This window comes from Lissotriton vulgaris, chromosome 2_1 (assembly GCF_964263255.1).
Source record: "Lissotriton vulgaris chromosome 2_1, aLisVul1.2, whole genome shotgun sequence".
Lineage (NCBI taxonomy): Eukaryota > Metazoa > Chordata > Amphibia > Caudata > Salamandridae > Lissotriton > Lissotriton vulgaris.
In genome coordinates this window covers 1,343,991,404-1,344,063,492 of record NC_141687.1, presented here as the reverse complement: position 1 = coordinate 1,344,063,492, position 72,089 = coordinate 1,343,991,404, and the positions used below count along the sequence as shown (strand labels likewise).

The 72,089-nt window shown below is 45.2% G+C and overlaps 1 pseudogene; it reads left to right on the top strand.

Annotated features, from left to right (window-relative positions):
* Positions 1-19,296: 19,296 nt before the first annotated feature.
* Positions 19,297-61,183, top strand: LOC147732586 (uncharacterized; annotated as a pseudogene).
* The last annotated feature ends 10,906 nt before the right edge of the window (positions 61,184-72,089 follow it).

Below are 72,089 nucleotides of genomic sequence, written 5' to 3'. Positions count from 1 at the left end.
TTAGGTGTTTTGATTATTGGTTAGCAATTTATCCTGTCCACATGTAGGGACCAATGTTTTGTATAATATGATACTGCCCAAGGTCCCTGCGACATACCTTTAGGGTTCCCTTGTTTTTTGTAAAACGTAATTAGCACAACCTCTAGGTTGCAAGGGATTCAGGTAATCCTAGCCCCTTGTCCACAAGTGGGTACACCCTGTCCACCTTTGTAAAAATCTCACCCACTCTTTTCCCTTATTGACACCCCCCTCCAGGCATGTCTGATCCTCATCCTCCATTATATAACTTAGAATATATTAATAAAATCCTAGGAGGTCCTTCACTTCTATCCGACTCAACAGAGACACCATCTGGGTCTAGCACATCACTTACTGATGATCTAGAGAAATTGAAGAAAAAGGAGGTACGACTACTTTTAATGATAAGATTACTGACAGACTATTTAAAATCAAACATAATCCCTTTAGGGTTACAAGTGCGGAATGTACCAGGAGTTTTTACTAGCAACCCAAAATATCTGAATGGTTTCAGTTACATCAGCACCACATGCTCTAGGCACTGGATGGTGCTTGGAATAGATATCGCCACAGAAGAGCTTCAGAAACTAAATACAGAAATAACAGATCTAGAGAAACAGATTAAAGACAGTAACACCAGCTCAGAATCGAGTAAACTGTTAGACCAAATCAGTAAAACTATTGAAGAGTTTCATAAATTTGAGCTAAATAAGAAAACTAATAAAGTACGAAAAGACATAAAGAATTTCAGCCAAGAAAGAACGTATCCTTATCTGGCCAAAGACTATTATACAAACCGGCCCTATAACGGCCCTCAAAACCAAAGACAGTGGGGAAGGTTTAACAGACGACAACAGTTTGTTGGTTTCACAGATAGCTCTGCTGAATCCTCCGGGCAGTCAAACCAAAGTGACAGTCCTGGCCGTTCTAATCATAATTTTTTAGAAGGAGGCCGGGGTCAACCAAGAGGCAGGGGGAAGCAGCCCCAGATATGGAAAAAACCACAGAACCCCCCAGGCGAACGGTTTACCCGTTGCCAGCACTACCGTTGGTAGTAACATCTAGAGATAATGCAACTGATATCACCACTGCACCAGAAAGTGGCCTGCTCCCTCTCTTTAATCTCACCAACCACACTCTGGCCAGCAATGAAGTCTCACTCCTGAGCAGAGGACTTTTTTTTGTCCCCACCGTAAGGCCGAATTTCCAAGATGTGCAGATAGAACTCCTCAGATTTTTTAGGAAGATTCCCCTACACAGTTTTTTCAGCCTCAACCCCTCCACCACTGCACATAGTAACACTCCTTTCAAACCCCCATCAAAATTCTCTCCGACTATTAGCATGATTCCACCTGAGATACCCACTTTTGAGAAATTGGTCCTTAAAGATCTAAGTGACCTCGAGAGTAAACGGTCTTTCATACCCTACAACATTTCCCTTGATGAGAAGCAAGCCATCTCCTCCCTCAAAAACAACCAGTCTCTTATAATTAAACCTGCCGACAAGGGAGGGGGCACAGTGATTCAAGATATTGACCTATATAAAAAAGAAATACTACGCCAACTTAGCAACACCGAGCATTATTGCAAACTCCCCCGCAATCCCACGACAGAGATTCAGGAACTGATCACAAAAGTCACCACTGAAGGACTTGACTTAGGTTTCCTGTCCAAAAAAGAATTTGACTTTCTCAATACCAAATGTCCTCGCATTCCAGTTATTTACTGTTTACCAAAAAATCCATAAAAACCCACAATTCCCCCCTGGTCGGCCAATAGTCTCTGGCTGTGGTTCTGTGTTAGAACCACTAGGCCATTACATAGATTTTTTTATCAAACCCTTTGTACCCGAGACTATATGTTACATCAAGGACAGTATGTCCATGATTAACATGATTGAAGAACACCCATTTGATCCCACATCCAGCACCATGTGCATGCTGGATGTGGAATCACTGTATACCAACATTCCACAATAAGAATCCCTCTGTGTCATTGAAAAGGTTCTAGAGACAAGAATACGCCTACACAATGTCCCATCTATTTTTATCCTCCAGCTACTAGAAATTTGCCTGACAAAAAACTTCTTTCAATTTGAGGGACAGTTCTATGGTCAAGTAAGGGGTACTTCAATGGGCGCAATTTTTGCCCCTAACCTGGCTATCCTGTACATGGACCATCTAGAAACCAACACCATTCTAGATGCATCTAATCCTTTCCACAATGGCATTGCCTTGTGGAAAAGATATATAGATGACATCTTTTAGCTATGGACTGAGACCTCCGAAAATCTCCATTTGTTCCATCATTGGCTGAATAACAACAGTGGGGGTCTCAAATACACCTTGTCCAGTAGCAATGAATCGATACCATTTCTTGACTTAGAAATAAACCACTCTTATGGACGCCTTACTACCTCCTAGCACCAGAAACCCACAGAGCGCAATACCTTATTGGCATACAGTAGCCACCACCCCAGGGCTCTGCGGGACTCTCTCCCTTTCTCTCAGTATTTGCGTATCAGACGCATCTGCTACTTCCGAGAGGATTATTTCACAGAAGCCAAAACCCTCAGCAAAAAACTTAGAAATAGAGGCTATCCACGTAAACTGGTGCGCTGCTCCCTTAAAAGGGCTTGGTATTGCCCAAGGGAGGCCCTACTGGAACCTAAACAGAAAAAAGAACAAGACAGACTTATCTGCGTGACCACATTTTCCCCTGCTTCGAATGCGGTTAAAAAAAGTGTACTTAAACATTGGCCAGTTCTCTACGCAGGTCAACTCACACTAGACCGCCCAATGTTTGCATTCAAAAGGGCCAAGAACATTAAAGACCATCTAGTAAGAGCATCTCTGCCACAGCCACTTCTCAAAACGACACTTAATGATGCATGGGGCCTCCCTCCCCTTTTGGGCTATACAAAATGCAGAAACTGTATATGCTGCGACTCAACAATTGAAGGCAAAACTTTTGAATATGACAATATTAAATTTGAGCGTAAATATTTTTCTAACTGTAACTGTTAATTTAGTATATGCCATTATATGCCCCTGTATGCTTATCTATATAGGCCAGACCAGTCAAAAAGTAAAACTACGCATCGGCCAACATCGAAGCAGGATCCAGTGTAAAACGGCTAATGCACCACTTGTGGAACATTTTTCTGAAAAAGGCCACAGTGAAAAGGACCTACTCTGGACAGTTGTGACCACCATCAAAGCCCCTCCTAGGGGAGCAGACATTTCGCAATTGCTCAATAAAGAAGAACTCCATTGGATTGTAAAAACTAACAGCATCAGAAATGGCCTAAATCGCCTTGAAGACTGGACCTCCTTACTGTGATTTTTGTACATATGCCAATATTTATATGCAACTTTCTGAATTTCCTTGCGCCGTTATTTTAATCACTGCACCCAAACCACTTTTTAAATAAAACCACTTCACTAAATCACCACCTTAAGATGGCCGCCCCAGTTGTGCAGGTGCATCACATGACATGCATGAGCACAGTCCTTTGTCGCTGTTTGCAGCCCGCATGGGTTAGAAGTAATGGTTCCCGGCACACCGCAAGCAACCACCAGACTGCTGTACCCGCCATAGAGTCTCCAGCCTCACAAGTAAGCCATTCGCCGATCCGGGTAATAATCAATTCTGGAGACCTACTCTCAGTGTCTCCAACCCGTTAAATACCACTAATTCCCTTCCCTACAGATCGAGCTATCACGCTCATCCCAGCCCTCGGATCCAGACGAGCTATACTCGGGACAAGGCTGTTTTGGGTAAATATAACTTTCGCGATTAATGCGCACTCTCGTTCTCGGGCACTTCGGACTCTTTGTAATTATTTCTGATTGTTTTTTGCAGATATTACCACGAGTGGATATCACTCCCTCAGTAGACCTTGGGACCTGGTTCCGCTATGCACGCAGGTATTACTGGTCACATTACGTATCGCGCCGACTGTTCGTGCATGTTCTGACCTAGAATAGGTCTGCGCCGTTTACAACACCCCAAACACAGCCTCACTGCCTTTTCGTAATCACCGGTACTGCGCTCACTTGTCTCTCCGGCCAGTTCACAATCCAATCCAGTCGACATGCCCTAGCATACTATTGCCATATTATCGTGGTTAACTGACGCTTAGTGGATCTATCGGTTCCGCTTCACTTTGACTAGTTCACAAATTGGACTCTAATACGCTCTATGGCTCTAGCTCACAAGCCATTTATCCACCTTAGGTCGCCTTGACCTAATAGGCACTGCGCTGCGCTCTCCAAGGACATACGGCACTCACAAGATCACCAACTAACGCGTTTTTTTAATCCTTTTAATCCTTTTTGCCCTCACTCGCACCTTCACGGAAATACCACTGTCTTATAAAAACTTGTGATGATGATATTTCTTGAATCAACATGCCTAACTTCTTGTTTCATTTGTTCTTCTTCCCTCTTTTTATTTTTCCTTGTAATTCTTACTTGTTAAGTAATGCGGAAAGGCATAGTGAAAATAATGTTTGAAATAAGACAACAATGATTATTTCTTTGTCCTGATGATGATGCCCACAATTAAATAAGGCATCAAAACGTTGTCGACCTTTAAAAAAACCCTTATGCAATATGATATTAAAATATTGTAAAAATGCAATGTTGTGGTTATGAAAATTCGCGTCTGTAACACTGAATACAAGTACACAGACTTATTGTAGCTTTGCCCTATTGGCCATTCCTTTCGTTGTTTTGTCTTGTATGTTGTGGGTCACGGCTGTGCCCACTTGTTATTTTAGTGTCTTTGCATTTTTGTTTTACTGACTAGAACGCTAAAATAAAATTTCTTGTCCGGCTGGACAAAAGACATTACACTTATTAGGTGTTTTGATGATTGGTTTGCAATTTATCCTGTCCACATGTAGGGACCAAGGTCCCTGCGACATACCTTTAGGGTTCCCTTCCCCGAAATAATTTCTGCAGAGCTTCAAGCCTAATCTATTGTGCCTTATATGGGTGTTCCTGTTGGCTTCTTCTGATTTGGTACTTTTCCATGTATGGGGTTTCTAATGTTATGTTGAAAGAATATTTGCACTGTTTTGAACATGATCCAGCAGTCGCCTCTGCGCACCTTTGCGAGCTGTGACCAGAGGGAGGCTCCCCTGTACAGGGCGCTTTGCGAAATAAACGATTGAACCTTTTCCACTGCTGACTGATTTATGTATGGTAAATGAGATATATGGGCTATTGCTAAGTATAGCTCTATGGTATATTTTTCTAGTACTTCGGATTCTCCAAATCTAGTCCACATACTTGCAGCGATTGTCCCTGTGCTTTGTTGATGGTCATTGCAAAAGCGAGTCGCACCGTAAACTGTAAACGTTGCGTACACGAATAAATAAGAAGGTTTTCCGACGCTTGAGGTGGCCACATACAGTTGTCCATGTGAGAAGCACAGATTCTCCAAATCTAGTCCACACACTTGCAGCGATTGTCCTTGTGCTTTGTTGATGGTCATTGCAAAAGCGAATCGCACTGGAAACTGCCGGGGTTCAGGAAGGCCGATATTTAACATTTTTTTTTTTTTACAGAAACCTTCGCGGGAGTGTACTCAACAACTTTTAACACATTTTTTATATATATATATATATTTTTATTTATTTATTTTTCTTTTGCTAGAAACCCTCGCGGGAGTGTACTCAACAACTTCCCACAGTTTCATGCCGATCGGATGAATGGTGTAGTAATGTATAAAGGACAAACAGACAGACATACATTCGTTTTTATATATAGATAGATTAATTCATCAAACCCTTGAATCGTTTTTGATCTGCAAGTGTTGTTGGTCTTCACTAATGCCAATTCCATAGTTTTGCCCATGCTTAGCTGACATAATATTCTCAAAACATCTTTATTTAGGAATTCTGCGTTTCCCTAACTTAAGATCGGGAATAATTGGATTTTAAGTGAATGCACAGATTCATATTATAAGTATCATAATATAACGTTCATGCTTTATTTGACATAAGGAAAGTTGTCTGCACCATTATGATACATTGCCACTTAGTGTAATTACTCCCTTGTGCTAGATTCAATGAGTTGGTCTCATAATACTTTTTATGTCAGTTACCACTTGTCATTTCAGATATTATCAGGGAAACCACTGATGATGGAATTTGAGATGTCTACATATGCAAGGTCCGTAAGACCATGGCAGTGCATGGAATTATAGTTTGCACAGTATGCATTAACTGGGAAATGTAATTTATTTTTAGGTTTTTCAAAGCAAAAATAACATCACCATTTCTATACTTTTTTTATTATGTGGAACGGGAAATAAAGCTAACGTCAAACACATTAACAGTAGATTGTTATCAGAATGTATTAACTAGGTGTAGACCGGTATTTCTTTGACATGACATCTCACAGATGGCTGTACTTGCCGATGGGTTTGGTGTGTGGTCCTGCTGGAGTCTCATTCAAATGTGTGATGCTGCAATTTGTATTTTAGAACTTGTGGAGTGGCCCAGGGGGTTCGGCGCATTTTATTATTTTACAAATAAAGGGGAGGGGGCACGCCCTAAGCCTAATTTCGGCCTCAGGAATCCAATCACTTGAGCCCTAATGCATTGGTGACCTGGGGACCCCATCCTCTGGGACAGAGACAGTGCTTAGCTCCCTGCCCACAGGGCGGGCAGAGAAACATTGTTTTGTTCTCGCTGGAAGGAATCAAAGAAAAAGGCAGGTTCCGTCCAGAGGGAGAACTGAGTGATTGGTGCTAGCCTCCGCACAGCTTCACAACACAGGGGCTGCATGCAGGGAGCTGGTAGGGGCCTTGCAGCACTTAATTTTGAAATATTAAGTGCAGGTGCTCAAATATTTTAGGAAGCAACACCCACTTCCCCTGTCTCCACCCACATCCTCTACAAGCTCCATTCACTCTATTGGCTCCATCCATATACTCAACTGCACTGTTGAAATCTAGATGTAATGACAGTGCATGTAAAACTGTTAGTGCCACAAAACACATGCAACAACCATGGCACGTCTCAGGCCTCACTGCCATGGAGATTCTACAAGATGTTAAAATTCAGTATTGGTCGTAAGGTAAAGCTTGCATTCGGGGAAATGTACAAGCATGGCAGGAAGATGGTTCTAATTATATGTTAGCTGAAGGTTGGAAAATATTTTTTCATAGAAGTAAATGATAACAAGCATTTACAATGCAATGGTCTTGGCATTGTTAAAGTTAGAGCTATCGGCATTGCTCATGAAATTATTTTTGTTTTTAAATCATATAAATAAATGGCATTGTCATTTACAATGCCAATAGCTTAATCTCTCGATCCACACACAGAGACATCCACACAAAGCCACCCACACACACATACAGAGCCACCCACACAGAGCCACCCACACAGAGTCATTCACATAGAGCCACCCACACACACAGACTCACCTACACACACACACAGAGCCACCCTCACACAGACCCACCTACTAAAAAGCGACCCAAACAGAGCCACACACACAGCCCAACACACACACACAGAGCCACATACACACACAGAGCCACACACACACACAGAGCCACACACAGACAGAGCCACACACACACAGAGAGCCACACACAAATACACAGGCAGAGCCCCCCCCCCCACACACAGAGATAGCCACACACAGTCAGAGCCACACACACACAGAAAGAGCCACACACACACAGACAGAGCCACACACACACAGACAGAGCCACACACACACAGACAAAGCCACACACACACACAGAGAGATCCACACACACAGACAGAGACACACACTTAGACAGAGTCACACACACACACATAGAGAGAGCCACACACACACACACATAGACAGAGCCACACACACACACACATAGACAGAGCCACACACACACATAGACAGAGTCACGCACACACACACACAGAGACAGAGCCACATACACACAGACAGAGCCACACACACACACACAGACAGAGCCCAACACACACAGACAGAGCCCAACACACACAGACAGAGCCCACCACACACAGACAGAGCCCAACACACACAGACAGAGCCCAACACACACAGACAGAGCCCAACACACACCCACAGAGCCCAACACACACACACACATACACCCACACACAGCCACACACACACACAGCCACACACACATACAGCCACACACACAGAGAGACACACACACACAGCCACACACACACACTTAGACAGAGCCATACACACACACACAGAGCCACACACACACACACACAGACATCCCTCAGTCAAAATCATTTGTAATGGAAAGAAACACAAAACGCCCATAGTTTGCATAAAGTAAACACTTCCGCTTCCTCCAATTTGAGGCCACCTCGCTCGGCTTTTACTTCCCTGCCCCCACGTGTAAAATTGAACATACCATAACCTTACCTGCCTTCTACCCCACTTCTCAATTGGTTGCTCGACATGAACATAAAAGAGGGCATTGGTTGGTTTCACGCACCAATCAAGACTAAGAACGACTTCCTGTGAAAATGGAAAACGGACGACTACACGAGAGTCTATTCGGTAACGCGCGCAAACAAACTGGCCAACCTGGTTGGACTCGGGGCACTCACCAATATAATCACACGTATTATGATTTCCTCCATTCTACCGAACTGCTTCGGGAAATACACCTGGCTTGTTTTAATCAATACCAAAAAGTTTAAAACGGATTCCTAATTACCTCTGTAGAATGACCTTAGTTACAAACACGAAAGCGCCCCGTGCTAAAATCGCCACCATTCATCCGTGCACCAGCTTTCATCATGCTGAACCAAGCGAAACCCCCCATCCCAACATGGCGCAGGGTTTACAGGATAGGCGCATCAAATAGAAACGGTCAAACATAGATCGAGTGTGGGAAACATGCGATAAAACGACTACGCTCGAGCACGGTGAGCTCTTCAGGTAGTTGGAAGATTAGGACCTTTAAAGCAGGTCATAGACCACCAAGCTTGCATCGAACTTGACCCGAAGGTATCGGACCGCTTTACAAGAGCACCATAACATTATACAATAATAAGTACACAATCACTCAGTTCTTCACTACCAGTCGTTTTTTCAATCTGGTAATGTACAGAGTAACAAACCGTCAGGAGGGCAGTCCAACACCACCACGTTTCTCTGAGGCGAAGCAGAAATGCCTCGGAGAAACGACCCGTGATTTTCGGATTCGGGCGTGGTTCATGTTCTCTCCTCTTCCCATTAGCTGGAATGTAAAATTCAAGCCAATGGGAAGAGGAGAGAAAGAAAACAAGACAGAAGCGAAAAAAGACGCCCCCGAATCTGAAAAAGACGGGGCTTGAACGGAGTGATGCCCCTCTCCTCCAATGGCTGGCCTCCGTTTAGGAAGCCAGCCAATGGAGAAGAGAGGCGTGTTCAAGCCCCACTCTAGGAGACATTAAATCTCGGAGCGAGACTGCGCAAGCGCAGCCTACAGTCCAAGACCTAAAAACAACTTTTTCTTAAGAAATGAGATTGGGAGACTTCCATTGAGAGCCTGTGCATGAGTGTAGGTGTAGTTTAAAGGTTTAAATATCCAAAAGTGTTATTGGGACTGACAAGTGCCTGAAGTGCAAGCAAAGCAGAAGGGCCTGAAATGTGAATGAAACATCTGCCTCGTGCCAACCAATCACTCCATTGATAAAAACAACTTTTTCTTAAGAAATGAGATTGGTAGACTTCCATTGAGAACATGAGAGTAGGTGTATTAAAGGTTTAAATATCCAAAGGTGTTATTGGGGCTTACAAGTGTCTGAAGTGCAAGCGAGGCAAACCGGCCTGACATGTGAATGAAACATCTGCCTCGTGCCAACCAATCACTCCAATATTTTATTTCATAGACTTAGATTAAAAACCTCTTCAAGTCTATTCTGTCTTTGGGACGCTTCTGTCTATAAAAAGATACCAGCGTACATGTTGACATAAGCATGAGATGTGACGAAAAGGCTCATATTACCTTCACTCCCTGGAATAAACAACCACTGGCACGACCATCAGAGCAATGATGCCAATGTTATAATGCATGCTTCCATCTGAGTAATGATGCTATGCTGACCCCAGCGTGGTGAATTATACACATGGGGGTGTCACCAAACATGTACATGCATACATCAAGGCACAGTGGCAACCATTTGTTTCCAAAATGACAGATGCTGGTCACGGAGGAGTAAATAAAAATAAACATACAGTGTGTGTGCAGGTGCCGTTTTTTTAAATGGGGAGCGCGGCAGCAAAGTGCAGCTGCTGATCCCTCCAGGTGAAAATAAAACATAAAATATGCTTCACTGGACGGGCTGCCATAGTGGAGCGGGCTTGGAGCCAGTAAATGCAACCTATTATGAGGCGCAATAAGGTCAAGAAGGGGCTAGGGAGTAGTGGAAGAGCATGTGGGAGGGATTTAATAAATCAGCAAAAATATTACTAAGGAAGGAAGGGGTGCATTACAGAATGGATGAGCTTTGAGTGGGAGCAACATAGCGAGCACAGATGGGTGGTCGAAGAAGAAAGGTTCAATTTGCTCTTTTATACACACTTTACACTTAGTGTAAGGATCCAACTAGGATTAGGCCTGGACACCTACTGTGGGTGGAGAGCCGTTAGAAGGTCAGTGATCCTGTCTGGATTTGAGTGCTGGCAGCGAGCGGAACCAAGTAAACTTTGAAATTAAAGTCCTGCACTGCTGTTCCTTTCTGATACTTCTTCTGGGATGCCACTTAGCTGGATTCAGTTCCGTGCATGTCTTGAGTGCAAGCTGTTAAATGTTAAAACCGTAGGCAGCTACTTACGTTTATATTTAATTACTCCGACGACGCATTACGTTTTTTATCTAGCTGGGGCCTTAACTTTCCAGGACCCAGCCTGCCTCAGTGCCTCGCCCAGCTCACCCATCAGCCCACCCTCAAACGTACCAATTAACAAATGATAATGACATGCCCCTTACGTGATGCAGTCATTATGCCTGGAGCTGGGTGGGCGATCCTCGGAAGACATACCAAGCAAACATGCATCCAAACCGGAGGACAGACAGGATAAAACTTTATAAATAAATAAATAGGTACATTTATCTGTAATAATTACTGAGCCTAGTCATCTGACAGGAGAGAAAAAATAAATAGCCCAGCTCCTGGTAAATAAGTGCTGGTGCTAAGCACCGGCACAAATTAAGTACTGGCTTGGGGCAAAACGTTCAGTAAGAAGTGGGTGCCCCAGGTGGGTACAGATACTCAAAAACTTACGGAGCTGAATTCAAAGAGAATAATAAATGAATGGCCAGTGCTGCATTCTTATTACTCATTATTGTGGCGTAATGTTCTTCATGTGCAATTTGCATATTTTGTGTTCTTTTTGGTGCCCCAGTCTCACCAGGGACACCACTAACATGTAGCAAAAGTGTAGTTGGAAAGCTGCAGGCAGTCCAGCAGCTCCCCAGAGAACATTTTTAAAAGCAACTCTATGTTTCTTGGGGTCTACAGAATTTGACTCCAGGAAAACCTAATGTTTTTAAGCTTTCCTCAATGTGAAGCTTTTCCTCTTCACCTGATTTCAGGGACCTCTTGTGGTGGTGTCCATGGATGCATTATGTGGCCTGAACAGTGCAAAAGAAAACCTTTGACAGTGTTTATTGTTGTTGACAAGGACAATCAGTTTATCTTCACATATTGATGGGGTGAATCCTTCATAAAGCCATTAGGATTGCTTTATATTTTATGTTGCTCTCTTTCAACACAACCAATAGGCTTGTTTTGTATAATGATGTGATGATTTCTTGACAAAGCCAATTGGCTTGTCTAAATATAATAAAGTGTTGCTTTCTTGACAAAGCCAATAAGCTTCTTTTTATATAATTATGTGTTTCTCCCTTTACAAAGTGAATAGGCGTGTCTTGTATATTAATAGAGTGACCTTTTGACAAAGCGAATATGCTTGTAATTCATATATTGATGTGGTGACCCCTTGAGAAAGTCAGTAGACTTGCATTATTTAAAAGGACACCCCTTTATATTGTGATGATCACTTTCATGCAGGGTGTGGGGGGGGATTAGGTTCCTGCAGGGGGCTGTGTGTGGCAGGGGATTAGCATACTTTGGTTTGGTAATAAAATCTCACTTTACGTACCCATGAATTCACTTAAAAAAAAAAAACGGTTAAAGTGATGTAGTTAGGTGAAAATGTCAGTTGAAACATAACATTTTAAACTAAAAAAATCAACATTGAAACTCACAAGTTAGTTACCTAAAGTAACTATAACTGACACCCTTTCCATGCACTACTCATGACCTCACATATTACATCATTCATAAAATGTTCTGTGACATCACTGATGACATCTGAAATTGCATAATTGATGACATTACTATGGATGGCAGGGGAACGAGTTATGGTTCCTTCAGATAACTATTACTAGTGAATGCCAGTGTTTTTTGTTGAAAATATTATATATGTATATATATATTCTGCTCCAAAAAATTGTCCACCTGGTGAGTAGCACTCGATCAGCAGCTTTGTTTATGATAGGCAGGGAAAAGGATCCGCTTGTAGGAGCTGCTCCGTAATGGAATTGCCTGACGCGTTTCAAAGCTCCATATGCTTCTCTTCCGAGGCTTGAACGGAGACAGTGTGTGCAAACGCTGGACCCGCTTTGCCATTTCCATATTGCACACCTGCCAATGGGAAGCTCGAATGAGACTGTACATTGTGGGAAATGTGGTCCGGATAGCACACAAATCATGTCCTGTATGGACCCTGCAATTGTGCTTGTCCTCAATCCTGTTTGCAGCAGTTTTGGCTGCTCCCTGCATGTGGGAGCAATGCCAGTTCCTGCAGGCCCCAACAGTGCACTCTGGGTGCCCTGGGTGGGCTCCTGGGCCCCCAGCATCAAGTGGCCATGCCCGAGGGGATGGGTTCAAAATCGACCCTGATGTATTAAAGCTCAATCTGTAGTGAGTGTGACAAGTGTTTTTTTTCTTGTCCTTTCTAGTTGAGAGCAGAGTCCATGGATGAACGAATTAATGAATACGCACTTGTATAGCGCATGGCTACCCGGGGGCATCCCAGTGCTTAATATGGCCACTCTCTCAGCAAGCACAACTCAGGCAAAAGGAAGGTTTTCAATTGTTTCCTGAAGCTAAGGTGATTGGATTCTAGGGGAATATGTTCAGGAATTCGGTTCCATAGCTTGGCTGCACTACATGAAAACTGTCAGCCTCCTGCTCAAACTCGCTTAATCCAAGGCACTATGAGTAAGCGTTTATGGTTGGATCTCAACAACCTGATAGGCTGATAGAGTTGAACCATTGACTGGATTAGAGGGGAGCCTTTTCCAGAAATGGCCTTGTGGCAATGCACACGGCCTTGAAACTAATTCTTGGCTGAATGGGAAGCCAATGCAAACCAATAAGGGCTGGTTTGGCCGATCTCCATTTTGGGATGTTCATTAATAGGCGAGCAGCACAGTTCTGAACAATTTGTAACCTTTTGGTAGTTCCCTGGGGTGCACCAGGGTACACAGCGTTAGCATAGTCCAGTCGCAAAAGTATCAGCGCCTGGACTAACACCCGTCTGGCATCCAGAGGAAGGAGAGGGAGGATCTTCCTAATCATCCTGATCAGTCCATAACAACTAGCTGCAACTTTGCAAGCCTGTACTTTCAAGTCAGGCTTACAGTTGAGCCATACACCTAGGCTCTTAATCTTCTCACTTGGTACAGGTGGAGGACCCAGACAACTGGGCCATGAAGCATCAATACTAGCAGGGATTGTTTGCCCAAGAAGCATGAGTTCTGTTTTAGTTCCATTTAGCTTCAAGAACGACTTATCCATCCATTCAGCGATCTTTCCCTGGCATGATGTGAGACCAGGCTCTGATTTGTCCTTCTGACTAATGGAGACCACTAATTGCGTATCGTCAGCATACGTGACAATTTGGATCCCCCACAGATATACCAATTCAGTTAGAGAAATCATGCAAATATTAAACATGGTGGGACTTAGTGATGATCCTTGGGGGACTCCACACTGCAGATGTATATACTCTGATGCAGTTTCACCCTCATAGATGCAGAAGCAGCGATTGTCCAAGAAGGACTGAAACCAGGCCAAAGTAGTTCCTGCCACACAGACCTCCTTAAGTTTCTGGATCATGAGTTGATGGTTGACAGTGTCGAAGGCTGCGCTAAGATCTAACAATATTAAAAAGCAGCGCAGCCTCCGTCATCCATGATCTTACTGGTCTCTTCTATCACCACAATGAGGGTCGTCTCAGTACCCTGTTGCCATCTAAAGCCTGTCTGAGAGGCATGCAGACACTTATTGTCTTCCAGAAATGATGACAGAACAAGTTGACATGTTTTTCAGCTAACTTGCTGATACCAGGCAACAAAGAGATGGGCTGATAGTTCGCCCAGTCCTCCGGGTCAAGATTCACCTTTTTTAAGATAGCCTTGATCCTAGCCTGTTTCCAAAGAGGGGGCACCACTCCACTAAGGAGGGAGGAATTTATCACATCCCGCATAATTGGAGAGACTATTTCAGGGATTAGATTTAAAATGGACAGAGGAGCAGGGTCCATGGGAGTACCCAATTTCAGTTGTCTAAGAAGTTCATGCGTGGATGATGGGGAAAGAGGGGGAAACTCTTCCAATAGAGTTAGCTGTTTCAGTGTAACATCGTCATTAATGGGGTTAGGATGTGAAAAAGTCTTATAAATCTTTTGGACTTTAGACGAGAAATATTGTGCAATGTCATCACACCACTTCCGAGAGTTATCAGGGTCAGAGATGGGGCTAGGGAGTGTGAGAAGAGATTTTTCTGATTTTAAAAATGTTGCGGGGGAGTTGGCTGCAGAAACAATCTTATCATGGTAATAACTTGATTGAGCAGCCTTTAATTTTTTTTATACAATTTAATTGCCTTTCTAAATTTGGCTTTTTTATCCGCAGAAAAATCCCTTCACCACTTCCTTTCCAGTTTTTTGCACAATTGTTTGAGTTGCCTCAAATTCTGAGAATACTAGGCCTTTTTATTAATTTCCACTCGATGAAGGGATTCTTTCCTTGGGAGCACTGTATTAAAGCACATTCAAGCCAATTATTATAATCATTATTGGCAGTAATGGGATTAGCCTGAGGTAAGGGGACTGAGTTATTTAACTCTGTGAACCACTTTCCTATAGGCAATTTAGACCAGGTGCGACTATATTTCCTGATTTTAGCGAATGGCAACAGGGGGTCAGATAGCGTCATTGAAAGTAAAAAATGGTCAGACCAAGGGATCGGGATGGGGTCCGCCACAGTAAGGTTCTGTGCATTAGTAAAAATAGGATCAAGCAGATGGCCAAGATCATGAGTAGGGCTAGTCACTTTTTGTTTAAATTGAAATGTGTTCAGGCCTTCAGTAAAATCAAGAATGGCATTAGAAGACAAATCATCGAAGTGTAAGTTAAAATCACCCAGAAAGGGGGGCGTGGCCAAGCAGCATGGCCGACAGGACGTGAGCTTCACCAGCTCCGTCCGAGGACCCTTTGTATCCTGCCAAATAGATCCTTGCTGGACCCCCCATAGGGGTGCTGACGGTCCGGATCCTTTCTCGTCCCGTCTGGGACCACCACGTCGCCAGGAGAGCCTCTGATGCCCCGTTGAAGCCGCCGGAGAACACCGCGGCGCTCGGTGAGCTCCGCCTGTCTGCACGCGAGACCGCGGACTGGGCCTGCGCGAGGAAGTGGCGGTGAGTGCGGCCCGCTTGCTGAGGAAGTCCCCCGGCTGGGGAGGCGCTCGAGTGCACGGCGGACCCCCTGATGGTCGGTGACCTGTGGTGGACGTCCTGAGAGGCCAGTGGAGGGCTGAGCTGGGGTCCGGTGACTCCCGCTGACCTGTGCAGGGGGTGGAGGTGCTGGCCCCTCCCCCCACCGACCCGATCCTACACCGGAGCTCCCGGCTGCGGAGTGCGGCTCGGGGTGGGTGTCTCCGCTGGTGCCTGGACCTCTTGGGGACTGAGGCGGTTAAATCGCCGAGTGCTGGACGCTGGCCCGCCGGAACTACTTACACCGAGGCCTGCCTCTGCACTGGGAGCCGGGCGGCCTGTCCCCTGTGGTTTCCCTGTAGCTGTGGGGATTGCGGCCTCCGTCCCTGCTGCGGGGTGCTGCGGAGACCATTCCACGTGGAACTTGCCCTGGCGCTGTAACTAGTGGCGTCCTGCAGTGTCGACTCCTGGGGGACGCGGGCGATTTGGGGCCCCCCCATAAACTACGTGCTATTTTCCCCGACTGCCGGAGCGGCCCCCCCCCTGTGTGGCAGCGGAACTCGGACTGTGCTGCCCCGAGGGGCTTGAAAATCGCAGTGTTACCCCTGGAACTGGAGGGGGCTCGCCCGAGGTGCGCTGGCTGGCGGTAAGCTGCTTTTACCCTGACTATTGGAGGTCCTCCCGCCCAGCTCGGTGAGTGCATCTTGCCCACTGGTTGCTGCGCTCTCCCTTGGCTAGTGGTGGGGGTCGTCGCTTGGGCCGGATTTGCCTGGTACGCCCTGCTGAATTGTCCTCTCCACCGGTCCTCCCGCCCTAGCTCTGCTGCTGGGATCTGTGCCTACCCGGTGGGACCGGGCGAGTCCTAGCTGAGGCGCCTCGTGGGGGCTCCCGGTCTGCCCGCCAGGATGACAAACCGCAAGGATAAGACTGCGAAATCCTCCCAACCCAACACCATCGTGCAGTATACCACCCCAAGACTGCCATCGCAGAGGATCACGCGGCAGACGGGACCGGACGATGGGAGCGATGGACCGCATGAACCCTCCCGGGCGGAGATCCTGAAGGCAATCCAGGGCTCCCATTCTGCCTTGGAGAGGCAGATCGAGACTGTGTCGATCGATGTAAATCTCCTCCGGACGGACCTCCGTAAGGTGGCGGACAAGGTCTCAGATGCGGAAGGCAACATCACACAATTGCAAACTGAAGTGGCCTCCCTGCAGAAATCGGTCGCGCACCTGACGTCCACTACCCGTGCTCTGGAGAGGAGAGCGGAAGATGCGGAAGGCAGGGCCCGCCGGAGCAACATCAGGGTCCTAGGCGTGCCGGAGCGCCTTGAGGCGGGAAACGCTGAACGCTTCTTGGAGACGTGGATCCGTACCCAGCTATGCCCGACCGGACTGTCCAGTGTCTTTGTTATTGAGAGGGCACACAGGGCCCTGGTTCCCCCTCCACGCCCAGGCGAATCACCTAGAGCCATCATTGCAAAGATTCTAAATTATAAGGATCGGGATTGTATTCTACGGGCCGCGAGAGAAATGGAGTCCATCACCATTGAAAATAGTCGTGTTTCCATCTACCCCGACTATACTCCGCAGGTGCAGGAGCAACGGAAGTCCTACCTGGGAGTCAAGCAGAAACTTCGGGACATGAAGCTGCAATACATGCTCCTTTACCCGGCCAAACTCAAGGTGCTCTCCCAAGGGCGCGCTCACTTCTTTGAGTCCCCGGCGGAAGTGTGGGAGTGGCTCGAGATACGGGGAGACGACCTACCTCCTGGTGAGCGGGGTGGCCCCCGCGAGACCTGGGGGACCCGGCCCCCGAGGCGCCGGCGAGGCAGGGGGAGACGCAGGTCTGGGTCCCGGGGTTCGCCCGAGTCCCGGATTACCGTGGGCGAGGATGGGGCGCTCCACGTGAGACCATCGACGGCGGGGCCCGCTTCGGAGTCACCTGAGGCCACTGCACCTGGTGAGATCCTGGTCCCGGATACCTTGCAGGAAACCTTGCTGGAGGTACACTCTGCTCCCCCGGTGATACCGGAAACCGCCCTCTCCGAACCACGGCCTGAATGAACTCTGATATGAGGTACTGTCTTGTTAAAATGTTGTTGCCCTGGGAGGTTGGGTGGGTCGCCCCTCCTGGTTTTTGCCTGCCCAGTGCTGTCCCTGCCTGGCACTGGGAACCCTGGTTGGTGGGCTGAACAGTGGATGGACATCATGTTGGCCGAGGCGATGTGGTGAGAGGTCCAAGAGTTTATGGCGTACCGTCGCCCAGCATTGGTATTGACTTTCATGAACATTCCCAGAGACTGTCCTGGAACATTGGGTCCTCTGGGAGTTGGGGGTAAGGGTGGGTGGGTTTTGGTTGGTTGTGTGTGAGTGTGGGGTGCGTGGGGTGTATGGGGTGGCTGTGCACGTCCTGGCACTGGCAGGGGAAGGGCAGGGTAGCGTTCTTGGTTGTTGCTGTCCTCTTGCTCGCGGGTGGGGGGGGGGGGGACTGGTTTTGATGGGGTGTTGGGTCCTTTTGTTTTTGGAAGGCACTGGCGTGGGATGACCGGGTTGGTGTGTTTTCCTGTTGAGTCATTCCTCCTTATGGGTGGGGGAGGGGGGGGGACTGATTCTGGGGTTGGGTGGTTGCGGGTGTTGTGGGGATGGGGGGGAGTTGTGGGGGGTATTTGTTTTTGGCATAGTGTGTACTACTGTTCGTGCCCCTAGGAGGCTGTTTGCAGAAGTGAGACTTGGGTGCCCGGATGGGCATGACCAACGCTTATGGGATTCAAATTTTTAACTTGGAACGTGCGTGGCCTGGGTACTTGCTCCAAGCGGCATAGGGTGCTATCCTTTCTTCGTCGGCATGGAGTATCAGTGGCGTGCCTGCAGGAAACGCATTTGAATGAGGAGGGTGCTCTTAAATTGGCAAGGAAATGGAGGGGTCAGGTGTTCCATTCCTCCTTCTCTACCTATGCTAGGGGGGTCCTGATCTGGGTGGCTCCCGGGGTACCCCTAGCAGTCCAGTATGTTGAGGCTGATGTTGAGGGCAGATATGTTCTTTTACGTGTGAAACTGGATGGGAGGGACTTCCTGCTGGTGAACTCATATGCACCTAACATAGATGACCCGAGTTTCTTTACCGGCCTGCAGGAGCTTATAGCGACGGACCTGGATGCCCCCCTCCTCTGGCTTGGAGATTTTAATTGTGTACTGGATCCACTGCTGGACAGGCATCCCCCCCGGGCGGGTACAAAACCTCGGATGACGGCACGACTCCGGGAGGTAATGGAGAATCTGGGTGCTGTGGATGTCTGGCGACTCGGCAATCCGGGACTGAAGCTTTACACTTGCTATACCCCCACACATAACACACATAGCAGGCTCGACAGGGTCCTTGCGGACAACATTGGCGCATCCCTTGTTTTATCGGTCACACATCAGGCCCGGTTCTTATCCGACCACTCGCCCGTGACGTGCACGGTACAGTGGGTGGACCGCTCCTCCCGCCCAAGGACCTGGCGGATGCCAGGGGATCTTCTGCAGGATCCGGTGGGACGGGACCATGTGGAGACGTCCCTGCGTAATTATCTGGACCTGAACTGGGAAGTGGGTGATATCCCTTTTGCGACCAAATGGGATGCCCTTAAGGCAGTCGTGCGGGGCGCTTGTATGGGTCTGACATATGGAGTTCGCAAACAGCTGCTCCGTGACCTCGCGAGTGCTGAGGAGCGCCTCAGCCACTGCCAGTCCCTGTTGGACCCGGATGGGTCGAACATGGACTCTGAGCGGACAGCCCGAGAAGGCGTCCATGATATCCTAAACCGGCTGGATAGATTCACTCTTGGTCGATATCGCCAACGCCTCCACCGAGAGGGGGACAAGTCGGGCCGATTGCTGGCCTGGATTCTCCGTAGAGAGTCGGCCCCTGCGCGGATTGTTGCGTTGAGGAATTCCGCTGGGGTCCTAGTACACTCGGAACGGGACCTTCTTGCGGTGCTCCGCACACATTTGCAGAAGGTCTATACTGCTGACCCCCTGGTGACAGAGGCGTCCTATCAGCCATACCTCCGGGATTTGCCCCTCCAGACCCTCTCTAAAGAGGATGCTGAGGACATGGATACTCCAGTGACGCTTCATGAGGTCAAGGTGGCAGTGGCCGCCCTGCCGAAGGCTAAGTCGCCGGGTGGAGACGGTTTTCCACCAGAGTTTTACCAGGCGTTTGTTGATACTCTCGCGCCCCATCTCTTGCAGGTTTACCATGAAGCGATGGTGCGAGCTGCGCTCCCGCCCACCATGCAGCAGGGTGAGGTCTGCATGCTCCTGAAACCGGGTGGGGATGACTGTGATCCTACGGCCTACCGGCCGATCACTTTAATCAATACCGACGCCAAAATTCTTACTAAGATCTTGGCCACCCGGCTGGCTCCGCATATGACACACTTGGTTCATTCTGATCAGTGCGGGTTCATTCCGGGCCGCAACACCGCCATGAATCTCCGGCGTCTGAACCACGTTCTACATGAGGTGCGCGATAGGGAGGATCCTCAGGTCCTGGTCTCGATAGACCTGGCTAAAGCTTTCGATACAGTTAGCTGGGGGTACCTATTGGAGGTGCTTCGGTTAGCGGGGATGGGGCCCCTTTTCTGCACTTGGATTCGGATCCTTTACAGTGCGCCTACGGCCAGGGTCAGGCTCGGAGCGGCCCGCTCGGAGGAGTGGAGGTTGGGCAGGGGCACCCGCCAGGGGTGCCCCCTGTCACCGCTCCTGTTCGCTCTGGCGATTGAGCCCCTCGCAGTGACACTGCGCGCGGAGATGGCACCCTGGGGAATACGAGTGGGGGATGTGGTACACCTGGTTTCGCTTTATGCGGACGATGCGTTGTTCTACCTGACCTCCCCGCGGGAGTCGCTGCCGATCCTGTTACGCCACTTGGAACGCTTTGGTGCAGCTTCTGGGCTGCGTCTTAATCCTGAGAAATCCCTGATCTTTCCCCTTGCGGGATGCGGTGAAGACCCTCGTGTGGGTTTCCCGCCCCTGGGGCTGCGGTGGGAGATGGAGGCCTTCCGCTATTTGGGTATTCAGGTGGCTGTCTCTGATGAACAATTGCTGGCCCGCAACGCCGACCGTGTGCTCAGTTCCCTACAACAATCTGTGTCCTTTTGGAATACGCTTCCTCTCTCCCTCATGGGACGATTGGCCGTCTCAAAGATGGTGATGCTGCCTAGAATATTGTATATCCTACAGAATACCCTCTGTCCTCTTCCTCCTCGAATTTTCAACAAGCTTGACACGATGCTCACCTCCCTGCTTTGGGCAGGCAGACGCAGCAGAGTTGCGCTGCGCACGATGGTCAGGCGCTGGGAGGAGGGGGGCTTGGAGGCCCCACGCTTTGATCTCTACTATTACGCGGCCCAACTTATACCGGCTGCGCGCTGGTTCGCGGGCGCGGAAAATTGGGAATTGCAACTCCTGGCTGGTAGCGCAGATTAGAGGGCGTTGCAATTGGCTCTGATGCGTGGCAGAGGTGCGGATGGCAACCTGCCGTATATTGTTCGGCATACTGCGGGGATCTGGCAGCGAGTGGTAGAGAGAGTGCTGAGACGGGCCCCTTTTCATAGGGAGCTGCCGATATGGATATTGGCACCGGTCGCTCTAATGGAAGAGCACATGTCGTTTCGGGAATGGCGTGAGGGCGGCTGCGACACATTGGCAGACTTATATCCGGACGAGTCCTTTGTGACCCTGGAGAGAGCTGTTGAGGCCTTCAGTCTTACGGGGGGCCAATACCTTCACTATGGAGGCCTGCGGGACATGGCGAGAGCGACGTGGCCACAGTTCCCTGAGGCGCCCCAGGTGTCCCATACTTTGAATATCTTGCTATCGTGCGGCGCGGGACGGCGATTGATAACGCTTTTCTATACAGCGATGAGAAGCGACTCGGCGCCTCCAGTGTCTCCGTCCTGGGCGGCGTGGGAGGCAGATTTAGGGGTTGCCTTGGACCCGGGACAGCGGAGGCGGATAGGGACGCTCACCAAGAAGGTATCGTGTAACGCACGTTTCAAATTGATCCATTTTAATTTCATGCACCGCACTTACGTAACCCCAGTTGCTCTGCGCCGTATTGCGGCGGATAAATCGGATGCCTGTCCTCGGTGTGGTTCAGCAGGAGCCGGATTTCTCCATCTAGCTTGGGAGTGCCCACTAGTCGGGGACTTCTGGAGGGTAGTGGTGGCCTACATCCGGAGGGTCACGGGACTGCGTCTTGACCTGTCCCCGATCCATTGCTTGTTAGCCCTGGTCCCCAAACCTAAGAGGAGGAATCTGTCATATAAAATGCTGCAGCTGCTCTTAGTGCTGGCTAGACGGCGGGTGGCTATAACCTGGATGGGACAAAGGGCGCCAGATATGACATTATGGCTTCGGGATGTGGGGGAATGGACATTGGCTGAAGAAACGCACATGCAGCATACGCGTAGGGATGAGCGGCTACAGGAGGACTTACTTGCATGGCGTATGATGTGTGCGGTGGGGTCGACTGACAGCGACTCCGATGCTACTAGTGCTGCATTGTTCTCGTCCGAGGAATCGGGACCTGAGGAAGGGGAGGCGGGGGAAGGGGAGGGAGAGTAGGGGCTGGGGTACTACCCTGATGACTACGCACATGTTCCTTATGTCAGTTTCTGTACTTGCACTGTATCCCGTGGATCTGATTCTTGCGTTTCCTGTTCTATCTGCAACTGTTGGAGCCATGCTGGGGGGGTGAACTGCGTACACATGTATTTTCTGTACCTTGATGCCAATTTTGGGGAGGGAACGTATTGTTTATTCTGTTGAAACAATAAAGTTTTTTTTTTTCTTCACCCTTAAAAAAAAAAAAATCACCCAGAAAAGAAAAGTTAGGTAGGGGGCTTGCCAAGTTTGCAACAATATCCGGGAGATCCTTACAAAAATTAGACGATACACCGGGGGAGTGATATATTAAAATTCCTGAGAAGGTATTAGTTGGGGAAATGCTAATTGAGAAAGCTAAACTCTTATAGTACAGTAAGAGATTATTAATACACCTACATCTAAAAATATTTCTTATAGATATTAACAATGCCTCCGCCTTGACCGTTATCTCGGTCTTGCCCCAAGATGACATAATTAGTGGGCAGAGCTTGGGCTATAGCATAATAAGATTCCTTAGTTAACCAGGGTTCCGTAAGAAACACTGCATTTGGGCTATTGTCTTCAATAAGTAAATATATCTCAGTGGCATGTTTAGGTACAGATCGACAATTCAAGAGTAGCATTTTAAATTTATTTTTGAAATCCGTATTTCCAGGGGGTGTGAGAAGGGCAGAATTTAAAATCACAGTGAGTGCATAAAGGACTCATACTATCTGGCAGCATGACATGGAAGCACGTTCTTTTGGTCTTACCTCGCAATTTGACGAGCTGCTCCCTTGTATACATAGGGCTCACAGAGGGGAGATCAGCGGGCGTTCTGGTAACTGGGCCCGCTCTGGCGTGGACCAACGCAGACGGGCTTGCCTTTGGTGCGCCGCTGGTGCACCAGCTGCGCGTGGAGGCGTCATCTGCGGAATTCATAGCCAATTGATCGCGCAGCATCGACTCAGCGACTGCAACTAGTCCGCTGACCTAGGTGAGTGCACTGTAAAAATTCACCCTTGAGCCTTAAACACAGCTCGTGATTTCCCCCACAAGTTTAGACACACACGAACAATAAAACGTTAAGATACACTTCGAATTAAAACTGGTCACAATAAAAACAGTCTTTGACTCCAAATAGCACTCTAGCTACTAGCGAGGTGCCAAATGAGGAAGCGCCATCGGAGGAATTCATAGCCGATTGATCACGTCAGCGTCGCGTCAGCGTCTGCAACTAGACCACTGACCTAGGTGAGTGCCCGGTAAAAATTCCCCCTTGGGCCTTAAACACAACTCGTGATTCCCCCCACAAGTTTAGACACATATGAGCAACAAAACATTAAGATAGACTTCTAATTAAAACTGGTCATAATAAAAACAGTCTTTGACTCCAAATAGCGCTCTAGCTACTAGTGAGGTGCCAAACGAGGAAGCGTCATCGGCGGAATTTATAGCTGATTGATCGCATCAGCGTTGTGTCAGCGTCTGCAACTAGACCGCTGACCTAGGTGAGTGCACAGTAAAAATTGCTCCTCGAGCCTTAAACACAGCTCGTGATTCCCCCCGCAAGTTTAGACACACATGAGCAACAAAACGTTAAGATACACTTCTAATTAAAACTGGTCACAATAAAAACAGTCTTTGACTCCAAATATCGTTCTAGCTACTAGCGGGTGCCTTTAAATGACTACGAGTATCCAAATTTGCTAAATTACCTGGAAGCCTCCCCTGTTTGGCCCCACCCTGTCCACCTTAGTAGTATGCAAAGGTCTTCAGGCCTTTGTCAGTAAGGAGGACAGCTTACCAAAAGGTCTCCCATTGCTTTTCCCAATGATTTTGGTTAAGCCTCCTTGATGCACTGAATATGAAGACTTCTCCACCAAACAAAAAAGCACTTACTTTATATAGTTAAGCGGCAGTACGCTTGTTTAGAGGAGATTCACCTCTTTCTAGTCTTGTCATCTTCTCTATAGGAGAATATATTTTAACACAGTTTTCTGGAAGAAGATGCACGAGGAACAATCACATTGTCAAAATTAAATGCACAGAGGATAACTGGAGACTTTCCCTCCTGGTCCATTATGCAGTTACAGTGTAGAATATGCACTTGATATTCACCTAATGAGTTATCACTTACTAATACACTAGTAGAAAGTACTCCAGTTGGGTAGATATTTTGTGCAAAACTGTGCTCTCCTGTTGGATGAAGGGACAGGTGAGGCTCAGTTCAGGTCCAGTCACTCACACAGCTACTGACACACACACCCACAGAGACACCCAGACACCCACTCTGCCACTCTCACTCTCACATCTACTCCCAGCCCCCCACAGCAACTCACACAGCCTCTCACACACCCACAAAACCACTCACACACCCACTCACAGACCCTACAGGAAGGAATCTGAGGCTGTGCATATACTCCGGGGGGAGCAGCACGAGCTGCTGCTTTATCACTAAGGGTAAGAGTTGAAGTAAGTGCACATTTAAATTATGGGAGACATTTGAGACTAAGCCTGTGCCTGATTCATGCATTTGCTATCGTTTGTGGGTGGTTGGGTGGTCATCTAATAGTTCCCCACTGAGGGTTTAACATAATGTAGCACAACTGGTGTAGCTTTAACATAGTGAAAGGGTAGCACACCTTTATTTTTTTCTTTTTTCTACATTTTTGTCCGTTCTTTTAAACCACAGTATCTTCATTTGGCGTGCTCACTGCTTGACATGCCAAGCCCACACTGCATGTGACGAACATTGAATATCAAAATTGTGGAGCTTCTGTTTAGCCCCACTCCAGTGGCGACAGCCTCTCAATTAACTCTGCATTTGCATCAATTTCTTCATTTATATGTGTTTATCTTCATTTTTAAAATACCATCCGCTTTGCGCAATTTTACTCTTTATCCATTGTTTAAACATCCTTCTTAATTCATCCTCAAGCAGGGAACTGCAAATTTACAAAGTTTCTCATGCTTTGGTTGGCCAAACGAACCTCTCTCCCCAAAACACGCACTGAAGCATGTTTCTCTTTTTAGCAGTTTATTTCTCTCCAATGCATTTCGAACCCTTACATGGGTTCTTCGTCAGGGAAAACTGTAAGCAAACAATAAGACATATGTTTACAATCATCTTTATATCATTACGTTCAAAAAATACTTTCACTTTAATACAATCTACTTTCTATTAAAAATGCTACTCATCCCCCTCATGGTTACCCATTTTTTCAATCGGTTTTGTTATATACAGATGCCCCCTCCTTTCTCTATCCGTGTTTTCTCAACCTTTTCCCTACTCTGTGTGGGTCTAACCTCCTTAATATTACTGCCCTGCTTCGATAGCTGTTACTCACTCCCTCATCCCACCGCGGTGTCGTCCTCATACTTTCTACCAGATTCCAGCTTCCCTCATTATCTCACTTCTCTCGACCCTCCTGTGCTCCGTTATCTCTCTTCTATTCCCCCACCTTGATCTTTCTTCCATTCTCCCAGCGTTTTCTCTTTACGCATACCTGCTAAACTGCTATCTCGCTTGTTCTCTCGTGAAACTGGAAACGTTACCTTCGACTGATCTCCTTGTTGTTTAAATAAAGACTCCCCTTGCTCGATTCTAAGACCCGCCTCTTCAATTAACAGTAAAAATATCCACCTGTTCCTCTACTCTCTTTTTACAACCTCCTACAATTCCCACACTCATCCTTGTTGGCATCCATAATGCTGTGCTTATTAATTCCACAGCCACCTTTCAACCAGGCTGATTAAAAATCTTTCCAACTAATTAACCATTTTGAGGAAAAATAATAAACGCAATATCAATCATATGTCCAACAATATTTTTTTTAAATCACGTTTTCGACTCGACTCTTTTATAAAACGGCTAGCTGAACCAGATCTTATACGCCTTGCTTGAAGAGTTCAAAAGACTTCTTAGTTAATTGTTCATCTTTAAATGCGTTGCTTTTTGCTGGGTGCTTACCCCAAGGGGCTGAAAATTGACGTTTTAACATAGTGAAAGGGTAGCACACCTTTGTTTTTTTCTTTTTTCTACATTTTTGTCCGTTCTTTTAAACCACAGTATTTTCATTCGGTGTGCTCACTGCTTGACATGCCAAGCCCACTCTGCATGTGACGAACATTGAATATCAAAATTGTGGAGCTTCTGTTTAGCCCCACTCCAGTGGCGACAGCCTCTCAATTAACTCTGCATTTGCATCAATTTCTTCATTTATATGTGTTTATCTTCATTTTTAAAATACCATCCGCTTTGCGCAATTTTACTCTTTATCCATTGTTTAAACATCCTTCTTGATTCATCCTCAAGCAGGGAACTGCAAATTTACAAAGTTTCTCATGCTTTGGTTGGCCAAACGAACCTCTCTCCCCAAAACATGCACTGAAGCATTGTTCTCTTTTTAGCAGTTTATTTCTATCCAATGCATTTCGAACCCTTACATGGGTTCTTCGTCAGGGAAAACTGTAAGCAAACAATAAGACATATGTTTAAAATCATCGTTATATCATTAAGTTAAAAAAATACCTTCACCGTAATACAATCTACTTTCTATTAAAAATGCTACCCATCCCCCTCGTGGTTACCCATTTTTTCAATCAGTTTTGTTATATACTGAGGCCGCCTCCTTTCTCTATCCGTGTTTTCTCAACCTTTTCCATACTCTGTGTGGGTCTAACCTCCTTAATATTACTGCCCTGCTTCGATAGCTTTTACTCACTCCCTCATCCCACCGCGGTGTCGTCCTCATACTTTCTACCAGATTCCAGGTTCCCTCATTATCTCACTTCTCTCGACCCTCCTGTGCTCCCTTATCTCTCTTCTATTCCCCCACCTTGATCTTTCTTCCATTCTCCCAGCGTTTTCTCTTTACGCATACCTGCTAAACTGCTATCTCGCTTGTTCTCTCGTGAAACTGGAAACGTTACCTTCGACTGATCTCCTTGCTGTTTAAATAAAGACTCCCCTTGCTCGATTCTAAGACCCGCCTCTTCAATTAACAGTAAAAATGTCCACCTGTTCCACTACTCTCTTTTTACAACCTCCTACAATTCCCACACTCCTCCTTGTTGGCATCCATAATGCTGTGCTTATTAATTCCACAGCCACCTTTCAACCAGGCTGATTAAAAATCTTATATGCCTTGCTTGAAGAGTTCAAAAGACTCCTTAGTTAATTGTTCATCTTTAAATGCGTTGCTTTTTGCTGGGTGCTTTCAGCCCCTTGGGGTAAGCACCCAGCAAAAAGCAATGCATTTAAAGATGAACAATTAACTAAGAAGTCTTTTGAACTCTTCAAGCAAGGCGTATAAGATCTGGTTCAGCTAGCGGTTTTATAAAAGAGTCGGGTCGAAAACGGGATTTTTAAAAAATATTGTTGGACATATGATTGATATTGCGTCTATTATTTTTCCTCAAAATGGTTAATTCGTTGGAAAGATTTTTAATCAGCCTGGTTGAAAGGTGGCTGTGGAATTAATAAGCACAGCATTATGGATGCCAACAAGGAGGAGTGTGGGAATTGTAGGAGGTTGTAAAAAGAGAGTAGAGGAACAGGTGGATATTTTTACTGTTAATTGAAGAGGCGGGTCTTAGAATCGAGCAAGGGGAGTCTTTATTTAAACAACAAGGAGATCAGTCGAAGGTAACGTATCCAGTTTCACGAGAGAACAAGAGAGATAGCAGTTTAGCAGGTATGCGTAAAGAGAAAACGCTGGGAGAATGGAAGAAAGATCTAGGTGGGGGAATAGAAGAGAGATAACGGAGCACAGGAGGGTCGAGAGAAGTGAGATAATGAGGGAAGCTGGAATCTGGTAGAAAGTATGAGGACGACACCGCGGTGGGATGAGGGAGTGAGTAACAGCTATCGAAGCAGGGCAGTAATATTAAGGAGGTTAGATCCACACAGAGTAGGGAAAAGGTTGAGAAAACACAGATAGAGAAAGGAGGGGGCATCTGTATATAACAAAACCGATTGAAAAAATGGGTAACCATGAGGATAATGAGTAGCATTTTTAATAGAAAGTAGATTGTATTAAAGTGAAGGAATTTTTTTAACTTAATGATACAAAGATGATTGTAAACATATGTCTTATTGTTTGCTTACAGTTTTCCCTGACGAAGAACCCATGTAAGGGTTTGAAATGAATTGGATAGAAATAAACTTCTAAAAAGAGAACCATGCTTCAGTGCGTGTTTTGGGGAGAGAGGTACGTTTGGCCCACCAAAGCATGAGAAACTTTGTAAATTTGCAGTTCCCTGCTAGAGGATGAATTAAGAAGGATGTTTAAACAATGGATAAAGAGTAAAATTGCGCAAAGCGGATGGTATTTTAAAAATGAAGATAAACACATATAAATGAAGAAATTGATGCAAATGCAGAGTTAATTGAGAGGCTGTCACAACTGGTGTAGCACCACAAGGAAGAATTGACACCTGCATCATGAGATTGTGTCATAGGATGAATTGTGTAGAATTTATTATAGATGTTTGAATAAAAGTACTTTCTTTACTGAAAGATCAGCACTGGGCTGAACATTGTAATTAGTGTATTTATTGGTTGATTGAGCTTCTGCAACACACACTACCTGCATGGGAAGCCTGTGATTGCTTGCCCCGGCTACCTTGATAATTGGGGTTGTTCTAGGCCCAGTTTGCAGAGCCACATTAGAACGGGCCCCAGGATACCAATGGCAAACAGCTTAAACCACCATAGTTACAGACTAATAGCTACGGTCTGCCTTGTTGTCCTCCAAACAGGCCCTGAAAAATGCTAACCCCACTTTGGTGGCTTTAGAGCACTTTGCGGAGAAGGTACATGTAAGATTTGCATTTGTTAATGTTAATGTTATGGGTGTCTTATATAGCGCTCGGCTACTCCAAGGAGTGTCCCGGCGCTTTCTAACCCACAACAAACTGCAAAGGGCGGGCACAAAGGAGAAAAAGAGCAAGCAAATTACTGACCATAGAGCCACGTTTTCAGACCCTTTCTGAAGGCCAGCAAATTAGATGTACTGCGAATCGACAAAGGAAGGGCATTCCAAAGCGGGGGCGCCAAGCGTTTAAAGGAGCGCCCCCCCCTCCCTTGCTTTCCTGACAGCAGGGACAATGGCAAGGCAGGGAGATTCCGATCTTAAGGATCTAGCTGGTTTGTAGAAGGCAAGCCGTTTCTGGATATATTCAGCCCCCACAGCATGGAATGCCTTATGCGCCAGCGTAAGTGCTTTGAAAACAATCCGCTTCCGAATAGGCAGCCAGTGAAAAGAATGTAATAGGTCCGAAGCTCTCGCTCGGCGATGTAGGCCAAAAATGGCCCGTGCCGCTGAGCTCTGAACCACCTGTAGTCTTTGGAGTAGGTATTCGGCAAACCCAAATATAAGATATTCAAATAGTCCAGCCTCGAACCAATAAGGGCCTGGACCGTGGTCTTCCTATGCGCCAGCGGGAGCAGGGGAAGGAACTTGCGTAGCATTTTAAGGAGGCCATAACAGGTGCCAGCCAATCCAAGGATCTGGGACTTAAGCGTCAATTCGTTGTCAATCTTCACCCCTAAGTTCTTGTCAATCAGAGAAGATGACGCGGGAGGGAACATGTTAACTGGCCACCACTCCTGCCAGCTTGGGTCAGACTGACACCCGAAGAAGAGCACCTCAGATTTATAGGAGTTGCATTTTGGCTTGAGCCGCTTGCAAATGCATGCAGATGGGGATAATAATTGAATTATTATTGGACGTGGCCCTCTCTGCAAGGTCATTACCAAACTTTTTGACTCTATGTACTCAGGGCCTATAAACTAAATACTACTAGTAGGCCTGCAGCACTCATTGTGCCACCCACTAGAGCAGCACTTTAAAACATTTCTCAGGACTGTCAATGCAGCCTGTTGTGCAGTTTCAAACTGCCAATTCAACCGGCAAAATAAACTTTTTGCCTTGCCAAACCTTCATTTTTTGTACATATGTCATGCCTAAGGGAAGCTCTAAACAGCTTATAGGGCAGGGTGCATTATATTTTAAAAGTAGGGCATGTGTTTTTAAATTTTACATGCCCTGCTAGTGAACAACTACTACAATTGTTTTTCACTACTGAAAGGCATATCTCTCCTTATGGATAACATTGGGTTACCTTATTACATTTAAAAGGTGCTAACTGTTGATTGGGAGCAGGTAGAAAAGTCATGTTTGTACTCAAATGAATTGTAATCTAAAATCCTCTTTAATGTTAAACTCGGATTTTATGTTACAAGTCTGCAAATGCCACATTTAGAAAGTTGGCATTTTCCTGCTCATAAGCTTCTAAGGCATTCTAGGAGTTTACAGCTGCCTGGGCCTGTTCATGGCTCCCCCATTAATAATGCATATTGGGCCCAGACAGTGAGGAGAACGTGCAGGCTAAACAATCCTGCTAGCATGGTTGGGGCAGAGCTAGTTACTGCCCCACTTACATTTCAACGGGTTTGCCTCCAGCACACTCAAAGTAACCAAACACTAGTCTTATGCCGTCAGACTTCTTGGAGCCTTGGCAGGGGAAGGGAAGAACTTTCCAGAACCACCTAGAGGGGTACAAGTTTGGCAATCACAAAAGTGTAGATTATGTGGTTATATTAATGAAACATTATTGCACATTGTATGTATTTGCCCCAAATTGTGTCAAGAAAGATTAACACTTTTAAAACCAATATTCAACGAACAAGGGGTGGGAACGTGTCGCCAAGTGATAATACTGTGCCTCCAAGGGCATACCATCAATGTAACAGTTAACTTTGTCAAATATATCCTCATATCTGAGAGAAAACTGGCTCAGAATGATGTTGTGGTCATATAATAAAAAAAGAAAGCAGCTATGATTCTAACTATATAGTTTTCCCCTATACTGGCTATGTAACTTGATAAATGTTATAAAGTATCTGAGGTTTCGGGTAATTTTAAGAAGTGTGGATGCACTTTATATTTTAAGTACTAAGATCACAACTGGACCAAACATGTGTTACTGTACGCTCATTGCTCAGTTTCTTTTTAGAGGCTGTTTAAAAACCAGAGAGGGGACTCAAAGATTATCTGTATGGATGGGTTTAATAATATGTACGGTGAATAATAATGAAATGTAATGTTTATATTTGGTTATGAACAAAATACCTTTTTATGATATTTTATGTATTTCTAACAGTTATATATGTTAACACTTCCTCACTATCTTTAAGGAATTAAATAAATTGCCTTGTTTTATGAACTGTGTTGTTTTATTGTAATGATTTTAATTAATCGGACAATAAAGAATATATTATTATTAAAAAACGTTCCAGAACCAGATGTGGGGATAGCCTAGATTCCTTCACTTCAAAGGTTAGCACCAGATATAAATATTGGACCCTCAGGAAACTCTTCATTACCCTCCTGGACCTGCGGACATTATAGAAGAAGGACTGGCTTGGTTTCCAGAGGACTTCCCTGCTGCTTGATACCTGCCTCATCTCCTAGAAACCTGCCCTGCTGCTTGATGCTTGCCAATTTTCCCCAGAGGACTGCTCTGCTGCTTGAGGCCTGCTTTGCTCTCTGAGAAGCAAGACTGGACCTGCTTCCTTCATCCCAGGCTACCTGAGTGACTCCAAGTGTCCTTTGGCTGACATCCTGGTCTGAGCTACAGGGACACAATCTCCAGAGGCCTCCCTACAACTATCCAGCTGACTTGCTACAACTGAACTTGTCTAAGCTCTGCTGGCCTCTGCCAGACAGTTTGTGATCCCTAATAGGTGCCTTACTAGGTCCAGGACCCTTGGCTGACATCAGAGTGCACTCCCTTACAAGAAAAGGATGAAAGCTGAAGTTTGGGACTCTACACATCAGACTTTGAGAAAGTAAGTGCTCCATCGCTGTCAGCCTGATCTTGTGACTTTCCCCCGATCTAGCATGACAAGATGACCGAGAGTGGCGCCTGGTCTACCTAGACCTTTAAAACTGAGCTACGGTTCTACTGATTCAATTTTTGTCATTTTGGTCTCATTTTATTTATTAAAATGTGTCCCATGTTTCTAAAATGGTTTGAGATTTTTCTTGTCTTGTTCTGATTTATTACTGTCTGTGTTCATCATAAATACTTCCCACAGTGCATCTAATTTAAGCTTGACTACTTTGTGCCTATTTTGTGCTAAGCTACTAGAGGGTTAAGCACAGGTTAATTTGTGGTTCACCCTGACCATGACTGCTGTCGTTACTGCTGCTACTGTCTGTTTTGGCAGTAGGTTCCACGGGTCGTCGAGGGTAAGATGGCGTACTCAAAACGTGTGGGTATATTTCTCTTTTCCCACACATGGAAGGCGTGTCAGAGATCTTAAGGACAGCCTGCACAAGTCTGTGTGCACAGCAGGCTTGCACCACACTGCAGTCGCTGGGAAATGCAACTCTGTTAGAGTGCATCGTTTTCCACTGCTCGCCCTATGGCCTACCAACACTTGTTTTTTTAATGCTCCTGACAAGGTATTCATTAAAAAATAAGTGTGATGGGAGAGGATAATGCAGCTGGCAGGGACCCTGTGAGCCTGGTGCCAGAAAGCAGGAGCAAGCTAGTGTGGTGGAAGAGCTCCTCCTTAACCAAGGACTGCCTTTTTTGGGAGTTTAGCTATCCCCTATTATGGGATATTTTTATGAGTGCCGTAAATAGACGACGATTGAATTTCCTGTCTTCTCGGTCATTTTTCAAAACTATTTTAAAAAATGACCCGGATTACAGCGCCTAGAAATATTGAGGATTCTACAATGCAAAAAAAAACACTTTCTAGAACTTTCCCTCTTCTATCCCTCCACTGTCCTTTCTAATCCAACTAACAGACTAGCATGCCCACCGTTCAAAATAATTTCATATTATCCTATACTAATTCCCCACTAATCCTGTTTGGGTTCCGGAGTAGCGTGCTACCCGCCGAAAAGCACTTCAACATCTCATCAGGGGTGGCAAACCCTTCTCTCCTCTATCCCTCCACCATCCATTTTCAATCCGAATAACAAACTCACATGTCCACTGCTCAAATTAGTTTCACATCTCCCTATACTAATTTACCAATTATCCTCTTTGGGTTCCAGAGTAGCGTGCTACTCGCTGAAAAAGCACGTCGACACCTCGTCTGGGGTAGTAAGCGCTATTTAAATGCAATTACAATCAAGCATCCTGAAAACCGGGCAACCACATTCTTGCCATTTCATAAATCTGTTTTCTTGCATACTGGTTATTTAATAGCATACGCAACTTTCTAAACATACCCATTTCAGGAACATTTGTTAAAAAAAAAAGAAAAGAAATGCTTGTCAGGGCTACATCTAGGCCATCAGAAAATCCCTGAAATTTTCGCAGAGGGTTGTAGTTGTGCCCGGAAGGGGTGGGTGGGGTTTCAGAAAACATCTAGCAATATGCTTGTTTACTTGTTTTTGACACATTTGTATTTCCCGTATACCTCATAAAGTGAATATGTGCTCTATTTTGATTTATCACATTTTTATTTCAAATCTTCGTAATAAAAGAAATACATGTTTTATTTCTTCGTGCCCATCATTGATTTCCTTGTTTCAAAATGATTTGTGATAAGCATTCCCTTTACATCATTTCAATATGACCATGAATAGTGAAAGTGATATCCCTCCTGAAAATTTACATAAATTCAAAACCTCTTAGAAAAAATGATAGAAAACGAAAGAACAAGGGCTACAGATGATAACGCAAAATGCAAATAGCGAAGACATTAGATAGAATTATGCTTGTGTCAGTGAGCATTTTTACGATTCTCAATAGGGCTGGACTGGCCTGGTGTGGAGTAGTGAAAACCGCCAGTTAGGCTGAAAATGAGGAGATAGATAGATAGATAGATAGATAGATAGATAGGTAGATAGATAGGTAGGTGGGTGGGAGGTTAGGATAGATAGATAGATAGATAGATAGATAGATAGATAGATAGATAGATAGATAGATAGGTAGGTAGGTAGGTAGGTAGGTAGGTAGGTAGGTGGGTGGGAGGTTAGGATAGATAGATAGATAGATAGATAGATAGATAGATAGATAGATAGATAGATAGATAGATAGATAGATAGATAGATAGATAGATAGCGATATTAACAGTTGTACAACCTGGCAAACGCCTGTGAGGGAACACACCAACATTTATTGTACACAGTTATATAATTTGCCCCCTGTCCCCTCAAACTCCTCTGGAGGTGGTTGTACTCTCTCGATATACTCACTCACTACACTCCAGGACTGGTATGAGCACATTTTTCAGGGCTGTTTTTAGCTCCCATTTCACCACTGCTGTTTGGTTGCTCTTAGGCCTACATTCTGGGATCCCTGGTAAAAGTATGGATGAAGTGTTCATGATGGGATTGTTTCTGTTCTGGAAACAGTTCACAACATTGATCTGTTAAATACAAGGCCCTTAACAGGGCCAGCTTAATGGCAGTGTGACCTGGTGCTGAGCTTGGGGGATCACTATCTTTGGAAATATCTTATGGGTTTAAAAGCACCTGCAGAGGTCCTTGGGTGTCTATAAGTTTGCAGCTTACAATAAAAATATCAAGATAATTCCAATTTGAATGTTCCTGCTGAAGAGAGATTAGAGTTTTGTCTAGTGGCAATTTTGATTAATTATAAAACGCTGCAGAGGGTTAATATCCCTGCTGCAAAGAACTGTGTACCATGCAGATCACAGAACTGTATTTTATGTGAATAGCTCAGTGGGTTAGTGCTCTTGTCACAGAGATCCTTTTGTTACTTATAATTACAATCCTAATATAGCACAGTGAATTATGAACTGTCAAACTGCATGGTATAGGTAAGAGTCCATAGTTTTCCAGTCTTTTATTAGTGTTTGTTTAGGTAGAAATATATTGTTATTTGTAAAGGCAACCCTAACCACTGTGGTACGTTTTAAATCCTGAGTTTGTACATCTCCAGACCAAATACTCAAAATATACTGCCTACTGGTACGGATGACATGTGACTCCTATACTTTGTAATCCTCATTGCCTTGTGTAGCGTTTCCTACTGACTGATTTACACATGTATGATTCATTGTCTCTGTATAATGTGTGAATGATGTAAAGTGCTCTGACACCCTACACTGCTATGAGTAGGACTACAAAACAAAGGAAATGAATGTGAGAGAGGAGCTATGGAGAGATGAGGGCACTGTTGGGTGGTAGTGAGGGGCTCAGAAGAGAAGAAGGTAATGGGGGTAGGGAGCCAAATAAGATAGTCACTCTGGGAGCAACATGCACTAAAGCTGACCCTGGCCCTTAATCATCAATACATTCGTTTTACTGCATTCACAAATAGAATAAGCAAAACAAGTGGTTTACTCATGTTTCTGATGCAGTAGTAAATCCTGGAAATCTCCTTTTCAGTACTTTTTCTGAAACTTCATTTTATTACCAATAAACTACGGGGCGCATTTATGAGAGCTCTGTGTCACTTTTGCACCACGTAAAGTGTTACATGAGTGATGCAGGGCTCTTAATTCGATTTATGAAGCCACCCTGGGTTCCATGGGTGTTACAGTGGGTTTTCCCATGCAACACCCATGGAATCAGACGCTACCTCAGATTAAAAAAAAACAAACATATAAACCTGGGGAAGCGCCAAATCCATATTCCACCCGTATCGAGGAGAAATATGTTTATTTCTCCTCATTTGTGTCCTCCTTCTATGTGTGCTGCATTCTGCAGAACACACAGAAAGAGGAAAACGCCTCTTAGGTTAGGCCATGCATAGCGCTGGGATGCCCGAGGGTTACCATGCGCATTAAAAATGCCTTTTTTCATTTCATTTCATTTCATTATTTATGCAGGAAGCTGCCCCCTTCCTGCACAAAAACAATCCTGCCTGCAACAAAGGCACCTTTGCACCATTGTGTAAGGGTGCCTATGTTGTCGCTAGGCTGCAGAAACTGCACCATCGCAGGAAGAAATGACAAGAATGCACTGTATTGCTTAAATACAGTCCATTCCTGCCCTTTCACTTTGGCTTAGGGCAGCGCAGCAAGGTGCCTTGCTATGCTGCCCTACGCCAAAGTCCCATATATAAGCCCCTGAGGGGCTTATTTTGGAAAGTCCTGCATCACTTTTGCACCACATAAAGTGGAACATGCATGATGCGGGCTCTCAATTTGATTTACGAAGCCACGAAAAGCCACGGTAAGCCACACAAAGCCACACTGGTGGCTTTGAGTGGGCTCAGAAATCATGAATAAGGCAACGTAGCGCAAATCGATGCGCTGCCTGAGAGGCATTCAATGGGCAGTGTGGTGGGTTTTCCCACGCAACACCCATGGTATTTGACAATGCCCCAGATTTACAAAATCATGAAAACCTGGGGAAGCACCAAATCTGTGTGCCTTCTGAGGTGAAGCATAGCGAGGAGAAATGTGCTTATTTCTTTTTTGGTATTTTTCTCTTTCTATGTGTGAATAAAGAAAGAGAAAAAATGCCTCTTAGGGTTTTTTGTACAGGAAGGCTCCCCTTCCTGCACAAATTCCTGCACAAAAACAATCCTGCGTGCAACGGAGGCACCCTTGCACCATGGTGTAAGGGTGCCTACGTTGCACTAAGCTGACGACACTGCGCCTACGCAGGGAGAAAGGACAGAAATGCACTGTATTGCTTAAATATGGAACATTCCTGCCAGTTCACTTTGGCATTAACCTCATCCGTGCGGTGCAGATTTACCCCCGGTGCTGGGCCCTAATGTAAATGGGTGTGGTCATGACGGAACAGTTCCGGCATGAGCACAGCGCAACCGATGCTCATGACGGAACCGTTCCGTCTTGAGCATCGAAGGGGTTAAGCAGCACAGCACCTGCACTGCCCACTGCCCTATGCCAAAATCCCATAAATTAGCCCTCAAGGCCAAGTTTATCAAAGACTTGCGTCGCTCTTGCACACCGTAATGGGGTGCAAGAGCGACACAACTCTTAAGTTAGATTTATCAAGCCATGCAAGGCCACCTTTCGTGGCTTGATCAATCTGCGTTACCTTATTCTACCCCAGGGAGGCGACTCAAGGGTAGAGCGTGGGCGTTCCCACGCATCCACGCAAGGATTTTGGCCCATTCCCAGATTTACCATTATCAGTAGACCTGGGAATGTGTCAAAACGCTACACCCTCCCAGGTGAAGCGTAACGAGTAGAAATATATTTATTTGCCCTTGTTACTTCCTCTTTCTATGCGTGCTGCATTCTGCAGCACACATAGAAAGAGGTAAATGTTTCGCAGGAATGTTTTTGTGCAGGAAGGTGTCCCTTGCTGCACAAAAACAATCCTGCTTGCAACGCAGACACCCTTGCACCTTGGTGCTAGAGTCCCTGCGTTGGCGCTATGCAGCATTTTGTGCTCCAGCACAGGGAAAGAAAAAGAATGTGCCGTAGAATGTTTAATACCCCGCATTCCTGCCCTCGCCCTATCACGCAGCACAGCAAGGTGATAATCTGCACCACGTGATTCTTTAATAAATATGCCCCAAAGTGCCACAAAATTACTCGGAGGGTTAAAAGAATTCTGTGGTTTCTCCAGATACCACTCCTTTCCTAGGCGTGTGATGTTATTGAAATCCGTGTTGTTAGCAGGAATTGTGTTGCATGAAGCAACTCTCTCACTTCAGGTAATCTACCTTTTTTGTTTGTTCTACATTTTAAATCCCGCTACTTGTTCAAGATGTGTTCCTATCTTTTTTTTCGAAGAATGTGAAATTATAGCTTGGAGTACAAGGTTTGAAGAACAAAGGTTAGCTTGTGTCCACAAAAATGTTGATTACTATTTTTCGAGAAAAAAAAACGGCGGTATTTTTAACGCACAGCCCATGACTAGTTATCATTTGTCTATGACAAACCGGCAATTTCGTCACTTCGCCCCCTCCTTCCACAGAGCACACGGTGACGAAATTCCAGGCCGACTCATTTCACCTGGGCAGGCCCAGGCGCTGCACAGACTTAAGTAGTCCCCGCACGTATGCTGTCAGCCTTAATTGTTTTTTTTTTCTGGTCAGGATTTTGTCCATGGCATTTGTGAAAAAAAAATGGCGCGCGAGACGTCTGAGACATCTGAAGGTACTAATGACAGCGTGCTGTCAGCACACGCATCAGAAGCATTTACCATAAATGCACTGGCACGTGGAACAGCCCTCTTAAGCCAAGCCAAGTCAATTTTGTTAGGCAAGTAAATATAATTACCAAATTACATCTTGTCCCAAAATTATTTTACAGCACACACAAGGATGAAGCTAATTCTTGCTGGGCCGCAGCGCAACACTGTCACGCACATAAAACTTTATTGTCTGTGCATTTTCTTTAAGCTCGCAATAACAACGCGTGTGTGTAATTTTACTCATCAAGACTGTTTGTTCAAGATCTAGGATTGATAACCTCTTAGTAAAGCTGAACACGCCTAACCAGTTTGGCACAGAGGTTGCTTCAACGGGGGGTGCATCAGCCTTTCTGTAGCAGATCCAAAATCCTAAACTTTTCAGGCAGGTGTAAACAAATGAGTAACCTATGTATGGATGCGATAAGGGTCCGATGACGGAACTGTGAGTTCTGCCAATCCAAAGTAGGTGATTTTTCTTCCCCCATGAATGAAGCCTTAGTGACCCGGCAAAACTGGTACTTGCCAGTCTACCCACATCACACAGTTCTTTTTAATGTCCTTTGTGGGTGCAGAGCCGGTCAGAGGATAAAGGCAAATAACAGTGTTGTCAGAGTGCCATGTAATTGTATTGTGTTTGAAACATGCGAGGTAAGGTGTAGACAAGTGTTGGGCTGTTTGGAATCCGCCTGAAGGTGCTGGCAATAACCACTGAAAGTTGCCTGCTTCTTTATTCATGGGTCCATGCCACCAGTCAGTGCACATGAACACGGGTATGAAAAGTTGATAGGCCTGAGACAAACTTGCACAGTTTCCTTTGTGGAAATTCGTAAAATCCCTCCAAAATTACACACAATTATGTGACATGCGGATCCCACACTTTGAGACCTTTTTTTTTTAAGCGTGAAAGGCATCCTTGCATCTTTTTAAAATGTGGGAAGCACTTCATGCTAAAAAAGAGGTGCAATGTCACAATTGTTCTGTTTGTTCACGTTGTTCCCATGCTTTCGCCACAGGTGTTTGTAACCAAACAAAATCTAATTTACACGAGGTGGCGTAATCATGGAAATTTTGTGTAGCAAGCGTAATTCTGGAAAATACGTAAGATTGCGGAACGTAAACGAAATTCTACCTGGGCCTAGAGTTAAAGCCTATATTGTCTATGGTGAAGAACAGAAATAATACTTGCACTGCATGTTCCCAGCGGTTAGCTAAACTCCCTGAAACAAAGGCAGTTTTAGTTCAGAAGAAACTTGTAATATGATGAATGAATAAATGAACTCTGCCATCACTTTGGCTTCCTGCTCAAGCAAACACTGAGGGCCTAATTACAATGTCGGGCGGAAGTGAGCAAATCGGAACCAACCGACCTACGGTCGGCAGTCCTGACCGCAGGATTGTGACTGCACATGAGACAGTCGCATACTCTCATTTTTCTATGGGAGCTTGTGCTACGGCGGTAAACCGGTGCAGGGATTAAGCCTCAGTCCCCAACCGGAGGCCGCAGAGTGAAGGGGGACTTGCTAGGTGCCCCCAAAGTCGCTTTCAAACAGGCTCTCCATGTCGGAAAACAGGACATGGAAAGCCTGTCGGAAACCGACATTGTAATCCTGACAGCAGAAACACCATTCATAGGGATTACGGGCAGGGCTCCGACTGTCCGACGGGTGTCTTGAGCCCGTCGGAATCCAGCCGAAATGACCAGCTTGTTTCACTTTCGACCGCCTGCATCAAAATGCGACTGTCGAAAGTGAAACCCATGATGAGACTCGTAAGTCTCCGACCTGTGGTCAGAAGCTTTCTAAGTCTCATCGTACTTAGGGCCTGAGTCTCAGCTAGCTGCACCACCCCTACCATGCACTTTCCTCATTAAGAATAACTTATCAAGAGAATTAATAAAAAGTTTTGCTATAACCAAGCACTCCCTGCAGCCCCAGTGCTTAGGCTCCAGTACTGAGCAATGCTTACGGGGTAAGTGGGTTCCCTCGAATCTTTTGAAAACAAGCATTGGCAAAGCCACTCAGTCTGTATTAGCCTTTTGACTTTGTCAAAGCTGTGTTTTGATTAGCCATGGTTTTTATAAACGTTGTTGGAGCTGCTGGGCCCATGCCAATATTAACAACAACAAAAAACAATTTTGATCTCAAAAAGCACACATTGCTGTAGTTGTCCCTAACACTGAAGGGAACTATTTTGTATGAGTATTTGTTCTTTGTGAAAGAACAGAATGCTGCCACTCTGTGAATTCCGCGCTGACGGTCACTAGGTAGGATGGTGGGCAGTCCGGTTTGACAAAAGTTTGACTATAACCGACGCCCCTGCGCTATCCATGGTGTCTGACTAACTTTAGTCCTTTATAACTGCGCCTTTCACAGAAGGCTGAAAGGAGTACCCTAAGTGTGCGGTAGTGTATGTGTGTGTGACTCAGAGACGGGTGCACCTTAGCATGTGCATACCCCTCATGTCGCTCTCGTGGTCCTGAAAAAGCCTCGCACTGACCTTGGAAGGCTGAAAGATGTAGACTTTAAACTTTCAACAGGTAACATCTCTCTGTATCTCCAGATGACTTTTTACTCTTTAATGCTGATACTTCTTTACTGTGTTTTAACAGCCTTTTAGCAACTGTGCGCTACCTACTGCTTTTGAACTAAGGGTCTTACATATTGATCCAAAAGGGTAACACCCCTAATCTCATTTATGGATATTTTACTACCCTATATCTGTCTGAGTAATTTGTTGTAAATTTCAATTCCAAGTTGCTTGTTGTTTTTTACATGTGTGTCTACTAGCCTGGTCTGTTGTCTGAATGAACTCCCTCCACTTTAGAACAACATTATTAAGCACCCCTTTTAGAGCATGAGTATGTCTACCATGAGGAGATGTGAGCAATCAGTGTGCTACATGAGAAGTACCTTTTTCATATAGTTTAAAAATGGTTTTAGAATGTCTTCTATGTGTTATCTAGGTTGGACAATCATACAAGGCATTTTCCTACACGGGAGTACCTTGCACTACACGTCACATCCTTGGTGTGGGGCAGGGATCTTGTAGGTCCTGAAGAAACACTAAGGATCCGGTGGGACCGATAGGTGTGAAACATGTTGACCTGACCACACATACACATTAAAGCTATCTTGGTCCACTGAGCCCTTATGATAGCCCCTTCTCATTGTTTTTAACTCTGCCAAGGAAACCATCTAATACAACAGTATGTATAAGTATGTGAATGGGTATGTTAATGGATGAATAAGTGTCTGAGTGAGTTTCTGAGTGCATACATGAGTGTGTGACAGTGACCGGCGAATGTGTACAGATATATATTTTTTATATTTTCACCAATATTCGTGATGACGTTGCAATATTCGCGATGTCCCTGCGAAGGTACACAGGGGGTGCACTGTCAATCATGTCTTCGTCGAAAATATCACGCTAGATTAATTAAATAAATTTTGGACACATAATTTGTGTCACTAGTACTCCCATTTCTCAAACATGTCCTCAGAGTACCATCCCCCTGACCCCTTATGTTAAATTTCACAGACATTTGCAGCCCCGGGAACCATTCTTGATTAATAAAATAACGGCCTCAACTTTCTGTTCAGGTTGCGTCCAGCCAATCAAACCATTCCCGTTGGCACATGCATTTGAGATTAATCACAAAACCGTCGCAAAATATCCACAACCTGAAATATTACTATACATTTTGGCTTAAATTTAACAAAAAGTACAGAACAGATTTGCACCAAATAACAAAAAACACAATCTGCATAACTATGTCTACCTCTCTGCCAAATTTGGTGTAATTGGAAGGCGGGCACAGCTCGGGCACGTCACCAGTGTGACGGTCGTGCCAGCCCCCACACAGCTGCGGTGCGTCCATTGGGGCGTAGGGGCGTAGCCCTACTAAGCCTGGACGCACCGTGACAAGAGCACACAGCACACTAAAAATATTTTGGGAAATTGGCTTGGATAGCACAATATAATAAGCGCCGCAGCGCAGCGCTTCAATCTGGGACACGCCAGATTGAATCCGGAGAGTGGGCAGGCAGGGGATGGGGCTGTCTGGTCTGCTGCAGCTTGAGTGACAGTCTGCAGCAGGCCAGCAGCAGTACTGCGCATGAGGAATTGTGGCTTGTACCTAGCCCGAGCCTGCGCGTTAGTACCCTGACTTAAGAGGGCCCGAAGGGGGTGCTGCTTTAGCCGGGCTGCAGCAGCCTCCGGGGTTCCAAAGGCACCAGGGCGAGTAGGCAGTGTGCCCCCCTAGCCGATCCTGGCGCTGCAGGCAATCCATTATTGGATGCCGCGCGTGGGTGGTGGCACACTGCCTCTGCATATGTCCAATCACTGTGACTTCAGTATGTGAAGTCATGCAGTGATTGGCCATTCGGGACGTGCGCGCGCCGTGACGTTTTCCAATACTAGTAGTTTCTACTTTCTAGTGTAGGGGCTCGAGTCTCCACGTGTGCGCAGGCAGCAGCAGACGTCCGGCGAGTGGCGACTTCACTTCACTCAGTCTGGGCCCGGCCGCCTCGTCACCATCACACGCTGTGCCTGTGCCTGCCCTGGCTTCTCGTTTCGTCGTGTCGATGATCGGGCAATACCTGCTACACAGAAGAATAAAATAGTAGGTGCGTTCTCATGTCACTCAGAACCACGAGAGCCAAGCATTGCAAGTAAATAAATGAAACTACATTTTCCAAGGTACGGAATGCAATGTAGTTTTTAGGAAATGAGAGCTTGGTTCAGTGAGGGTGGGTTACTTAGGCTGCTAATTGGCTGTTAAGGACGGAGGTGTTAAAAAACAGGAGGGGGTTAAATGCGGCATTTGTGAAATGGATGGGAGACATATTCTGCGCAATGGTGGCGTAACGAGGAGGGACATGTTACTGACTGTGTTGAGGCAGGTATGTGAATGATTGTGCTGTCGGATGTTAGTTCAAATATTCTTTAAAATACATGCGAGCAATAGAGGGATGTATGGGGGTGTATTAAGTCATTTTGTAGAGGGAGTGGGCTGTGTTTGAAATGCATGGGTAATACGGTAAAGAGTGATAGGTGTGTGAATCAGAGAGTGGTAGGACGAAGGAAAGTGTAGAACAGTGAAGAAAAGGGGAATACTAAGGGTTAAGATTTCGTTTTGAGCATGAGAAGTAGAGCAGAACGAGTGGTGAGTGGAAGTGTACATGAAATGGAAGGGAATTTGGAAACTAGCAAAGTACCGGCATAATAGCTGCCAATTGACGTTTGAGTTCAGGTGCACGTTAGGAATGAAGACGGCTGATAAAACAGGGGGATAGCAGAGAGGGAGGCAAATTGGAACCAGGCAGGGTCACGATTTTAGTAAGCACACGTGGGATGACACTGAAAAACAATTTTTTTTAGTAAATGAGAAGTTGAATAAGAAGGTGAAATTAGCTTTATAAAAGTAACTTGTGTGCAATTGTTTAGTCCTATGCATCTTAATGTGTTTCAGTTCGTTGCTTACAGGGCACCCGCATCATGTCCCCTAGGGAATGTGGTATTACAGTAAGAAGGTGAACCCGGTAGTCAAGGGACCTGGGTAGTAATGTGTTATATAAGAGGTGGTCCCAGACCTGATAGAGTTAATTATACATTTACAAAATTCATTAAACCAAATCTTTTTAGAAACACTATTGTTTATTCAGAATAGTGTATATACGTATTTACTGTATTTTTCTTTTTTAGTGCATAAATACATATAATAGATCAAAACATATTATAACAGTGCCCACTGTACAAGGGAAGGAAGGGGGTGCAGTGTGGGGAAAGTGTAGGTAGGTACAAGTGTCAGAACAAATCAATTGTAAATTATTACTAACAATTGAAAGGGGTGGCTTCACAAGGGAGCCTAAGCAGAATTAATCTCAAAGCTCAAAATCAACATTATTGCCGCATCACAGAATGACAGGTGTCCATTAATCACACTCAAATCGTGTGCTGTAGATGGTAGTCAGTCGACGTTTCGACCCTAATTGTAGGGATGTTACCCCTTACATGGCGGGTCTTCTTCAGGACAGGGGGAGGGAGGTGGGCGGTTCCTAAGGGAAAGGATAATATACTTAGCATTATCACCGAATGGTAGCTATTTACACAGGATTACAAAAATTAAAACATCATACATTGATGGATCCCAAGGTAGCCACCAAGGGAATTAGATTAACAGACTCACACTACTTCAAGTCAGTGTCAGTAGATTTTAGAAAAGATCATAGAAAAAATCAATCAATCAGAAGACCAGTATCTGATCATCCTCGCGATTTAGGTTCAAAATTACAGAGATTGTACACACAAGTAAACTAAGTGGAGGGACCATCGATGTTAAAGGATTGACCTTTCTATATTACCTGGGTACAGCGATTGGAATGTTCTATAAAGAACGGTCCTTAGTCAGATGATACCTGTATTGGTGTAAGAACAACAGTGGCACTCAAATCAGAGCCTATCTTACAAGGGTCGGGGTAGATGTTGGTGGCTATCATGATGTGTATATTACCTGATAACCGGTCCTGACATAAGTCATTTTCATAGTAAAGCCGATCTCAGTATGGTGGCCGGGATACCTCATGGGCTGATAATCTGCACAAACAGAGTGCGTGCTGAGAAATTCATCAATCAAAACAATTACACTGATTGCGGGCTAACATAACTATTGTTGTGACCACACCGCAAATAATTACCTTCAGTTGGGCTTATTGATCGAAACACAGGGGTATAACTCCGTTTGTAATGGGTCGCTGTGGAAAGGAGGAGTAATTGTCACTCAGTATGATGGCCAGGAAACCTCATGGCCTGGCAATCTGTACAAACAAAGTTCGTGCTCAAGGATTTTTCCTTTCAATCCAAATAATTAAACTAAATGCGGGCTAACATTATTATTGTTGTAACCACACCGCAATTAATTACCTGCAGTTGGGCTTACTGAACGGGACACGGGGGTAGAACTCCGTTTGTAATGGGTCGCTGTGGAAAGAGGGATAGTCGTCACTATTACGGTCAAGATGGAACTTAGATTGAACCTTACGCTGAACGTGAACTAGTGGGAGTTCCTTACCTATGGGCATAGGTCTGAATCTTCCATGCACCGGCTCCATCAATGTCCGTGTAGCGCGTACTAGTGATACGCGAGTAACCGGGTAAGTGTTTAACAAACATTGCTCAACACACGACTATCCTTCTACACCCCCTCCCGCCAGCTACGATCCTCCAACCAAGCCCTGGCCACTGTACCTCGCATCAACAAAACCACCATGGGAGGTAGATCCTTCTCCTACCTAGCAGCTAAAACTTGGAACTCACTTCCCACTCACCTTCGCCTTACTCAGAACCACCTAGCATTCAGAAAGCAACTCAAAACGTGGATATTTGACAAGTAATTCCCCCACCCTTCTTCAAGCGCCTTGAGACCCTCTGGGTATGTAGCGCGCTATATAAATCTATTGACTTGACTTGACTTGACTTTCACTATCACGTGATGCGGTAATCGACAACAGACTACGCTGGTTGTCGTGGTAACAGGGAAGTGCGTTTGCATTGTGTGCGGCCACTACTGCGAGCATGGCATTGAGGCACAAGGATACATTACTTAGAAATTATTACTTGGAAATTACCTCAATTTAGTTGCCACAGGTGTTCCGTGGAGGTCACTACAGAAGGCCTCCTGGTTTAGTGCGAATGAAAAATGACCCCCTAATATTGAAGGTATCTCGAGCGGCCAGTATTGCGAGTGTGCGTTTGGGCACAAGAAATAATAACTTGGAAATTATCTTAATTCAATTGTCACAGGCGGTCCCGTGGAGGTGACTAGCGAGGGCCTCCTGATTTAGTATAAAGAAAAAGTGACCCCGTATTACTGAAGGTATCTCGACGGGATCGTATAGTTTCCCCAGGCCAAAGTGAAACCACTATGTATCCACTAAAAACAGTGTCAGTGATTTATTAAGTACCATTGTTGGGCGAGAGAAAGAGAAGTTGGCAGGACTATAGCCGTTTCTTATGTATCGGACAAGTGGTGTTAAGACCGGAGGTACGGGAAAACCTGCTTGCATGGAAACATCCTCCATTCTGTTTTTCACATAATCTGTTTTTCACATATTCTGTTTTTCACATATTCTGTTACGACCACGTAATTACCATCACAGGGGAATGTCTGACTAAATATCGAAACCAAAAATATCGACATACAAAAATATCGGGACAAAAATATCGAAGTCAAAAATATCGGAATCCTATCCCTAACAAGGTAAGTACAAAAATATCGAAAAAATAATATCGTAGTACAAAAATATCGAAATTAAAAATATCGGTTTTTTAAATGTATTAATAATAATGTTAAAATAATTATAAAATACATATAATGTTACAAATATTAAATACAAATATTAAAACATAATAAAAAAATTAAAACTAATACATATACATTTAAAATAAATTAAAAACTTAATAATTTAATGTAATTTTATATTTTGTAATTTCAATTAATTGATTTAATTTAAATTTATTTAATTTTTACCCTGTACGACTGTACCCCAAAAACCCAAAACTGACCCTGAACCCTAAAAATACCCCTTTACCCAAAAACTGAAAACTGACCCTAAACCCTAAAAATACCCCTTTACCCAAAAACTGAAAACTGACCCTGAACCCTAAAAATACCCCTTTACCCAAAAACTGAAAACTGACCCTGAACCCTAAAAATACCCCTTTACCCAAAAACTGAAAACTGACCCTGAACCCTAAAAATACCCCTTTACCCATGAACTGAAAACTGACCCTGAACCCTAAAAATACCCCTTTACCCATGAACTGAAAACTGACCCTGAACCCTAAAAATACCCCTGTACCCATGAACTGAAACTGACCCTGAACCCTAAAAATACCCCTTTACCCATGAACTGAAAACTGACCCTGAACCCTAAAAATACCCCTGTACCCATGAACTGAAAACTGACCCTGAACCCTAAAAATACCCCTGTACCCAAAATTAATTAATATTATTTAATTACCAATTAATTATTAATTAACAATAACAATAAAGTAAATATATTAGCACATTTGATGTAATTAATTTAATTTAAAAATTAATACTATTTTGCACAATTAATTAATTAAGAATAACAATAAATTATATATAAAAATTACTATAATTAATTTAATTAAATAATTAATAATAATTAATTACCAACTAATTAATCATTATAAATATGAAAAAAATTATAATAATTAATTAAGTAATTAATAGAAATTAATTACCAATTAATTATTAATTAAAATATGTACAAACATATATCAATGAATTAATTATTATTAAATTACTTCCCACCCTATTCACCTATAAACCCATAACCCGCTACAGAACATATTTATCAATTAATAAATTAATTAAAAATAATTTAAAATTATTTCTCAATTAATTAATTAATAATTCCTAATAATCAATAATTAATTTAACATAATTAAATTACTTCCCACCCTATTCCCCTATAAACCCACAACCCGCTACAGTAGTAAAAGACAATATTTAATAAAATAACATTAAAAATAAATAATAAAACATAATAAATACAATATAATATACACTAAATTTATTTAAAAATTGATATTAGTAACATCAAAGTTATTAATTTCGATATTATTAACATCGATATTTACAACTTCGATATTACTGATATCATACCAATATCGATATTTAGACTGTCGATATTACTTACCTTCGATATTTTTGTATATCGATATTTAAACTTCGATATTTTTGCATATCGATATTTAAAAATCGATATTTTGTCTGTGTACCATCACAGGGTATTAAAGTGGTAACAAAGGTAATACATAGCAATATACAATTCTGGACAACACATACATGTCATCCGTCGGTTATTAATGAGGGATCCCTCATTAATAACCCACTGCGTTACCTTTAGGACTACTTTAACACCTTGTGAGGTAGTTACGTAGTCCCCTGTGTTTTAAATAATGAATAAGAACCTGTGAACTGTTTCCTATATACAGAAAGAATTCATTTAATGGATATATGATGTATGATGTTCAATCTTGCGTAGGTATCTCAATACATTGGGATGACATGTATGTGTTGTCCAGAATTGTATATTGCTATGTATTACCTTTGTTACCACTTTAATACCCTGTGATGGTAATTACGTGGTCGTAACAGAATATGTGAAAAACAGAATATGTGAAAAACAGATTATGTGAAAAACAGAATGGAGGATGTTTCCATGCAAGCAGGTTTTCCCGTACCTCCGGTCTTAACACCACTTGTCCGATACATAAGAAACAGTTATAGTCCTGCCAACTTCTCTTTCTCTCGCCCAACAATGGTACTTAATAAATCACTGACACTGTTTTTGGTGGATACATAGTGGTTTCACTTTGGCCTGGGGAAACTATACGATCCCGTAGAGATACCTTCAATAATACGGGGTCAATTTTTCTTTATACTAAATGAGGAGGCCCTCGCTAGTCACCTCCACGGGACCGCCTGTGACAATTGAATTAAGATAATTTCCAAGTTATTATTTCTTGTGCCCAAACGCACACTCGCAATACTGGCCGCTCGAGATACCTTCAATATTAGGGGGTCACTTTTCATTCGCACTAAACCAGGAGGCCTTCTGTAGTGACCTCCACGGAACACCTGTGGCAACTAAATTGAGGTAATTTCCAAGTAATAATTTCTAAGTAATGTATCCTTGTGCCTCAATGCCATGCTCGCAGTACTGGCCGCTCACAATGCAAACGCGATTCCCTGTTACCATGACAACCAGCGTAGTCTGTTGTCGATTGCTTTCACTATCACGTGATGCGGAAATGTTTGTTAAACACTTACCCGGTTACTCGCGTATCACTAGTACGCACTACACGGACATTGATGGAGCCAGTGCATGGAAGATTCAGACCTATGCCCATAGGTAAGGAACTCCCACTAGTTCACGTTCAGCGTATAGTTCAATCTAAGTTCCATCTTGACCGTAATAGTGACGACTATCCCTCTTTCCACAGCGACCCATTACAAACGGAGTTCTACCCCCGTGTCCCGTTCAGTAAGCCCGACTGCAGGTAATTAATTGCGGTGTGGTTACAACAATAATAATGTTAGCCCGCATTTAGTTTAATTATTTGGATTGAAAGGAAAAATCCTTGAGCACGAACTTTGTTTGTACAGATTGCCAGGCCATGAGGTTTCCTGGCCATCATACTGAGTGACGATTACTCCTCCTTTCCACAGCGACCCATTACAAACGGAGTTATACCCCTGTGTTTCGATCAATAAGCCCAACTGCAGGTAATTATTTGCGGTGTGGTCACAACAATAGTTATGTTAGCCCGCAATCAGTGTAATTGTTTTGATTGATGAATTTCTTAGCACGCACTCTGTTTGTGCAGATTATCAGCCCATGAAGTATCCCGGCCACCATACTGAGATCGGCTTTACTATGAAAATGACTTATGTCAGGACCGGTTATCAGGTAATATACACATCATGATAGCCACCAACATCTACCCCGACCCTTGTAAGATAGGCTCTGATTCGAGTGCCACTGTTGTTCTTACACCAATACAGGTATCATCTGACTAAGGACCGTTCTTTATAGAACATTCCAATCGCTGTACCCAGGTAATATAGAAAGGTCAATCCTTTAACATCGATGGTCCCTCCACTTAGTTTACTTGTGTGTACAATCTCTGTAATTTTGAACCTAAATCGCGAGGATGATCAGATACTGGTCTTCTGATTGATTGATTTTTTCTATGATCTTTTCTAAAATCTACTGACACTGACTTGAAGTAGTGTGAGTCTGTTAATCTAATTCCCTTGGTGGCTACCTTGGGATCCATCAATGTATGATGTTTTAATTTTTGTAATCCTGTGTAAATAGCTACCATTCGGTGATAATGCTAAGTATATTATCCTTTCCCTTAGGAACCGCCCGCCTCCCTCCCCCTGTCCTGAAGAAGACCCGCCATGTAAGGGGTAACATCCCTACAATTAGGGTCGAAACGTCGACTGAATACATACTACAGCATATGATTTGAGTGTGATTAATGGACACCTGTCATTCTGTGATGCGGCAATAATGTTGATTTTGAGCTTTGAGATTAATTCTGCTTAGGCTCCCTTGTGAAGCCACCCCTTTCAATTGTTAGTAATAATTTACAATTGATTTGTTCTGACACTTGTACCTACCTACACTTTCCGCACACTGCACCCCCTTCCTTCCCTTGTACAGTGGGCACTGTTATAATACGTTTTGATCTATTATATGTATATATGCACTAAAAAAGAAAAATACAGTAAATACGTATATACACTATTCTGAATAAACAATAGTGTTTCTAAAAAGATTTGGTTTAATGAATTTTGTAAATGTATAATGAACTCTATCAGGTCTGGGACCACCTCTTATATAACACCCTAGGGAATGTGGGCATGTACTTTTATAATGCACATTGCATTCCTGATGTAATTATCTATGAGGCAGTGAGGCACTTATTGCTTGTAAAACCTTTTCTTTAACCTACTTCCATTAAGGCTCGAAGTCTAAGTGGGCTGCAGCGTGAATGTCTGTCATTCTTTGCATAAAGGACTGTGCTTTTGTTGACTCCTTGATTGTGAAAAAATCTGTGAAGACAATGATTTCCTCCCAGGCACACTTTCCCATCTGGTAGAAATCTTTTCAGAAGCACCTCTGCAACAGAACCTAGCTACATTTGGATTGAAGGCCTACTTTTATACTGGCGAGTCCTGACTCTTGTATCTTAGAATTGAATGTATATCTGTCGGTTTTGCGCTTTACATGATTTTTTCCATCCTGATGTCAGGCTGGCATGGCACATATTGAGAATACTATTGTGTTTTGTACTGATGAAGATCAAATGTATTCATGGTGCAGGACTGAAACGCCGACATATATATCCTTATTTCCATTACTGTCATTCTATTACTTGCGTCTTTTCATTTGTGTGAAGCCAATAATTGTAATGCTGCTGGGTGTGTGTTCCTTCATTAATTATATATATATATATATATATATATATATATATATATATATATATATATATATATATATATATATATATATATATATATATATATATAGTGTCACTCCCCATTTGTCCCCGAACTGATGTTGACCACAACTATGATTGATTGAGACAATCAAAGGCGTCGGCTCACCATCCTGTGATTCTGGACAAATCTTTGAATCTAGAAAAAAAATGAATGTGTCTTTGTGTAATGTAATCTGGTGTTCATGCAAAGTGCTCTGATGCCCTGGGACCTAGTTAGCGCTCCATAAAACTGCAAAAAGGTGAGGGTTTAGCCCTACTTGAAGTTTTCACCAGCAATTAAATACCTCTTAAATTATTACCTTCGGGAAAAAAGCGTGCTTCTATGCTTTTTTACTTCTGCAAATGTTCCCGAAAATGTTCGCTATTGTGCTGCTGTGTTTTCTTTTTTCCTTGCACAAACATTGTTAATTGACGTCACGGTGGCCTCAGGTGGGTGCAGGAACTCTTCGAGCTCAGAGCAGGCTTTTCAACTTGTCATCAGATGAGGACACTAGGTATAAGACAACATATCTATGAACTGGCCCCGACACTGAGAGGAACTCACATCCTACCCTACAGCACGGAGCATTCTGGAACTTGTGGTTTGTTACATTAAAATTTCAGATTATGGGATAAGACAGAAGCCGTGGCATTGGCAATCCGGAAGTACAGGGAAACGCTGGCAGAGATATGTTCACAAAAGTCTGCCTTTCAGCATGCGTATATGTACTCAAAGCAGAACGGTGTGGCGCGATGCCTTCTTCGGATCGGAACGGATGTACAGTACACTTGGTGGGGGGTCTGCTGTTTATGTAATTTGTGGATTGCCATGGGCTCTTTGATTAGTTGAGGCGGAGAGTCAGTGGGTTTAGTGTGCAGGCTGGACTGGTTCATCATGCTGACACCAGTTGCTGCAAGTCCTATCTCATCAAGTTGGTGACCCTTTTAAACTAACTAATGGCAGGTGAATGAAACCGTAAAGGGGACAGATGGGTCTTCAATCTGTGTGTGTCTCCTGACCATTTGATGACTGAGAATGTGCTAACGGAGGGGTCTCGTCATCGCTCCCTGCTTTGTTTCTTTTTCAAGCTCATTCACCTTTCATTCTCTCGACTGATTATGCTGTATTTATTTCAGAAACACAATGGAATAGCTCTGTTACAGCACTGCTGCTGTATACTGTGTGTATTGGAAAGAGCGCGGGAGGTGGGTGAGGCCCCTGAAGACTACTGAGGCCCAGAGGGAATTGGAAATTGAGAAGTAGACAGAAGGAGTGTTCAATGAAGAGGAGAAGGGCAGTGCAATATACCCAATTTGCATCTGCTATTCGTTTCCCTCCTGAAAGGGTGGTCTCTGCTGGTCCCTCGAAGCCAGTCCCATATTGTTTTAGTGTTAGCCCTAAATCACGGAATGTTCTTCCTCCATGATGCTTAATAAATTCCTCTAGGTTTCTTCTTTTGGACACCTTTTGCGGTTCAGGTACACTTGGCTGGAATGTAAGTTTTTGGGGAGACACTAGTGTGAAGGTTTATTTCATAGGTAATGTTATGTTGGTCCTTTTTCAAAATGATTTTGAATGGAGCAGAGCAGCTTGAATTTAGATAGACAGTGTAGAACCTTCAAGTTTAGGGAGAAATGGCAGACCTTTTTCCGCATTAAGCATACTTGAGCTGCCTAATATTTAGAAACAAATGAATAGGCAAGCTTAGAGTAGGGTAGCATTCTCCGTCCTTCCTCCCCTTGTTTATTTTCTTCTTTTTCCATTACTTTTCCAATCTTGCCCTTTTTCTTCTTCCTTCATGTTATTATCTCAAGCCCAATCTCTACAGCTGCTACATCCCAAATTACTTCTACACCTGCCTATCTCCCACCTTTCACTCTCCCATTTCGCCTTCTATCAAATCTTATCTGGATTTTTATGTTTTTGTGCAGTGGTCCATTGAATTTGCCATGCTCTAATTATTGCAGTAGTCTTTCAAGAAGTGTGCCATGACTGAGAAATTAACAAACCAAGGCATTAGACTGGTATGTGTATTTGCCAGTTTAGATAGTACAAAATGTACCTAATCCAAAAGGATAAAGTGCCCGAATCGGACAGGCTTGAATGGACACGTATTAGCGTGCATATGGTCCTGTAACAAGAGGCAAGAGTCATTTGATGAGTTGGCAGGATGCAACCAAATTGCCACCCGCTGGGCCGGGTCACAGGTAGTGGCTGTCTTTGGCCGCCATGTCCACCGTATCCACTATATCCACTATGTGGAATTGGAGCAAGGCCAAGGCAACAATTGCTTCTGCCTGCATAGAATAAAGACATACAGATTTCACAAAAGACATATAGACTGCATGCCTAGTAAGCCACTGAAAGGCCCAGAAGGGGAATATTAGGTGACCAAAGCTGTACATCACTGTATGTACCACTGTGGAAGTGGCTGCCTGGCTGGGTGTGCTTGTGTCCTTGGATTGTGTCCCTGGATTGTGGTGGTTCCTTGGTAGTTCACCCCCAGATATTCTGTGTTTGTCATACAAGTACACACAGACACAAATACACTCACACACAAATACACATACACACACAACAGCATCACAAAGAGAACACACACACATCACCCCCTAACAAACACCCATCATATTCAGTCTTGCACATGCAATGCAGCATTACTCCACACCAACAAACATGCCATGACAATTACTACCACAAGCACCACCACCAGTCAAACACCCATCACAAACTCCATCACACACATACACACAGACACACCAATCCTCATAACTCCACCATCTCTAACACTATATCAAACTCATTCTCTCTTTTGCACACACACACCAGTACAAATTCCATATTACACGTGCATACATCAAAAAATCACTCAAACATACACTCACACACACACACACTTCTCAACAATGCACACTATCACACATCATGAAGACACAAAGATCGATATTTCCTTGTTTGTGTTGCTTCTCAAATCAAACCATGAAACCAATCCTTGATTGCTAACATTTGTCTGACCACATGTTCTGTACGAACTCCAACTCACAGTGCTTTGGCTTTGCCTTTTAGTAGATAGGCGTGTTCACGAGATGGCTCTGGTCAGGGCCGGACTAGGGCATAAATAGGGCTGGGCGCCAACATCGAAGCTAAAAAAGGTGCGCCCTGTTTGGAAATCAAAGCACCTTTGAACTTATTTAGACAGGCTGTATGAATATTTTCCAAGGTAAAGACTGCAAGGAGGATGTGACATAACTGAAGGCAATCTATGTTTTAATATCAGGTTACTCGCAGTGCATACATACCCAATACTAGTCCCAGCTGGCAGAAGTTCGCTGAGAATGTGTGGTTTGCATGTGGGAATCGTGAAGCAAGAGACTAGCCTTTAAATCGGTTTTCTCTCACCTGAATTGGGAGGGTTGGTATGCATTTTGTGTGCTTATACATACAATCTAAAGCATACTCATTTTTCAGGGCACACTCACGCTGCAAAGCAGACTTACACAGGAACGCTTCCACTAATACTGAAAGGTATGCTCACATTGAAAGAGGCACCCATATTGTAATGCATGCTCAATGCAGTTTGGGCAATCTCTTCATCTGCTAACTAACAGAGGGAATAGAGCAGCTCTCATGGTTGAAATCCAAGCCAAGTTATTGCTCCTGTTGTAAAAGTCATGGTGGCATATACGATCACTGCCTTAATTAGAGCTTTGAGCTTTTGCTGTCTAGTTGTTCTTACCATGGTGGCAGTTGTGGTTATTGTTGTCAGGAGCACGGAGAAAGCTCCATGGCAGGAAGAAGAGAGAGTGTAACAAACATGTTTTTACTGACCTGCAAGAGAAGGTTCCCAACTGCTGTGCAACTTCTTCTACTCTTAGAGCTGAGATGTTCATAAAAGTCTTATAGTCTGAATTCTGCAGCGTATTAGGACGGAATGTATGAAGCTCTGTGGTTATACTGAATAAGCAGCTACCTATGTTATGACATCTATTAATGTAATAACTGCACTTTCACAATTGCTTTATTGACCTTCCTGCTTTCTCAAATTTGCTTGAAAATGCACCATTTGTCCACGCTTTTTTCAACATTTTCTCGGGGGGAAATCCCCCCGAACCCTCCTTAGGGGGTTCGGGCTCGCTCGCTGCGCTTGCTCGCTACGGTGCAGTATGATTAGCATTTTACGCCCAACCACTTTCAAATGTCACCACTCGCCCCTTCCCCTACACACAGGGGGAGGCACAGAGAACTACGCACAAAGGTGACATGGCGCCCTGCCTCCCCAGAACTCCATGCTCGATTGGCTTGCCGGGTGTGAACCGGAAGCACTTGTAAGTGTTTCCGGTTCACAGGTTGGGACGACGTCGGGCAGGCCGGTCAGAACCGGCTTGCCTGACCTTGTGTGCACTTAAAAGGCTGGGGAGCAGAGCAGACGGTCTCTTTTACGCTGCTCCCCAGCCTTGCAAGTTGCGTGATCGGGCAAAGGCCTCAGTCAGAGGCCCCAACATTCTTTTTCTTTTTTCTCTTTTGTGTTGTTTTTGTTTGTTTTCCCTCTCCTTCTACAGGTGATCACTGAGAGGGCAGAATGATCTCCAGCCGGCGGGGAGCAGCTGATTTCCGTGGGAGAGCACGACAAGTTGCAGTGCCGTGGGGGAGCAGCTGATTTTGCGAAACCGGGCAATTCTGGAGAGAAGCAGCTGATTTCGTGGAAATGGGCATTTCCTTAGACGGTCCTCATTGCGGGCGAGGAGCAGCTTATTACGGGGCAACCACGGAGAGCAGCGTTTATTGACATTTCTTTCTAATTTTATCCCCACTGCAGATATCGTCAGGGAGAGTGCACGAAGGATTTACTTACCGGCGGGGAACAGCACGCATCAAACGGAGCGCAGTGGAGTGCTCCGCTTCTGATTTGGCGGACCAGGTGAACGTGCTAGAGCTTTTGTGGGCAGCGGGGAGCAGCACTTAGTAACGCTGCGTGGAGGAGTGCCTTTTTTTGCTTAAAGCATCAATTGCCTGGTGAGTTTGCAATTTTCCTGGACCAGCCTTTGTTGTGGCGGTAGTTGGGGGCAGTGCGCTGAGTGGCTTGAGCTATTGCAGGTGGTAGGGTCACAGTGCAAGTACTGGGTGTGCCTCAGGTATTTATTGCACGCAATTTTGCTTTCCTTTTTCCCATTGCGGGGAACAGTTTGGCGCACTGAACGTGCAGGAGCCTCATCCTTACCGACCGCAGGGAGAGTTTGGAAGAGGCATCAAGCTTGAAGTTGAAGATTCCTTGCAGCTTCCAAGAATTTTTGGGGGGCTGAGAATACAGGGACTTTTTTAGCCTCAAGGCATTAAGGCAGGCCTGCACTTCCATCGTTGCCGGGAGCCACGCGGGTTACAGAATACTAACCTGACCCACTAAATTAGCTGGTAGGTGTGGGTGCTGGGGCCGGCCAGACCGGAACGCATTGGACTGTGGGGTGTGTATTGATTGTGGGATTGGTTTTGGAGGGTATTGTTGTGTCCCCTAAGTAACAAGTTTTAATGACTGGTGCACTGCATTTAAATGTTGTAGTAAAATGACCCCTAAGGTGAAGCGGAACGAACAGCATTTGCGCACGGATATTTTGTATGGAGACAATGATGGGTAAGATGGGGGAAACAAATTCCATAGTGAAAAAAGTTGATGATATGGGCCAGGCCCTGGTGGCATTGAGAGAGAAGATGGACGGCCAAGATGGGGCAGAGGTTAGGCCCAGGCGACCTGGCATAGCACCTAAGACAGTTTTCCCACCTGTGCCAAAAAGGGTTCGAACTAAAAAGGGGGGGCACCTCTACCTAGAGAAGGGCAGGGGACGGATGGGGCCACTCTGCAAGCCACTGAGGGGGTAGGGCCCAGGGTGGTGGAGCCCGTAGCGGTCTTACATGCAACTGGTGATCTTCCGAATACAGGTGGGGGAGAGATCAGCAACCAAACGAGGGGGCAGAGAGTCCGGCGGAGGGTCAGCCGGGTGCACCAGTTGTGCCTCTTTCTACCGACGAGCATCCAGGACGGCGAGGGCACCCGTGGGCCCCACTGGTCCCTATAACAGTGGTCATCTGGGAGCACTCCGGATTTGTTTTCCAATCTGACAGCAGTACTCCCTTGGCTAGAAAAAGTAGGTAACTGGTCCCCGGCAGCAGGGGTGTCGGGTAGTGAGGAGAACACATTGGAAAAGGCCAGACAGATAGGGGCACAGTTGGATTGGGGTAAATCTGTACCAGCAGGAAGAGCAATGGGGGTGAGTGCAGGGCCAAAGGGGAGTGGAGGAGTCCAGCCAGCAGCCACCAGATCAGCAGATGCCGGAGCAGCTAAACCAGCAGAGACAGTGCCAACAGGTATGCCGCAGACCTTGTCACCTTTGGGTTTAGGTGAATTTCATTCCGTTAGAGAGTACCTAGGGCAACATGTATCCCAAGAAGTTAAAGAAAAATTTTAGAAGGGCTACTATGTGAATATGTTTTCCCTGCTGCTAGACGAGACAGAAAGGGAGGAGGCAAAAAAGAATAAGGAATGGACACACCCAAAAGAGTGGGCTAATATATTGTTGAAATTCAGGGTTGTGGAGACGCTGGTTAACTGGATCAAAGGTTTACTGTTTTCACGTCAATAATGGGTGAGCGGTTCCCAGGTCTTGTCTCAGAGATGGCTTGCTATCAGAATAGGATTACATGTGCGCACAACAAATATGGTGGCACTGGATGGAAAGATTATGACAAGGATTATAGAAGGGCTAAGGCCTCTGACCCTGCACTGGGTTGGAATCAGATTGACATGATCATATATCTAGCACATTTCACAGTTGGGCCACAGGACTCCGCCTGGGGTCAGTCTCAAGAAACCTTTCGGCGTCCGCCCTTTCGGTCAAGGCCCCCCAAGTAGCTCAGGGGCGGGGGAAAGAGTATGGGGGCGTTTTGGGATTTCAGCAGGCGCTCATGTAGCAGAGCAGCCTCCACATGTAAATTCAAACATACATGTTCTTTCTGTGGAACGCCTCGCACCCAGAGTCTAAATGCTTTAACTAAGCAAAGGACAAGGGAGGCAAGAAACAGAACTGAGAGTGTATCACTTGTTAAGGCCAGATCTCTGATTGTAACATATGCTTTGATTCTATGGTTGAACAGTTACAATTACCCCAAGTCTGCAATAATTTTGCTGGAGGGTTTCAGGGATGGTTTTAGGGTCCCCACGCCTGGGTATGTGGGAGTGTCGGATTGGCAGAGCCAACTATCAGTCAGGGCTAAAGAAAGGGTGGTGGCGAAAAAAATTGAGAAGGAAGTTCGGCTGGGCAGAGTAGTTGGCCCCTTTGATGCACCCCCAATGCAAGACTTTGTCTGCTCCCCGTTGGGAGTGGTTCCCAAAAAAGAGCAAGGGGAATTCTGACTGATTCATAATCTCTCGGCCCCAGAGGTGTGTCACTCAACGATTCCATTGATAGTGACCTATGTAGTGCCAAGTAGGATTCCTTTGATCAAGCAGTAGAGATGCTCAGGGGTTAGGAACAGGGAGCATTGTTGGCAAAATCAGATATTGAGTCAGCATTCCACCTGCTGCCAGTGCAGCCATTTGATTTTCACCTGTTGGGTTTTCAATTCAAGCAAAGTATTATGTTGACAAATCTATGCCTAAGGGGTGTTCAGTATCCTGTGCCTATTTTGAGAAATTTAGTTCCTTTTCGGAATGGGTTTTCAGGCGGACTACAGGGCATCGGTCGGTACTACACTACCTTGATGACTTCCTTTTCATGGGGGCGCTGAAATCAGAGGATTGCGGGTGGGCCTTGCAGAGGTTCTGTGCACTAATGTGGGATTTCGGAGTGCCTATGGAACAGGGCAAGACTGTGGGGCCAAGCACTGAACTCGAATTTCTGGGGCTAGAGTGCAAGGAGTGTCACGTCTACCCCTGGGAAAAATCATGGCTTTTGGGGCTGCCTTGCAGCATTTATTGACTAAAGAAAAGGTTACACTACATCAGTTACAGGAGGTCGTGGGACAATTGAATTTTCCAATGAGAAAAATTTTAATGGCACAACCTTTCTCGCGCACCATCGCACAAGCTATGTCGGGACTAAGGGAAAAGCATCATCACACCAGACTGTCCAGTGAAATCAGGCAGGACATGCGAATATGGAAGGCATTTCTGCGTGATTTAAACAGTAGGGTTGTGTGGCTCCGTACCCCCAGGTCCCTTTCATAGGGTTGATGACTGACGCAGTGGATAGCGAAAGATTTGGTGCCATTTTAGGTACAGCATGGGTTGCCCAACACTGGCCAGCATGGTGGGGGACATGGGGCTTACAAGTGACATAAGCTTCCTTGAGTTGTTTCCCATCCTGGTTGCACTGACCATTTGGCCGGAGCAACTGAGGAACCAGTCTGTGGTATTCTGGTCTGATAACTTGGCTGTTGTGGAATGTATCAATAACCAGAATGAAAAGTGTAAAATTATCTTGCGCCTACTGAAGGAGATAATACTGTTGTGCATGAGGATGAATTTGATGTTTAGAGCCAAGCATGTGCCAGGAGTTTTAAACCATGCCGCTGATGCACTCTCTTGCTTTAAGATGCAGGTATTCAGGTCTCATCACCCAGCGGCAGCAGAGAACCCTACGCCTTTCCCAGAACAGCTTTGGCAACTTGGTGCCCCCAGTTATCGGACCTCGTGGCAGCTAGCCTAGCACCCAGGACCAGAAAGGCATATGAAGAGGTGTTTGGGGCTTACTGCTATTTCTTGGGGGACAGTTGGGGGGCAAAATGGCACAAGACTGGGTCAGTCGTTTCCTGTTTGAAAACCATGAGAGATGAGGGGTGCTCAGTAGCATCAGCCCTCCGCGATATCACAGCCATTTCCTTCTTCGTGAAAGCTAGGGAAAAGCAGGGTCCCACTGACATTTTTTTAGTGAGAAAAGCCTTGAGAGGGTGGCAACGCTTACAGGGGGGGGGGGGGGGCAGCTGAATGTAAGGAGACCCATAGGAATACAGACACTGGCTACACTGATGGATGGTCTATACCAAGTGTGCACTTCAGCTGGGGAAGCACTGTTGTTCCATGCGGCATTTTGTTTGGCGTTCTATGGCACCATCAGGATAGGAGAGCAGGTAGCAAAAAACTAAATGGTTTGACAGGGTGGGTTGCAGCAGTTAGCACACATGCGGATTCAGGGGGACTCATTATTGATATCAATACCCAGGTCCAAAACTGATCAGGAAGGCGGGGGGGAAGGGTTGGTCCTACATAGGGCCAAAGGAAGGGCTTGGTGCCCCATCGCCAAGTTAGAAACATTCCAGGCACAACATCCAAGGGGCGCGGGGGCCATTACTCGTGCATGCAGTTGGGACACCCCTCACTATATTCCAGTTTAAAAGGGTCATGCAAAAAGCCGGTTTGGATCCAGGCAGTTTAGGGACCCACTCCTTTAGGATAGGGGCCGCCACCAAAGCAGTGACTAGGGGATTTTCTGGGAGTGAGGTGCAAAGGATTGGCAGGTGGTCTTCTAAGTGTTATAAACGCTATGCGCGCCTACACATGCTTTAGAAGTGTCAAAGATAAATACGCTCATGGTTGGTTTTCTTTCATGGTTTATTTGCAGTTTGTATGTCCTGTCACGCAGGGGGGAAGCTTGCATCAGTCCACCGTCCACCAAAGGATGCGACGTCCCGTCAGGCAGGAGGACAGCTGTCAACTATCCAGCAATGGTCAGCACACATTATGGACCAGGTTCACGCCTGGGAACACGCGGAACAAGAGGTGTGGATAATCGGCCACCTGTATGTTCAAAGGTTAAAAGGTTCATTTCTACAGGTACCTGTGAGCTAAGGCCACGGCAGGCAGGTGCAAAAGTCTCCTTTTATGGGCAAGGTGGACTGAAACGTAGTAAATTCAGGGACCTTGTGACACGTGCCCTGGATGGAAGTCAGGGAACCCCGGCGGTTTGTATTCTGCATTTAGGGGGGAACGACCTAGTGCATTTGGGGCGAAAAGGCGTAATAGAGACCCAGCTCACTGAGTAGGCTGGTTGGCAAAGAGATGTCCTGAGACAATGATAGTGTGGTCGCACATGATTCCTAGATTCGAGTGGAGAGGGGGGGAAGACTGTAGGGGCCTTGAATCATTCGGTTAAAAGGATTAATTACAAAATGGGGAGCAGTCTTTTTTGCAGGATGGTGTTCACCGGTCAAGTCATGTTAATCAGATATTCATGGAGAATATACTGGCATGATTAAAGGGCGCTAGGCGCAGGGCATGGCCTTCTAGTGGGCAGAGGGGGGAGGGCACATAGTTGGGCAACTATGCTGGCCTGTGGCGGCAAGGACATGATTGGTAAGCATAGTTTTCGGTCCTTAGCGGGCATCACCATTGTCAAAGGAGGACGGCCGAAGGGAAGACAGAGTGTCTCTCATGGAACTCCAGGGGTAGTTACAGCCGGTAGGATGGAGGGGTACGGGGGAAGGGAAGTCTCACTTCCAGTGGGCTGGTTGGCCAATCTCTGCACGTGCATGCGAGCAATGGTGCTAGGATGCATGACTGCAGCGCTGTCTTTATGGAGTTTTTAACATTGATGGCGTAGTGGGGGCCCAGGTGAGGTATCCGTCTGGTAAGCTGGGCCCCCTATGTAAGGTCTGTCCTGTAGGAGGTTGGGACCTAGCTTGATCGGGATCTGGGGCTGCCAGTCATTGACCTTGCCGTAGGCTCCAACAGTGATACGCAGAAAGAAAATATCTTCATCGCTTAGATTATGATAGGAATGACTGTGTATTAGAAACATGTTAAGGTTAGCCAATGACATCTTGTACCCATCAAAGATTTGGACTTTCTGCGTATTGTACATAATATAAATAATAAATGTTTTGATTATTTTATGTAATAAAAATACGGCCGGATTACTACAACACCTAATCCAAGCAGTTGTGGTGGTTTGCATTGTTTGCCTTGGGGGGAAAGGGGGAGCAGGGAGGGTCCCCATTTCCAAAAGGGTATTTTGTCTTATTATTGGTAGTGGATTTTAGGCAGTATCAGACCATATTGGAAGGCGGGCACAGATCGGGCACGCCGCCAGTATGGCGGTCACGCCGGGCCACCACACATGGGGGAGGCAAGGAGAGCCGCGCACAAAGGTGATGTGGCACCCTGCCTCCCCAGAGTTCCATGCTCGATTGGCTGGCTGGGTGTGAACTGGAAGCACTTGCAAGTTTTTTCCATTCACGCGTTGGGACGACGTCGGGCAGGCCGGTCAGAACCCACTTGCCTGACCCTCCGTGCACTTAAAAGGCTGCTTAGGAGAGAGGTGGTCCAAGGCCATGCCCCTTTCTACACCTCTTTGCAACACAGCTCTTTGGTGTTTACTGGAGGTACCTGGTGGGCTAGTTGGACCCCAGGGACCCTTAGGATTCAAGGGGAGTTAATCCCCCATTTACAATGCGCCAGCAGGCCTGTTTGCACAGTGGTGAAGGGAGGGGGCGGGACCTGATGTGACAAGTGTGGAAACGTGCACCGTGGTGCGTTCTAAGTTGGGGTATTAAGTCCCCTTGAATCCTGAGGGTGTCTAGGGGCCAACAAGCCCACCAGGTACCTTCAGTAAACACTACACAGTTGCAACGGAGAGAGGTGTAAAAAGGGGCATGTCCTCAGACCATCATCATAAGATGGCTGCCAAACTTCCTGGTTTTGGGTGTTGGCAGTCAATCACAGTAAAGCTCGTGCTCGGGAGGGTTTGCGAACCCACTGCTGCCCCAGATATCAAAACATTTTCTGTTTCTAATTTCTCAGGAACTACTGAACGGATTTACACCATTTAATAAAAAGGTCTCTTTCTGAACGAAGGGCTACCTTTTTGCCAAATTTGGTGTAATTCCGTTCAGCAGTTCGGGCTGTAGCTGGGGGGCACCATAGGTGTCCCCACCCCAAGAGAAAGTGCCTGGGCAGAGGGGGGGCCTGCTACGGGCCCCCAAAGTCCCTTTCTGCCAACTTGTTCATGGTGGGTTAACCGACATGAACAAGCGGATGGAACGGAATATCTTAATAGCAGCAGGTACCGCCGCAGTGCTGCCCAATGTAACTGCTTCGACAGGCGGTCGGTAAAGGACCACCTGTCAGACCTGTGGTGGCCTGTCTGTCCGACCGCCATGCTTCACCAACGCTTCCCCCGCCATCATAATGTGGCGGGCGGAAAAGCGCTGTGCGATGGCAGAGGGCCCGCCACCGACAGGCTGGCGGTAGCAGGCCTTCTGCCATTGTAATGACCACCTAAGTTTGAGTTCTATCCAGTTGGTGTGTGGCCCGTTCTGACAGAGAACCAATGAATTTCTGATTTTCAGGAGGCCTGGTGAAGCCTCTTTTGCTTCTGCACCAGCTTTGTTATGTATTCAAGGTATGAGTTCACCCCATATATAGATCTCACATTAAAAGAAAACTCAGAAATTCACTGAAAATACCAAAGTTTAAGGTCCTGTTTTAGTTGGGTATGCTCATTAGATCCTACTAAAAAATTCACTGAAAAAAACAAAGGTTAGAGTGATGTTATAGATAGTTGTTGAAATAACGTAAAAACTCATGTTTAAAAAACAAAAAGCACACTGAAATTCACCAGATATAGTTTACTCAGTTAACTCTAACTTGTGCTCAAGCTATGCCCTGCTTGCGACCTCAAATATTAAATCACTCACAACATCTTAAATGACATCATTGACAACATCATACTCATATAAATCATAGAGTTAATGAGTGTACACGTCCACAGCATAGAAATAGATTACGCACTAGAAGCAAACATGATTTTTCATATTGGAAGTTATGTGGTCCACTGTTGCACTGCTTCTAAATCACTACATTTTGGGGTGCAGATATTACTTTTAGTTAAACAAGATAAAGGCTAAGCACACCCAATGTGGGTTTCAGTGGTACATTTCAATATAAGTTGAGATTTAAAGCAAAAACCTATTCAAAACAAATATGCGATAAAGATTAAACCTCCTATTGACAATAGATTATCCACTGGTGCCCATATTAAATACCTGTAATACATTGCTGTATAAAAATGCTATATAATGAGAGCATGTATAAAGTATCAATGTTTATTTTCATAACTTCGCTGAAGAATCTAAGGTATTGGAGATAGTTGAAAATTATTGGAGTTAGTGGGTGTCCCATTTAAAGGTTGTTTATCCCTCACTGGAGTGTTAAGCAAGGCTCTAAGGTTGTATGCCACTGTGTTTCATAGGGCATGGAAGAAAGTGTCTTTACAGTGGCAAGTGTATACCTTATATAATTGTTTCAATGGGTAATCCTATTAAGGTGAATAGAATATTGTCCACTGCTGTTCCATGTTGAATTACTTCAAGGCCACAAACTCAATAGAAAGCATCACAATGATAGTATGATTTAATCAATGATGTCATTAGTGATGTCAAATAACATACCAGGAGTGACATAATATGTAAAGTTATAAGCAGAGCATGGCAGGGTATTAGTTCTTTTGCCTTTTAAGTGCTCGTATTTACCTTATTTCAACACATAATTAAAATGTTACTTTAAACTTTGTTTTTTCAGTGGATTGTTAGGATTTTTTAAAGTAAACTAAAATCGTATTACCATTTATAACTTTAACATCAATTTAACCTTTATTTTGTTCAGCAAATTTATTGGATTTTTTTTATTATATTCACCCAGCTCACTGACTGACTGATAGTTCATAAAGTGCACTATTGCGTCTTGGCGCTGAGGTGAGTGGGAGCCAACCAGGCAACTGATGGATCTTAAGGCAATGAGAAGAGCCAGGTCTTTATCGATTTTCTGAAAAGGGCCCTGTTTGGTCATAATCTGATCGGCAAGGGGAGTGAGTTCCATAAGGTGCCTGCTTGATATGAAAAACCCTTTCCTCCTATCTGGCTTTTATTATTTTAGGGACATGAACCAATCCTGCATTGGCAGACCTGAGACACTGTTGCAGCTGGTATAGAGGAAATAGGGTTGGAATGTCCGCAGCTCCTCCTCCATACAGAGCCTTGTGCGCTAAACAGCGTGCCTTAATGCTTACTCTCTGACGGACTGGAAGCCAATGGAGCTGCTTAAAAATAGCAGACATGGGATGAGGTTTGGGTAAATCAAGCAGAGCCCGGGCCGCAGCGTTCTGAAGTGACTTAAGTTTAGTGATCTGTCCTTTGTCAGCTCCTAAATACAGGGCATTACAGTAGTCGACTCTGGAAAGAACCAGAGCTCTGACTACTGTTTTCCTAAGTGATAGAGGAACAAATGGCAGGATTTTGCGCAGAACTTTTAATGTAAAGAAACATGCAGAGGAGACTTGGTTTATTTGTGGGGCAAGCTTCAGATCCTTATCGAACACAAAGCCATGGTTCCTGGCTTTGGACACAGGGACTGGGCACAGATTTTGGCTGTTCATAAATTGCCAGGCCCTGAGTCCAACCACACTGCAAGTGTCTAACCCCCTACTGCAGGTTGGGTCATTTCCCACAGAGCCACCCTGCCCCCAACACCCTACAGACAGCAAATCACCCATGGGGCCATCCCCCACAAACTCCCCCATATACTGCGGGTCCATGCGAGCTGCACCCTGCGAAGATTACACATTGTTGCAGTATTGCGTCATGTGAGTACCAACGTACCTCACCAGTGAGCAGCACTGGGTCCCGCAAGAGTACAGCAGTTCCTCGCCAGTGAGGCAAGCTTAGTCCAGTGTTCGTACTGCAGTATCCGATGCACATATTTTTTTATCATAACTTTTTGGCCCCTCGTGGATCCATCTAGGCCTGATTCAAAATTACGAGTGGATCGTGGTACCCCTATTTACAGCCCCATATCTTTTTCCTATTTGAAGTTCAAGACATGAGGTCCAAGTGCCCCCTTGGCCTGTAATGGCAGCCACAACATTTTTCTTCATGTGAGGTTGGCCAATCAGATCAGTGGCTCCGCATGACCAGGCCGAATTGTGTGTAAGGAAAAAAAGCTCCATGTCAATTATTTTAATTTATGAAATTTATGGAGTTCTGTGTGACCAACCATCCAGTAATACCTATTTTTTAACCATTTGAAGCCTACCTGAGCATCTCCTTAAATTTCGCAACTGGCTGAATGGATTTTGATGTTTTTCGTCCTGTTGTTTTTTCTGTATCGCTTTATGAAATTTGCCATTGGAATTAATATGGAAAAACAGAATTTTTGGGCCTCTCTTTTACTCATCCCCCACTTGATGAATCACCCCGGAGTGTTTCAGGAAGGAGCTCTTTTGGATGAATTATGTGTGTAGATATATATATATTAACACAGGGCAAAGCACTACGCTACTCTCACGTAGTTTGCGAAGTTTGCGCTACTTTGCACTACGCGAACTGCATTTAGCACAGTGCAAATACGCGTAGCGTAGTACAGCGATCATTTTAGGCTTGCTCGTGGTCCTCAATGTCAAGTTGGCGATTGCAAGCAAGCAAAATGACATCCTGGCGAGACTTTTTCCTCGTTCGCGATCAGCAACATCAATGCGGGGAGGCCAGGTTTCTCATTGCCAGTGGTCGCGTATGCTCGCGACCACTGGCGATGAGAAACTACCAGTCCGAGTTGAGAAAGCTGCCCCTCGAGTAAAAATCTACTTGAGCGGCAGAAAACTACTGCTGGCACTGTGCAAGATGCCGTTTTCAATGATTGCACAGTGCCGGATGCTTGTCCACACTGTGCAATCATTGAAAAGAGCATCTTGCACAGTGCGAACAGGATACTACGCAGTTCGCGTAGTGCTACGGGTAGCTCGCGTAGTGCAAAGTGCACTTCGCGTAGCTACGCGTAGCGCTACTTCACAAACTACGCCCAGCCCTAAAAATATGTGTGTGTGTGTGCATATATATATATAAATATGTATATATACACACACACACACATATATATATATATATATATAGTATAGATATGTATATATATTATAGGCAGAACCTAGTAACCATAGGAAAAGCGTTTTTGATTTGCCAATATCTTTGGGACCGTTTGGCGAATCTTTGTGAAAAATGTTGGCCCGCTCAGTTTGTGTGTTGAAAGTTTCGGGGTGATTCGTCAAGCGGGGGCCGAGAAAAAAGTGGGGTCCCAAAGCGTGTTTTCCCCAAATTGATTTCCATAGGAACTTTATTAGAGGCTACAGCCCGACCTGCTGAACGGAATAACACCAAATTTGCCAAAAAGGTAGGTATTGTTTTAGACTGCGCCCTTTTTGTTAAATGTTGTAAACCTGTTCAGTAGTTCCTGAGAAATATAAAAAAGAAAAATATCGATATCTGAGCACCAAGGAGACTTTTGTGAACCCTCCCGGGCACGAGCTTCACTCTAAATGGCTGCCAACACTCCAAACCAAGAAGTGCTGGAAGCCATCTTGTGACGCAGTAACTGAGTCACAAGGAAAGAGTGGAAAAAAGGATGAAAAACAAGAAAAGGGGGCAGGGTAGAAACACCCTGAACCAAAGGCCTGCTCAGGGGGTCCCACAAGGACCCCCAGGGACAAAAAAGCATAAAAAAAAAATAGCAGGAGTCGTGTTGGGGTCACGAATCCCGCCATAAAAAAAAATAAGCGCGAGGGCAATGAGTGATTAATTTGCTCAGGCCCATGGGGTCCCCCAAAGCCCCGGGGACCGCCAGCTCCCCGGGGCTTATTAATTTGAATGCGGGGGCACATGGCCCCACTCAGCCCTGGGGACCACCACATCCCTGGGGCTTTGTTTATAAAGGCGTGGGGGGGTCCAAGGCCTCTCACGCTGCCACCTCCCCAGGGCATTGAAATTGTAAGGGTGGGGGGACCTGGCTGGCCCCCCCAAGCCCCGGGTACCTCCAACTCCCCGGGCTGAATTGTTAAAACAAAGTGTGGGGGGGGGGCTCCTGCTCCTCCCCACACTTCCCCGGGGACCACCAACTCCCCAGGGCATCAATTATTCAAATGCGGGGGTCCGTTATGGACCCTCAGGCAATGGGGACCACCACCTCCTGGGGCTTTGAAAACATTGGAAGGGGGCTGCACGGCCACCCTCCTGGAGCCCTTGATGGCTCTAGGGACTGCCCGCCCCAGGGCTGGATCCTGCCCAACCCCAGGACACTGCTGTTTGCTATGACAGGGCGAGAGCATAGCTCCCACAGTGCCATAGCAAGCTCTGCTTTGCTTCGTTAGGGAACCTACTCTTGCTTCAATGAAGCAAATCAGGATTGCTTTTGAGCAAGGGGAACTGCATGTTAGCAGCTCCCCTTGCTCAAAAGCAATGCTGGCTCCCGCAGCAACGCCGTGACAGCGATCTATTTATGCCGTCCTGCCGCTGAGGAAAGATTAAGTCTCCTCGCCCCGCCGATCACGCCTGGATCGGACCTCATCACCACTACCGACTTAGCGTCTACGGGCCCAGTGCCCGACGCGCTCCGATGGATCCATGGCCCACGGAGCTTCCATTTAAAATTCCTCGACTACTTAGCGATCACTACACGGGTTGAGCCTCCCGGCACCCGTTAACTTTCAAACCTCAGTGAAGTACTACTAGATTGAACTCACACTCCCCACCGTTTGCAATTTGCGCACTGATTCCAACCCTCCCAGTCCTGAAGATGATCCCAATTCTCACGGATCGAAACGCCGTCGACTCATCAGCAAGATCCTAGGCGCCCCTTGCACTGTGGTTCTCGATAAAAATGACAAATGGAAAATAACTCTTCGAAATCAAATGGAAACCACTTTGTTTTTATTCACTGTATATATCTATGCACTAACACTTCGCGCCGTCCATGCTGATCACTTTGTCACTTGTGTCGCCGTAGTGCTATTCACCTTGTCACTCGTGCACCTTGTACTAACTCGGGTTGTTATTCTTGAATTGCAAATTGCAGTGCTGATATTAACTGTAAATTGTACTTGCCCACTTTTTTGATAAAATGTTGAGTAAAATGATGTCGTGAGCACACATGACAATCATTTAGAGTCTCCTTGTTCCTCCTTGGATAATGCTGTATTCATATCCTCACTAACTGCCTTCTAACCATACCTGTTGGGATACTGTGTTGTTTATATGGCTCCCGCAGGAGGCGGGGAGCTGGTGGGTCCGTGGGGGCATTGGGGCTCCCCTGACGGTCCCCAATGCAAAGGGCCGGCCCCAAGAAATGGGGTCCCTGTGGCCAGAAGTAGCCCAGCAGGGGGGCCTTGAGCCCCCATCCCGTTTTTTTCAAGAAAAAAAACGGATCACACCCTGGGGGATGGGGTCCCCAGGGCCCCAAATATTGTGAAAGAAGGGGGAACTCACATCCCCTGCTACAACATTTTTTATTTTTTTTAAAGCCGGCATTGCGCAGGAGGACCCGCAACCTCCCTGCAGCACTCTGCAAACGCGACCCATGGTGCGTTGTATGTGGAGGAATTAATTCTCATTGAATAGTGAGGATCCCTGGGGGCCAACCAGCCCACTAGGTACCTCCAGTATGCGCCACGGAGCTGTGTTGCAGACAGGTGGTCCGAGGCCATGCCCCTTCTTATACACGCAGCTATGTGGCGCTTACTGGAGATACCTGGTGGGCTAGTTGGCCCGCAGGGACCGTGAGGACTAAAGGGAACTTAATCCCCGAATTTATAACGTGCCTGGGGGCACGTTTGCACAGTGGTGCAGGGAGGCAGCGGGCCTGACATAACAAGTGTGCAAATGCCCCCTGGCACATTGTAAATTGAGGGATTAAGTCCCCTTCAATCCGAAGGGTCCCTGGAAGCAAACTAGCCCACAAGGTACCTCTAGTAAGTGCCACAGAGCTGCGTTGCAGAGAGGTGGCCCGAGGCTACACCCCTTTTTTCACCTCTCTGTAACGCAACTCTGTTGTGCTTACTGAAGGTAAGGACTGTATGGGTGTGTTCTGTAAAAGCTCAAAATTTATTAATAGGGAAAAGAAGGGCACACACAAGGTTTCAAAGAATAGTGGCTTTATTGCCAATAAAGCTGCAGCTTGAGACAATTTGCAGGAGTGCAAAGTGATCTGGTTTTTACAGAAAGAAATCAGCCTTTATATATGTTCACAATCTCTTGACAGGTTGTTCATTAACTATTACATCATGGTGTGGCCATGCTAGAATTAGGTCCACGTGTACATTACAGTATCAAGGTGCATTTCAAAAATATGTCTACGTTCACATTTTACATTATTTGCGACGCATCTGACCATGCAGCTACAGGTTAATCTTTAAACCACCATCTCCTGACTTTTCAGCCTTGCCTTGGCCGGTTATCTTGAAATGTACATATGCAATGTTGATCTACTATCAGCAGAGGCCCGTGTTTTCTGCTTTCCCACACGATGACGCACTTGCTATCTGTGTTGGGCACACACTTTGCCTCTTTACGACGACAAGGCAAGGTCAGGCCAAACTTATCACATTCTAGGTCAGCGAGCGATTCCTGGAAAAGGCTCGCTGAACTGACTGAACTGCCTCTGGTACATAGGTAAAAGCTAATGAATCATTAAACAACTTGGAGCTTCAGCAGAATGGGCACGCACAAGTTCACTTGTCTTTCTTTCCTGGTTTTAGCTGAATTTCAGACAACTTAATTTAACCCTCTGTGCACCAGCCGTGCACCATGGAGCAACATTTCATTTTGACTAGTGGGATCTGTTTATTTGCAAGCAGGTTACAGACAGAAATTAATATAAACTACGGTTCAATTTAATATTGTCATTCAGCAAAGGCCAACTTATTTTTTTATCTTTTACAAATTGACCCTTTGAACCTCAGTTTAAAATAATTTAATCACGCAGCATATCACAATTTAATAATTATATTGTTCGTTCTTATCACTGTCAGAAATGTCTATGTTCATTAACTCAGTAGTGACTGTTTGCATCAGCATTCTTTCTTTTTCCTTTAATTTCCTCAGTTGGCATTTTGTCAGCTGTCCCAATAGTTGACAGCACATTGGCAGGCAATTAACTAATAGACAACAGCCTATTATTAGTAGGAAAATTGTTATGAACACCATTCCTATCTTCCAACCCCATGCGCTCAACCAACTCCAAAGTGAACCTCCTATATCCCATGTACCAGAATCCTGATGTGCTTCTACACCTATATGATGCAATCTTTTTATTGCTTCCCTGACAGTAACAGAGGAGTCTGGGACATAGGTGCAACAGGACGCCCCTATAATTGCACAGACTCCTCCCCTTTCTGCTAGCATCATGTCGAGAATCATTCTATTTTGTAACAAAACTAATCTCACAGCTTGAAGCTCTACTGTAATATTTTCAAGTATACTTGTTGTTTCATTTATTGTTGCTTCTAGTAGCCTGGATAATCTATGTATATCTCTGGAGTTGATAGCTGGACCAATCCATGGTATCACTCCTTTAAATATGTCACCCGCTATCTGTGATGCTGTATCTCTTTGATCCACATCCACACTTCTCCTGCCTCGCCGTGGTGCATGTCTTTGCA